The sequence below is a fragment of the Phalangium opilio genome, unplaced genomic scaffold (assembly GCF_054372755.1).
Source record: "Phalangium opilio isolate 3A_F unplaced genomic scaffold, DU_Popi_V2 ptg000095l_1, whole genome shotgun sequence".
NCBI lineage: Eukaryota > Metazoa > Arthropoda > Arachnida > Opiliones > Phalangiidae > Phalangium > Phalangium opilio.
This window is the reverse complement of record NW_028324200.1, coordinates 678711-750799: the sequence shown is the minus strand read 5'-3', so window position 1 is coordinate 750799 and position 72089 is coordinate 678711. Positions and strand designations below refer to the sequence as shown.

The window sequence follows — 72089 nt, the reverse complement described above, 5'->3', positions numbered from 1 at the left end:
CGCCAACGCCGTAAGGCGACGCTTTCAAAATCCTGCTAGCGTGGCAATTGCCGCGCCAACGGGTTTGGCAGCGTTGAATGTTAATGGCGTAACATTACACAGATTACTAATGTTGCCGGTAGATCATGGGCGTATTGCCGAATACCATTCCCTAAGTTCTGACAATATGAGCATTATGAAAGAAACTTTGGGTAATTTAAAACTGTTAATTATTGATGAAATTTCTATGGTCTCATCGGTTTTACTGACTCACGTTCACTTGAGACTGAACGAATTTTGGGAAATGAACCAACCATTTGGTGGAGTGGTCTCTATCCTTGTTTTGGGAGACTTTTTCCAATTGCCTCCGGTTCAAGGGAATCCCGCGTTTATCAAAATCACTTCCGAAGAAGCCAGACTTAGATTCAATTGCATCGGAGGAAGTGATCTTTGGAAGTTTTTTAAATACGATGAACTAACGCAAAATGTTAGACAAGCCAACGACCAAAGTTACGGCGACATTCTAAGCACAGTTAGAATTGGAAATATTTCCGAAGCTGATGTTGCAACCTTAGGAACTAGATTGGTTGAGGGAGGTCAAAACATCGAGGTGGCTATGGACCTTTTCATTAAGCTGTCCAATGAAGGGTTTCACCCAATTTGTTTGATGCCAAAATTAGCGATGTGCGAAAAATTCAACTGTGAAATGCTGCGAAAAAACGGCGAGAAAGTTGAAGTCATTCCTTGCCAGGATAGACTCGCTGACTACGGCAAAAAAATGAATAAAAACATTCTCAGGAGACTGCAAAGCCTACAAAACGAACCTTCCAAAACTGGCGGTTTGGAGAGCGAGTTAATTCTTTGCGTTGGCTGCCGTATAATGGTCAGAAGGAATATTAGTTTTGAAAAAGGCGTTATAAATGGTACGATGGGTTTCGTAACTGGATTCAAGAAGGACGAACAAGGAAACGTTGTTGGCATTTTTCTCAGAGTGGATCGCGAACCGAATAACGACGACGCTAACACTGACTTTTTAGTTGAGAAAATTTGCGTCAAATTTTTGCTCATGACAAACATTTACGTTAAGCGCTCGCAGTTTCCCGTCATCCTGGCGTACGCTATCACGATACACAAAAGCCAAGGAATGAGTTTAAAATGCGCCATTATGCATTTGGGTCCGAATTTATTTGGAACGGGCATGGCGTACGTCGCTTTATCGAGAGTGACGTCCTTAGCCGGACTTCATCTATTACAGTTCGATCCGACTAAAATTAAGGCGGATGGACGAGCCATAATGGAGTATAACAGGCTTCGCAAAAAATATAGGCCAGATCTGCCTGTTTTGAAAATAACAGAGTCGAAAGAAAGGCGAGGTGGGAAAAGAAGTGCACCTACTCTATCTAAAAGCCTTTTAGAAGGCGAGGAAGAGAGATGTGAAGAAACACCGAAGAAGAAAAGGAAAGCCCAACAGAGTTTGGATAGTTTTCCCTTGAAGGGTTTAGCCAACGATGATCAAGTAACGTGCTATTCTAATAGCGTTTTGCAACTGCTCTTATTAGTGCCGGAAGTAAGAGAATTGGTTAAGTCTTACAATGGATCGTTCGTTGAAAAACCAGTTTTACGTTGCCTTCATAACACGATAAACGACATCGAGAGTTCTCAAGGAAGTTTCAGTCGTAAAGGGTTGGAACTAAGAATGGCTGTTGGAAATCATTTTACGCAAAACGATCAACAAGACGCCAGTGAATTTTTGATGGTCCTCTTGACGACACTAAGCCAAGAAATGGAAGCCGATTACTCTAAGGTTCTAAAAGCACTTTTTTGGTCAAAGTCGCGAAACGTTACCAAATGCCCCAAATGTCAAGTTGAACAAAATTCGGAAAATATTGTTGAAAGCAACATTTTCAATCTTCCACTAGAAAACCGAGATAAAATTGATTGGAAATCTCTAGAAAAAAGGATGAGATTAACAGAGATGCGGTGCGTTTATTGTAATAATCCAACAATACAAGAGCGTGATGTATTGATATCCAGCGGAAAGTACGTTTTTCTGTGCCTTCTACGGGGCGATTACAGAGATGGTCGACCAATTAAGATTTCGACTAAAATATCAAATTTTGAAAATCAAAATGTCACTTTGAGCAAGATTCTCTTTAAAACTAAAGGGGTGATTATTCATAAAGGTCAATCGTTGGCCGAGGGACATTATGTGAACTTTGTGAGAAAAGACAACGGCTGGTACGAGGTCAGCGATGCAATGATCAGAAAAAAGGAGAGATTCGTCAGTAGCTTGACTGACGTCACTGTTTTGCACTTGGAAAGAGTCTAAACACTTTAAAGGGGAACTAACGTGCCTGAAGTCCATATTAAATTTACCCCGAGTAAAGCCTAAAATTTCAATAATCGTACCAGAGAGGAGCATCATATCTGTCGAAGATATACTAATAGTTTCATATTCCCTTTTAAGTAATTTATGCTTGGGTAAGATTGTTGGCCCTCGAGCATGTTTAAGGTTTACAATGGTTAGAGATTAATTTTGATGTTGCCCAGACTATAATAACCGTGAATGGGAGAGGAGGGAGGATTGTAGGGCCATGCTATTGTTATGAAAAAAGGCGATGATTCTTGCATTAATTTTTAAATTTTCTAGTGAAGGGTTTTTAATACTCTGTATTAGTTTTGCCCCAATGGTATTTTATGTAAAAACAAGTTAAAAACGTAGCCCCTGTTGGTAATGCTATGTGATTAAATATAATTCTTTAATAAGCTGGTGATACTATTGAGACAAACTCATATTATTAGTTAACATTGAACAGATTTTTAGAACTGAGATTTAGACACTCGTATCCAAATTTTAAATAAATACTGATTAAACTTAATATATTCGAAGAGTTTTCTAAATATCAGTTTCGCATCTTCCATTTTTTTTCTCTTTTAAGCGCGCTATATTTTTTTACATTAAGACGCCCATAAATTTTTTGCATTAACAATTTCAAACCGTTCAAAATAATCCACGAGATTTTATAAACTAAATTAATTTAATCTAATATTATACTGTTTTAATTTCAACCCCTGTAGCGAAGATTTTGTGTTTAAATATTATTTATTAATATAACCTTTTCTTTGTATAACTTATCAATAATGTGTACCCGACCCAATCTAATACCACTTACAAAAATCCATTTTTAAACTATTTAATGGCCATATGAACTAATTAATTTGTCCCACTAACTAATATCCTACTATTGTTGGAGAATTTGTTTTTATAAAGTTTGAGAATTATTTCCCCAATTGCGTTTACCAATATATATATATATATTACATTACCCTTGTAAATAAAATAACTAAACCATTTTTTTTTTACAATTAATATTCCAAGAAGTTTTGCATATTCTCTATGTGTTTCTCACCAGCTGGAGTAGTCTGAGTGACGGGTGCCATTGAGTAAAACCGACAGGGGTAGAATTTGCAAAACTTCTCGAATAGCTTTTTTTTCTTCAAAATTTAATAACCTTTTCATTGTCCCTTTGGTAACCCACGCGCAAAACAATAATTCTCATGTTCTAGCAGCACTGTTTCCAAACTTAAAGCTAAGAGTTGCCTAACAAAATTTTAAAAAATTGACCCTCAAAATCTATTTTTAAATGAACATATAATAGCCAGTAAATAGTAAAGTTTTCTTTCGCCTCCTCCCCCTCCGCCCCTTTACATAACTAATAACGAAGAACAAAATTATTTCGACAAAAATGCTACAAGCAGTGCATATTTTCAACTTTGAAACATGCAATTTAAAGACTATTTTCGTACAACTACGAGCGTATTGTATCAACACGTGCCAGCTGCTAAGCTTCAACAGAAAGATAATTCATCATAGCCTTTACCAGTAAATTAAAAGTTTAAAACTACACAGTTAAAAAATATGATCATCATCATTATAAAAAACAACACCACAAGACTTCGATAGACAGATCAAGAAAGATAAATATTCAACTTCTATGCCGAAACAACAGACACTTTAGACTGGCGTGTTCAAAGAATGAGAGCGACTTTGGATTAAAAAAACCAAAGATATCAAAGAAATAACCTTCGTATTGGTTGAGCGAGTGTCTATAGAACGTCAAGCTGTACCAAGGCCAAGCAATACATGTCAATTATTTGGTTTCCCTGCATAATTATATAACGGCTTGGCAAGCCTTGCCTTCAAGTTCATCAACACAATAGAAGTTCATAACAGATATGAATTCGCTAAAAAAAAACTTTTTTGAACAAAAGTTGCTTCAACGTTATTAAAATTTAGAACAGCAATGGTTTGTTACTAAAATTATGTACTTCACTATGTTGGGAGTTTGGACGCACTCTTGTAAGCCAAGCTTCTGGGCGACAAAGTTTTGAGGGAATAAGGGACTTGTCAGCATGCCTACCCTACAGGAACTGACTACCCCGTGTCCGCGGGTGGTGAAATACCCCAAATCCCCCCTCCTTCACCACCCGATTAAACCTCAAGTACTTCACTCGTAACTCTAAAAAACCCAACTGTGATTAACTTGGACTCCATCGAAACGCCTTATGAACGTTATTTTACGGACGTTTACCAAACAAAACAAGCTCGATGGAATTAGTAAAATAAAGCTGCCAATTAATGACGTCAAGCAGTAATGCTATCTGAGTTCAAAAGTAAAAAATATATAAAAAAAATAAAATGGACTGGAGATGTCGCTAACAAAACAAAATCACGCGCGATGGAGCTAGTAAAAAGCTACCGATTAATGACATTAACCACTAACGCCATCTTAGTTCAATAGTGAAGCACAAGGCTCCTCATTAACTGTGAATTAAACTGCAGACTCTACATCAATAAAACAAAACCAAGCACGATGGAAACAGCAAAAAAAGCTACCAATTTATGACATTAACCACTAACGCCATCTTAGTTCAATAGTATTAAATATTGAAAAAATAAAAATCAACTGGATTGAAGATGTCACTAACGAAATACAAGGCGCTTCATTAACTCTCTGAGCTAAACTGCAGATTCTACACCAACAAATCACTACCCTTTTTAAAAAGCATCTTTAAGTATATTAGCAGTATTTTAACAAACTCCCCCTTCCCTTTTTTATACCTAAAATAATTTAACATTAAAACCCATGCTTACTATTTTTCTGGCTATTATATATTCTCAATTTTACAGTCCTAGGATTAAATGTGTATAAATATTTTTTCATCATTGAATTATTCACTTGAGAGATTAATAAAATGATTATTGGTGCTCTAACGTTAATGTTGAACTTTTCACACTTTTTATGTCCAACCTTCACGTATGACTGTCTTTGAACATTTTTTTAATCCCTCTCATGTATTCATAGTGAAACTTACATTTTAGATTCAGTTAAAATTAATTATAGTTATTCATAGCTTTTCCCTGTTAAGGTCTATTTTTTGCCAGTTAGGACGCAATCACTAATTATTCTCAAAAGCCTTTCTGGTGTCCAAAATAATTTTCCTTATAAAGTTATGAATGAAACCCTTTAAAAAATACGCAACTATTAGCTTTGAACGTGAAAAACAAAATTTTTATTTACTGGAAAATAATTATAATGAATACCATAAATAAATAACAACCAGGGAAATTCAATTCCAAATTGCGTGCTATAAATAAACGTAGCAATTATCAATCCAAATGTGTTTTTAAAATAAATCTTTAGCACATTCCAATAAAATAATCATGCGTGTTTAAACTTTGAAAAAAAAGTTTAACCAAAATATTCTTAAAGCAATTTATTGTTTTAATGATTTGAAAGTAATTATTGAACATCCATAACCTTAAAAATTACACTTTATATTTTATAAAATAAATAATACTATTATTTGACATCAATAAACTACTGTAACTCTCATTTGACTTTATTTATCAAAGGTAAATAAATAGTTACCATAAGTTTCATAAATACTAGTAAATAATTTGTTGATCAATGATAAATCTAAGCACAGTTCCATTGCCAGACTCCCCTAGTATGCTGGCTAATCATTTATCATCTATCCCAATCCAATTAAGATTGTACTTAAGGACAGAGCTAAAAATAAAATATGCCAAACTACCACACAAGAGAAAATCTTTTTAAGACGCGCCAAAGGAGGGGCCCTTTGCATTAAAACTGAATGGCTAAATGTATTCCTGTTATTGTATATCCAATTATTATGAAATTGACATCTTTTCCAAAATACTACAAAATTGTATTTCTTTTCCCCCGAAATATTGCCAAATTATTGCTAGTTGTCTTATTTAATCATGTCATTTTTAACAAAAAAAATTACCATTTTAGTTTCTTAAATTAGGTTAAAGCAGACTTCTGGTTAAAGTTAGAGCACCACAAAAGATGGTATTCCATATGTTGAATCTTGTGTAAAGGTTAAGAGATATATCCGTTCTGTATAAGATGTTGTTGACACATTGACACTGGAAATGGGGTTCAAAATTAGCCTGAAAGCAACTGGTATATTCTGGTCTGGGTTCATCAGAAGTAGTCAAACTAAAATCTTTGTCATGACATCACACCCTAGTACAATATCTTATTTCATCAGCTCAAATTAAGACTAAAAATATTGATGTGACGTCCCCTTAGCTACTAAATCTCAGTCTGTTGAATGACATACTATTTCCTTTTCTGCAGCATGCGGGAATGAGCACTGAAATAAATTAATCACCACCGCATGTACGCAAAATTAATAAAAATTAAGACCGAAGTAACAGATATTAATCAAAACGCGTCTTGGATTTAACCAAGACCTAAAAAGTATCGATAAGAACAAGGTTAATCACTTGACTGAATGCACAGATATTGAAACTTTTTTTTAATTAAAACTTACATGCTTAAGAAAGTATGTTCCATCACCCTATTCCATTGAATAAACTTACTTTACTGGTAGTAAATTTTTTCCCTCTCAATAATTTGAAAAATTTACTTATCTCGGGTTTTCGAGCACAATTCCATTCCCCGAAAACATTTTATAACTACATTTATTATCACTTTTAAGAGTTTTCGTGTGGAAAAATACTAAGCATGGGCGAATACTCGAGTAACACGAATAACTCGATCGAATATCGAGACGAATAACCGTCTCGATATTCGATAAGCCCCATTTCGGGTATTCGAACGAATATCGAATAGTGAATTTTACTATTCGGGCCTACTACTCGTTAAATATTCGACTAACTATTCGTTAAATATTCGACTAACTATTCGTTAAATATTCGATTAACTATTCGTTAAATATTCGATTAACTATTCGAGAAAACAAAAATATTAACCCTAAAAATGTTTTAAAAAAGTAATGGCAGTTACACTTTTTAATGTATAAGTTTCTATGGGAAAATAGGCCTGAAGTGCTACTACTCTATAGCGCATGTAAATTCTAAATATAATTTAAATTGATTTTAATTAATCCTTCTATTTCTGACTATTCGATAACTATTCGATAAGGGCAATTTTAAGTTAAGCCTAATTATTCGATATTCGGTTCCCAAACAACTATTCGTCTCGGTATTCGATAAGAAAATTTTTCACTATTCGATATTCGTCTCGACAGTCAAAAACTGGTATTCGCCCATGCTTAAAAAATACCATATAACTAGTAACTACACGTAACGGTAACAATGACAAATTTGACAAAATGATTTAGGGTAGTCTGCTTAGCCTCTGCTGCGCCCGATACGAGCAAGGAGGATCTATAGTTGTATACCCCCTTGATAGAAGTACGCATTGTGCCATTCTCATGCCTTGTCTTTCGCTGACCTTGTCACCAAGGCAATAGCCCACTCAATTACGTGTTAAGCTGCTCGAGAATTCTGTGTGAATTACTTTTTAAGGTCAGCAAATAGTAATTGTTTTTGAGAGCATTCCTCGCCTTGAAATAGGACAACTACGAAATAATTCGACCAAATTGAAGTTTAAATATTCGAACAAATCTTATTTTATAAATATCTTCTACCATTTCAATTTCTATAAAACTGTTCTACCAAATGCATACAGAGGGTTACCAGAAGTCTCTGGGGCTACTAGAAATACTACATTTACTATAGTGTGTTACCACGAACTTTGTAGTGACGTCACATGCTCTTATCTCTTACCTTATTTTCAGGCGACCATATTGGAAGTCGCGAGACGTCGTCAGCTTGGGCAATACAAATTCGGGACCCAATATTGACGTCATAGTTTCCTCCCCCCAGCTTCGCGGTAGCACACTATAGGAAGATTCGCAGCGACAAGTTTAAAAATCCCATATTCCTTTAAAAACCGTTAATACATTATTCTTGTTCCTGAAGATATACAGACTAAGTACTAGTAGCAGAGTAGCCACAGCGTCGTAGATCGCGCGACTCGGTGAACGCAGGCTATTTTGCAAAATAACCAAGTCATAATTTTCAGGCTACGACCACGCTTAAGTTAACAATTACAACAAAGAAAATCAAAAAATTACGAATATCATGCACGCCCCTACTGCTTGCGAACCATAGAAACGCCATGGCAGAACCGTTTGACCATTGTCTGTCGTACCGCTGCTATAGACCCTTTCTACGTAAAAAAAAGAGATGTCAATCCTCAGTATCGGGACATACGGGGGGGGGGTTGACCCCTCACCGTCTCTGCTCTATTTATGATTTTTCCATCGACTCGAGCGAGATGGAAGGCAAAGTTTTACCCCCGTGTCTTTCCATGACAAAGTGGTCTATTACATAATTCAGTTTAACCAAGAGTAAAAATCATAACGTCCCTATTGAATGTGCTGCCATTGTTGAAATTTGCACTAAAATTAACAAAAGGTTTCATTATGGAGCGTACAGGGCATGAACGGGGGATATGTTAGGAACCTATTAACGACGCAATGTCATACACGTACTCTCTTAAAAGTGATAATAAATGTAGTTATAAAATGTTTTCGGGGAATGGAATTGTGTTCGAAAACCCGAGATAAGTAAATTTTTCAAATTATTGAGAGGGAAAAAATTTACTACCAGTAAAGTAAGTTTATTCAATGGAATAGGGTGATGGAACATACTTTCTTAAGCATGTAAGTTTTAATTAAAAAAGTTTCAATATCTGCGCATTCAGTCAAGTGATTAACCTTGTTCTTATCGATACTTTTTAGGTCTTGGTTAAATCCAAGACGCGTTTTGATTAATTTACATTGGCTTTTGAATTTAAAGATAGCTTTTGTCATAATAAAAGAATTTAAAAATTCCCAAAATTTGAAATTTTGTTTTTTGTTACCAGTTAAAGGGGAGACAAAAACACCAAACCAATCATAAAGGAGGTGAAAGATACGCCCTTGGGGTCTCGAAAAAAGCTAAAATATTTTTTTTTAAGTTGGGCCACTTGCCGTTACGCGTCACAGTGTTAGACCCCCAACTAATTATTAATTAATTTATAATAAAAGTTCTAAAAAAGATAGACATTTTTCAAGATAAGGGTCGGATTCCTCGCCTTTTATAGCATATGTGTGTTTAATTTCATAAACATGTCCAAAAAATCAAGTGAGTTATGGTTACTTTTGCCAGGGCCCAAAAATGTTTCGCGGACACTGCAGAAATCGCGGGGGTTTACTCAAAACCTTTCTAAAAATTCATTTATTTTTAGTTTCACCTGAAAATCTGGAAATCGTAGTTATTTAAGCATAGCTGCAAGTGTGCCAACTTTTATTAGGATCGGCCGACACATGGTGGCATGCCTAGGTGAAACCATATGGAATGACCCATTTGGCAAATATTTCAATTTAGACATGATAAGCCTTCTATTGGTATTATACAGTTCAACGGCATTCTTGTGTTCCAATAACATTTTTTAGTATTAATAAATATAATATAATGCCTTGCTTTTTTATATAGCATCATCATTAATAACAATTCAACCTTAAAGTTCCTTAAAATGTTTAACAAATACTCCATATCATTAAAAGTATTTTAAAATTTATTAAAACATTGTAATAAATTGTTCAAAAATTGTAAAAAATTATTCAAAAATTTCAAAAACTATTCATAACTTTTAAAAATTCAAAAGTATTATAAATTATTGAAACCTTTTATAAATTATTCAAAGATTTTAACAAATATTCAATGTTTTTAAAAACTAAATTTTTATTTCTAATTATTTCTATTAATATTTAATCATTTAAAATATGCAATAAAATTATTTCAAAACATAAAACTCGTTTTCAATGATTAATCGAGATGTTGACTGAAATAATTGTTATTATAATTCTATATTTAATGTCAGTAATTTGGAGCTCTTAAACCTAACCAGCGCAAGTTTTATTCCATTAAAAATTAAGTGTTAATCATCTAAATACCTGTTTCCATATTAGGGCCATTTTCAGAAAAACTTAGCAAAGTCAATTTTTAGCGATATACCATGTCTATTGTGTTTACATTTATTTGCTGATGATTCACTGACTTTTATAACCATTACTCTACATCACATCATATCTAAAGTAAAAACTATAACTTTTATTAAAGTTAAGAAGCCATTTTATTATCCCTTATACTTCAATGATGATCATCCTTCATAACTTTATAAGATATGTTACATAACATTTGTTTCAGCTGATACCATCTTATTAGGCCTTTCCGGTTTTATTAGACGCAACACTGGTCATACTGAGGCTTCTACAACTCTATTCCGAACCTTTTGTTTACCAATCTTGGAATATGCTTCCCCTGTCTGGAATCCCTTTCTAGCTAAGGATGTTTGGGCTTTAGAATCAGTACAGCGGGGGTTCACGCGTTTCTCTCTAATGTGCCCTAGGGCCAATAGAGCTGGCCATGTTCCCTATTCTGAGCGATTGAAAACGATTGGTCTTAGTCCCCTTGAGGTGCGTCGTGCAGTTTCCGATGTAGTTACTCTTTGGCGTCTCCGGGGTTTTCTGGATTTTAGACTTAAACCATTTGTCCGGATAAACCCTAGACATTCAACTCTAACTTATTGTTTACAATTTGCTAGGTGTTTATTGCTTCAAAATTCTGTTTTTTTCGTGTTGAGAGGACCTGGAATTCTCTTCCTGTCCCTGATGATCTTCGCCGGGAAGAGTCTTTCCAGGCCTTCAAAACTGGGGTTTCTAAATTTCTTTACACTAACTGGCTTAATTCTTTACTTTAATTTACTCAAAATTTTAGTCACTCATAGATTTATATTTATAATGTTTGTTTAATTTAAGTTAAGTTTTATTTGTTGTTTTTTGTGTATCTGTCCCGGTAACCACACTTTACAGGCCTAGGCCTTCTGTGGTTGCCTGTAACGTGTGTTACTAAATTAAGTATTATTATTTTTATTATCACTATATCTCCCCTAATTTCAGTAAATTAGATAGCGGCAGTATTCTGTATTGCTACAGCTTTAGTTACCTATCTTTAGGAAATAAACAAATAAGTTCATAAAATGTTAGCATAATACAAAGCAGACTACGAAGTTAGGAGAAAGAGAATTACGAACGAGAATAGGAAGGTATTGCCTAGCCTCCTGGTGTAAAAGTTATGAGCCCTCCATGTGTGTAAAAATTTGTCAGAAGCCGTACAAAGAGGGAGCAAGGAGGAACGAAGTCATAGCTATTAGCCAACTCGGTTTTGAAATTCTAGAAGCCTTGTTTTGACCAAGGTTTAGCGAAATTATTTAATTTAAAAAATACCTCTAAACGATGCATTTAAAATGTTCTATATTTATATATTATTGAAGCATAGCGCGGCTCAAGCGGATCCCCTACTCGGTCACTTTCCTTCTGAACTCCGGGTTTGGCTTGGCAGGATTTATAAATGCACGTATAAATCCCGCCTACAAATGCCTCAAGCATTGACAAGCCAAAACTTCATAGAGAGTTAACTTGTAGGGGATAAACTGGAGCTGCGCTATGCTTTATATTTTTGAAACGAAAAATTGTAAAATGAGACCTTATTACACACTAGACTTGTGCACAAACAGTTGTCAGAGAGTTGTGCACAAACAGATGTCAAAGGGTTGTGCACAAACAGATGTCAAAGGGTTGTGCACAAACAGATGTCAAATGGTTGTGCACAAACAGATGTCAAAGGGTTGTGCACAAACAGATGTCAAAGGGTTGTGCACAAACAGATGTCAGAGGGTTGTGCACAAATAGATGTCAGAGGGTTGTGCAAAAATTGATGTCAGAGGGTTGTGCAAAAATTGATGTCAGAGGGTTGTGCTCAAATAAATGTCAGAGGCTCGTGCACAAACAGATGTCAGAGGCTCGTGCACAAACAGATGTCAAAGGGTTGTGCACAAACAGATGTCAAAGGGTTGTGCACAAACAGATGTCAAAGGGTTGTGCACAAACAGATGTCAAAGGGTTGTGCACAAACAGATGTCAAAGGGTTGTGCACAAACAGATGTCAGAGGGTTGTGCACAAATAGATGTCAGAGGGCTGTGCACAAATAGATGTCAGAGGGTTGTGCACAAATAGATGTCAGAGGGTTGTGCACAAATAAATGTCAGAGGGTTGTGCAAAAATAGATGTCAGAGGCTCGTGCACAAATAGATGTCAGAGGCTTGTGCACAAGCATGTGTTAAAGACGTGTGCACAAACCCGAATTTATCGTTTTGCCCAGAGATATCACTTGAATTCAGGCTTATTTAACCTCCAATAGACCATTTCATCATTATTTAACCTTCATTAGACCATTTCATCATAGCTTATTTAACCTTCAATAGACCATTTCATCCACAAGGCTCCAAATAGAATCGCTCCAATAGGTATGCAAAAATAAACCACTAAAAAAGGCGAGTTTCCAATGTGTTGTCAATTTCAAATAAAACAGTGTATCATTGAAAAATCGCAAATCGAGGTATTTTTGAAAAATTAAAATTAAACATACTTAAACTTAATTTTTCGAAATAAAGAGTAAAAAAGGACCTAAAATAAAGATCATATGTTCATTTAAAACGGTTTTCAATCCTAAGAAATGTATAGTTTAGTTATATACGTTCCACAACTTGGCCTTATTTATAAAAATTCCCATGTTATTTCTATGGGAATTTTCCAGTTTTTTGCTACAAAGGCTGATTCATTTTATGTAAATGAAAACCACCCTTAGCAACTTTATTTTTTATAAAATAAACTATTAGATGAATCCCTTTGAAATTTTAACGAATTTACATACTAAGGACCCGGAATGTAGTTCTGTGGAATTTTTTCAGAACAGTTAACACAACACAAAAAAAAAAACTACATCCAAACAAAAAACCCTCCTTATACATTAAGAGCAGTATGAAGTCTTATCTAAGAGAGGAATATACTTCCATTAGATACATTTTTCCTTCTTCGTGGCATGTTTCCGACCAACAAAATACATGGCGGCTATCAAATCTATCTAGCGTATGCGTGCATTCTTGAAATGTATGATGTAGTCAGTGGGATAATTTCATTGGCTGGGACACCGGCGTAACGCCGAACACGACCGAAAAATAGAACACAACTTGCGCCCGGCCGAGCGGAACTTCCGTCGGGCTCGGCGTAAAGATTTTTCGGTCGAACCCCTTTCTGCCGGGTCTCCGTCGTGATTTCGGTCGAGTGCGAGTCTAGCTTAAATGTAGCAGGTGATATATTGTAAAACTAGCCCCACTGATGTCAAGTACATTAAACTTAACTTGTTTGAGCGAGTTGCCTTTGTTTCTATTGAGGCAATGTGGTGAAATATTTTTGACTGTGATAAATGAGATGAACTTACATTGGCATCATTTAATAATAGAGCTATTTTAAGGAAAGTTTTTGAGTCGGGGTTTCGTCAGTCCCCGCCTAGGTGCCTTTTTTGTGACCGAAATTTAGCATAGAGTTTTACAGTGGCCCGCACGAAGGGAGGGTGACTATGACGATGAAACCGTATATATTGATTATCAGACTGATTCGGATGATGAACCAAATGGTGTTTAAAATGTAACATTTTTGTATTTTTATTTGCATTAAATAATAATTTAACGTTACTAGGTTTCATTGAATGAGTGTGAAATAGAATGTGCCTGCATAGAGCTATATCAGTAGAAGGGGGAAACGTCACAGTTGGGCCTGCCAATAAACGGAGACGATTTTCACCCTCCCTCTGTTCGGGCCACTGTAGAGTGTAGAACTCTAATCTAAATTTCGCGCACAATAAGGCACCTGGGCGGGGATTGGCGAAACCCCGCCTCAGAAACTCTCCTTACCCCCGAATTGAAATAGCTCTATTATTAAATGATGCCGATTTAAGTTCATTTCATTTATCACAGTTAAAAATATTTCACCACATTACCTCGATAGAAACAGAGGCAACTCGCTCAAACAAGTTAAGTTTAATGTACTTGACATCAGTGGGGCTGGTTTTACAATATATCACCTACTACATTTAAGCTAGACTCGCACTCGACGGAAATCACGACGGAGACCCGGCAGAAAGGGGTTCGACCGAAAAATCTTTACGCCGAGCCCGACGGAATTTCCGCTCGGCCGGGCGCAAGTTGTGTTTTATTTTTCGGTCGTGTTCGGCGTTACGCCGGTGTCTCAACCAATGAAATTATCCCACTGACTACGTCATAAATTTCAAGAGTGCACTCATACGCTTGATAGATTGATAGCCGCCATGTTTTTTTGGTCGGAAACATGCCACGAAGAAAGAAAAGTGTATCTAATAGAAGTATATTGAGGTAAGATGTTAGTAAGGAAGTCTTTATTGAGGAAGTTAGAAAATATACTTTCTTGTACGATCTAAGCGCCAATGGGACAGAGATACCAATTCAGAGTGCAAAATAAATGTTATGGAAACCACTCTAATCTGTCACGTGACCCAAAAATATCCACCGCCAAACTCAAAATTCAGTCGTAGTGTGAACAGTCTACAGTCGGACGACGGCGTAAGGTAAAATTTCTACCGTATGCTGCGTGATTTGCGCCGGTTTTTTCGGTCGAGTGGGAATCTAGCTTTATGAGGCACGAAGTTGTCATAGTCTGACGCAAGAATTAGGCCGTCAGATTAAACCTAAGCCGCGTATTTTCCAGTCAGATTTTATATTCTGTTATTTAGCACGACCAGATCTATCAAACAACACCGGATTCATACATGTACCTCATGAGGTAAGAATTCATACCTCATTCGACCATTTTAACCCCCGTCTGATTTATTGATGGCCCCCTTTGATGACGTCAGATTTCGTATATTTGGAATCGCCATTTCCAGTTCTATCATTTGCCACCTTTTTTATTCATGTACCTCATGAGGTAAGAAATCATACCTCATTAGGGTCAAACATGACCCCGCCCCCCTCAAATGTCCCAGCTGTGACGCGTAAGACGGCCAAATCTATTAATGAGCATCAAAACTGAACTCATTCCAGTGGTCAGACCTTTTGTACTTTATGAGGTAAGATCCAGGTCACTGGCTCTTGGTCTAATAGAAATACAGAATATTGTTGTCTTTCTATAGCTTTCAGACTAAATTTATGGTTGAAAAGATTTAGTGCGAACATTTATTCTGAAAATAAAAATTAAATTCAAACTTGAGTGTTATATTACGTGGTGTGGATAGAATTGGTATAAATAGCGTTTCAGATTTACGGAAAGTATCATTCTAACTCGACCCGTCGGGAAGTATCATTATAAAGTAAATACGGAATTAAACCATGGAGTCTAGCAAGCCCACCATCTGTAGAATCATCTACACTGCAACATTGGGGTTAATAGCCCCCAATTTGTTAATAACCTTCAAAGTATTTGAAATTATAATAAAAAAATACCACTGATCCTGACATAACGGGGTTTTCCCTGACGAACCCTCCGGTCAGACCAGGGTGGATCTACCTTACTACGCCAATCTGGGCAACATTAGAAAAAATGGGCTAAAAAGAAGTCAACAGTACATCACGGTAAGACAATATTTTCAGAAATGTCTATAATTTAATCTTGTGTTAACTGGAATATCTTCATTTAGGTCCAAAAAATTCCCTTGCCAGTGGAGGGTGAAGCTGAGGTGGTCAATATTCTAGACTTCCTCGGTATTCAAGTTGCCGCCCCGATAACAGACGCATCGCCTAATCCATTGCCGGTCAATCTACCGTCATTCGTGTTAGCATCGACATCCCTTGAACCGACAATCGTACCTCACCTAACGGTGGAAGATCTAAATCCACCCATCTTATCAAGCACCACCACAACCTTCGAGTCACCCCCATCATCTTTTGATGTAAACCCCCGAAAAAGGACTAAGTTGACAGGGTTGGCTGAACCTAAAAAACGAAGAAAAAAACCCATCGTCGAGACACCTGAACTACAGCGGCAGATACTTCTAGATGAGATCTTCCAATCGATTATTGGTGCTCCCATCAATTGCTTTTTACAAATACATGTAAATTTAAAAACATTAAAGAAAAATCTTCAACTTCTATTTCAATTTGTACTTCTATTTTTAGGCCTACATTTTTAGCTAAGAGATTGGATTGTAGGAATTCAATCTGTACGTCAATTTCAATTACACTTCTATAAAAAAATTAACATTTCTACCCGCGGATTCGATTGTAGGAAATGTAGTGTTGTTTTGAAGGGGTGAATTCAAGTTTTAAGAAAAACATGGTGGGTATATAAACCTCGGAAGAACCATAATTATTTCATTCTGAGGTTCAATCTAGTAAGCTAAGTAATTGTTTTATTCTGTGCTTCAATCTAGTAAGACAAATAATAATTTAAAACTATGTTTTCGTGTGGCGTATGTGCTAAACAATTTAAAGGAAAATCTACGTTAACGAGACATACTCGCGAACAGCATGATGGGGTGAAATATACTTGTGATATGTGCGGGGTAAGTTTCGCGCGTGTAGGAAATCTGAGGCGTCATTCTCGTATACACTATGCAGAACTGAAGGAATCATCAGGTGAAACGCCTACCTCCGCCGAGGATGCTTTTTCCGACGGTGCCGAGGAGATGTTAGCCCTAGGTGATGCGGTTCTTAGTGCTCGATATACTCCTAAAGATTGTCAATCTGACTTCGAACTTTTTATCACGCCACTTATCCTTAGTTTGATTAAGTATTTGAGGGGACAGTTACTAAAAAGAAAAGGGATAAAGTGGAACATTTTAATTCGAGTTCGTTATGCTAAAGTTCTGAACAACGGTGATAAAGTTGAACACATTCCGTACATCCGAAGTAAAACGCAAACGGCTCTATTAGCAGACCAGTTTCAAAATCAGATGGACGAATGCGTACAACAAATTACGCATCAAATGCATGAATTCCAGGAATTAGGAAGTAATTGGGTTATCGACCGTATTTTGTATCTCCAAGTGAATGTTATAAAGTATTTACCCCTTGTCGGCGGATCCTATATAAGAACCCCCGATAGAATTCGTGATACAAATAGCGTGCTCAATAAAAAGTCTGACGATGGAATGTGTTTTAAGTGGGCATGCTTAGCCCACCTTCATCCGGTCGATCAAAACGCGAATCAAGTTTCAAAGTATAAACAGTACGTGAATGAACTAAACTGCTCGGACATTAGTTTTCCCTTTACACTCAACTCTCACAACTTAAAGAAATTTGAGGTAAAAAACAATCTCTCGATTAACTTGTATGCCTGGGAGAAGGAAGTTTTTCCTCTCTATATTAGCGATGAGAGCGTGATCGAAGAAAGGGAAATCGACCTTCTTCTTTTATCTGACGGTGAAAAAAAAATTTTTACCTCATCCGAAGTCTCAGTACACTTTTGTCCCATTTCACATCTCACAAAAGTCGCATTCACGTGTGTAGACGATGTCTTCACAGATTTTCGGGGTTGAACGCGAAACGAAATCACACCGAGCACGTTAAAATTGCTCAATCCATGATTCGCAAAGAATTAAAATGCCTCACAAAAACCCCGTCCTATCTTTTGACAAGTTCGAATGGATGCAAAAGGTATATATTTCTATTTTTAAAATATTTCCCTTATGTTAGTTGATATCATTTATAGTGTCCATTCATAATTTACGCTGATTTTGAGAGCATTTTAAATCGATATCAAACTTGTGCAAACAACGAGACTATCTCTTCTACCACGAAACTTACGGAACACATCGCCTGTGGATTCAGCTACGTTGTGATAGGCCCAAATGGTGTGTAACTAAATTCTCATCGTAAAAACCTATCTTTCTAACAATAATATTTAGGAGAGCCTAGTGCGCCCGTAACGTATCGAGGTTTAGACGCCGTCCAAATTTTTATCGAGAGTCTGATGATGGAGGTGGAAACCATAACCGAGGTCCTGGAACAGAATATTCCAATGAATCTAACCCCTAGCGAATTGGAAATTAGTAAGAGGGTAACCCACTGCTACATTTGCAGAAAAATTCTCCCTGTTGAGGACTACGTGTGAATGATCATTGTCATCTGACCGATAAGTTTTATTTATTACTTAATTTCTTTGTTCCGTATTTAATTTCCCCTGATTTTAAGCCGCTTCCGAGGTCGGGCGCACAATAGCTGCAACCTCAAAATGCAACTAGGTAAGAAAATCCCCGTGATTCTACACAACTTATCTCGGTAAGTTATTTCCTAATTCTTAACAGCGATCATTTTAACTGTTATTTCTCTTTAAAGGTATGATTCCCATCTTATCCTCCAAAAGATTGGTCTTTTCAAGGAGGAGAAAATAACGGTCATCCCTAACAATACCGAGACCTATATCAGTTTCGGGTTTGGGAGATTACAATTCCTAGATTCGATGCGATTTATGGGGGCTTCGCTGGACACCCTTGTTCAAAATTTAGCTACTGGTGGAATTGATAAATTCAAGATCCTTAGCGCGTCATATAACCCCGAGCAAGTAAATTTAGCTCTCAAGAAGTTGTCTTTTCCAAATGATTATATGGATTCTATGGAACGATTTGAGGAAACTGAACTACCGTCGAGGAAGGCTTTCTATAATACATTAACTGATGAGTCTATCTCTGAGGCAAGCTACCAGCATGCGTGTGAAGTCTAGGAGAAATTTGGAATTAAGACTTTAGGTAATTTTTATCTGTTAAGGGGGGGGATGATATTTTAATATTTATAATTTTCAGGTGATCTACATGACACATATGTCCAAATTGACACATTACAATTAGCATGTGTGTTCGAAGAATTCAGGACAATGTGTCTCGATTTCTATCGATTGGACCCCGCTCACTCGTATACCGGACCTGGCTTGGCTTGGCAGACTGCGCTGCTGATGACGGATGTAAAGTTGGATTTGCTCTTAGACCAGGATATGCATCTATTCATCGGTAATTTATTTGAATATGTTTTCATTTATGAAATTTACAAATTTCCACGTTAAGAAAGGGGTATACGTGGCGGTGTGAGTCTAATTTCCAACCGTTTTGCCGAGGCTAATAACAAGGATTTGCCGAACTACGATCCATCCAAGCCTAGTAACTACATCGTATATCTCGACCTAAATAATTTATACGGTAATTTATGGATTATTAATAAGCTAAAATGCTCTTATAATCTTATTTTCATTGTTTACAATAGGTACCGTTATGAAGGACTATTTACCCATGAATAACTTCAATTGGATTGATGAGGACAGCGATATTTTAGCTGATAGCAAGACGCCCTATCTTCTGTCTTATACCGAGAAGACCATTCTGAACACGCTAGACGATTCACCCCACGGATTCATTCTCGAGGTGGATTTGGAATACCCCAAGGAATTACACCGTTCCCATAATTGCTATCCGCTAGCACCAGAGACGAGGGAAATAACCACCGATGAGTTTTCCTCATACTATAAATCATTGATGGAAAAGAATGGTCTCCCCCTGAAAGACACTCTACCTAAACTCGTACCTAGTCTGGATAACAAATGCAACTACGTCATACACTATAGGAATCTAAAATATTACCTTTCGAAGGGTCTAAAATTAACCAGAGTACATAAAATATTATGGTTTAAGCAAGGCCCTTGGTTAAGCCCTTACATAGATTTCAATTCGGAGAAACGGAAAAACGCTACTAATTCATTCCAGCGCGACTATTTTAAACTGATGAACAATAGGTACCAAAAGGCTAATCAATATTCATTATCTTTGTTATTAATTGGACGTCTAACAGCGTTTTCGGTAAGACCACGGAAAATCTACGGAATCGAATAGATTTCCATCTCGTACAAACCGAGGAAAGAGCGGTTAAAAAGGCATCATCACCAGCCTTCCAAAAATTCATTACGTATCATAATGAATTGGTCGGAATCCAGATGGTTAAGAAAACTTTAACCCTAAATCGACCCATCTACACTGGCTTCTCAATATTAGATCTTTCCAAATTATTTCTATATCGATTTCACTACGATTTTATTAGAGAGAAATACGGAGATAAGGCCATTCTTCAATTTACTGATACTGGTTTGTTTATTTATCTTAAATCCCCCCTCCTTCCCCCACTAACTTTATCTTCAATTCATAGATAGCTTAATGTACGACATAAAGACCTTAGACGTATACGCTGACTTTAAGGAGCACGCAGATCGGTTTGATTTCTCCGGTTGTCCGAAATCGCACCCTCTTTTCAGCGATGTGAATAAGAAGGTCCTGGGTTAGATGAAAGATGAGATGGATGGAGTGATAATAAAGGGTAATATTTCCGAAAAAATTATTTTCTTAATCATGTTTACACCTCTACCTTTATTAGAATTTGTAGGGTTAAGACCTAAGATTTATTCTATTCTATCCGAAAACGGTGAAAAGAAAACCGCAAAGGGAATCCGTCGCCGCGTCGTCAAACGATCAATTCACCATGCTGATTATCGGAAATGTTTATTTGGCGAAGAAGAAACGACGTGCAGTATGAAAAGGATTGTGAGCACTAAACACAATCTGCGTACAGTTCACCAAACCAAAAAGGCGTTATCCGCTTGTGATAACAAAAAATATATCCTCCCAGGAGGAGTGCGCCCCCTGGCATATGGGCATTTCTTTATCGAAAAATTTAACCAAAAATGTAAAGAATTAAATATAAAACCGTGATAAACTTGAAATTATAATTTTATTGAAAATGTTTTATACATAAATTATTTTATCATATTATCGCTGGCGTTTTTATCCGTAGAAAACCTAGATATAGTGAATGTAATATAGGCGTGCTCTAGAGTCAGAAGATGACCACGAAATTTGAAAATAAACTTTATTTTGAAAAATTGCTTAAATATGTTACACTTTAGATATGATTCATACTCCTTTTCAGTCTTATTATATACACTTTAGATATGATTCATACTCCTTTTCAGTCTTATTATATACACTTTAGATATGATTCATACTCTTTTTCAGTCTTATTATATACACTTTAGATATGATTCATACTCCTTTTCAGTCTTATTATATGATTATTGAAGCGCTTCGCGATCTTCAGATCATTTTGTCGCTGCCTCCGGGAAAACCCATCCAAAAAGCTTTTCGTACTTTTCTTCGAACTTCTATGTATAATATTGTTACAGTGGTTTTTAGATCTCAATATGTAAATAGTATTTTTTAGACTAGAATGTTTTTTATGAAGTTCAATCGAACGCCCTCTGCCCCCAAGTCATGTGATACGAGAGATAAGGGGATGTTTACCTTTAACGAACGGGACAAGATTATCGGAGAGTTGAGTCGTGGCATTCACGGGAATTAAGTGTGTATTTTTAAAGAACTGACGATCAATAAATGTGATATTAATCTAAGTTAAAACTCGGAATTATTATTAAAGTCCGCGACTTGTACCCACAACATACTGCAACATTTTGGTGCCAGAAGTGGGATCCTTCACAGATGCTTTGTTACGTCTGTTAAAGAACACAAAGCACCGAGAAATATTCAGCGTGGACCGTACTTATCTACTACTTGGACATTTAAAAGAGCAATACGATAGAAATGGCATGTCAGTCGAACCCTAGTTTGCAGATTGGATATTTCTCAGGAAATTACGGTGAATCGGCCGAAGAATGGCTAATTCAGTTCGAGAGGATGGCAGTACAATTGAAATGGAGCGCCGCAATCAAATTAAGTGCCGCACCTGGCTACCTGTTTCCCAATAGCACCGCCTACAATTGGCATAGAGTAATCGGTGAGAGCGCGGCAGATTTTGACGAGTGGAAAAGGACTTTCCTGGCAGCATTTCCAGATCGTTTTTCGAAGGAAGAATGGAAACTTCAAATGAGAGCCCGTACTCAACAGCCGAATGAGAGCTACGAGTCATATTTTTTCAACAAACTCGATTTGTGCAAAAGAAGTGGTCTTTCCACAACAGACGCCGAAACGCGGACACATCTACTAACGGGCATGGCCAATAGAAATCACGCGGCCGTGATTAGCTCGATGACATTGGCAACTGCGGACGACATACTCACACAAGCGAAAGCCTTGCAAAAATCTGACCATTTTCATCAGGTCGGCTTTCTAGCTCCTCCAACCCCAATCGCGTCCGTGCCGGTTCAGTTCGCGTCGCTACCCGGTCAGGCGTCGATCGCGTATACGCCTCACGCTTCTACCGCATACGGGTTTCACGCAGTCCCGAGTCCGTATCCTGTTGCCCACACTCAGCAGTATCATACGGCGGCACCCATTGATTACTCCCAAGATTTGTCGACCACGAACCGTCAGAACAATACCAGTTCCCATCTCACAAAAGCTACCCAGGATGAAGACCCCAAGTATAGAGCGTTGTCGGAGAAGATATCCAAGCTAGAAACTGCACTTGAGAGGATGGAAGAACGACAAGAAAGACCTGAGTTTAGACATTCACGCGGCGGTTACCAATACTCCAGGAATTATCGGCAAAGTTCGTTTCCTCGAGGATCCGGATGCTACAGTTGTGGTAAATATGGTCATCTAGCACGCGACTGTACGGACCCTCGTAATGATAGCCGCGTCTCTAGAGTGCGCAACGACATTTCCGCTAACGGGTCGGGAAACGCGAGATCAGCTCAATAACGGGGGTGTCTGAGCTGTTAAATATTACTCCTGATCCCCCGCAAACTTTGAAACGTGCCGTAGTACCGGTTGTGAACGCGTTGGTCGGAAAAATCGGTGTAACTCGAGTCTTATTGGATACAGGAGCGCGAAAGTCCGTCATAGACGAATCATTAGTGGTCAGCAATAACTTGATAGGAGATATAAAGCCGTGGGAAGGACCCCCGGTTATCGGTTTCGATAAACGGATCGCAACTCCAAAAGGAGTTATAAACGTGGCGGTGACGGTTGACGGTTTTGACACAGTTCGGGTAGAATGTTTTGTAGTATCCAATTCCATCCTACCCTTGGTACTAGGGGTTGATTGGTTTACTGCCCTGGAAGCGGGGATCGTTTTTGACGAAGGGCGGTTCCATTTAGTGTCCATGGATCGCAACAAAAAGCTTCGATACCTCCATCCCGTTACTGCTACCATTGGCGTGTCTCAATCGTCGTCAGAGTAACCGAGAATTCAAGACAACGGACAGTCCAGTGAGTCTATCCTTCCGGAGGAAACTTGTATTACAATCGAGGTAAAAGAACAGAAATTTCATGTAATGGCCGTCGAGACAGTGACTATTCCCTCTCGGTCTGGTACTTTTGTTAACGCGTGCATTCAGTGTAACGACTCTAAGTTTTTATGTAGAGATATGTTAGTACATGTTCACAATAGTAGCAACCCGCGTAAAATTTTCAGTGTCCCCGCTAGTATTGTAAAGATGAAACAAGGAATGACCCAAATATTTATTCTAAACCCAAGTAATGAAATGATTTCCTTTAAGAAGGGAGAAAAAATTTGTAGCGCGAGTGAATTATCGAACACATCTCAGCAGGAGGACGAGCCTTTTCGTTGTTGTTCCGTCCAATTGGAAGGGGAAGAGATGGGAAATAGAGAACCAAATATGGTTAATAATGTAGAAATTTTGACAGAAATTAGGGACCTAGAGTTAGGCGCAAACTTAACTGAGGAACAGTCCGTCTCCTTTTGAGTGAATATAGGAAGTCATTTGCGTTTGACAGTAAAGAGTTAGGAAAAACTACTATGGCAGAACATACGATAGACACTGGGAACCATCGTCCCATCAAACAATACCCCCGTAGAGTTTCACCAGCAGAGAAACAAATTATCTCTGATCAAATTAAAGAAATGCTCGATACGGGAGTAATAAGAGAATCGTTTAGTCCATGGTCTAGCCCTGTCGTTTTAGTCAAAAAAAGAATAAGACTTGGCGTTTTTGTATAGATTATAGGCTTCTAAATAATGTAACAAAAAAAGACGTTTATCCGTTACCCCGTATTGATGATACTTTAGACCAATTGATTGGGAATAAGTACTTTAGTTCATTGGATTTACGTAGTGGCTATTGGGAGATGGGTGTGGCGAGGGAGGACATGGAAAAGACGGCCTTTGCTACCCATCAAGGCTTGTACGAATTCACAAGACTACCATTCGGCTTATGTAACGCACCAGCGAGTTTTCAGAGACTTATGGACCGGGTCCTCGGTCGGTTAAAGTGGACCATGGCTCTGGTATAATTAGATGACACAATCGTATTATCAAAAACATTTTCTGAGCACCTGGACCATCTACGGCAGGTTCTTAACGCTATTACTACTGCAGGGCTAACGCTTCAGCCGGCGAAATGCGTCTTCGCATCACAACAAATTAACTACCTAGGACACATCGTCAGCAAAGACGGAGTCAAGCCAAATGAGAACAATCTTAGAGCTGTCCGGGATTTCCCAACGACCCAGACTATACGCGAAGTTCGGGGATTTTTGGGGCTTACTTCGTACTACCGCAAGTTTATTCGGAACTACGGAGAACGTTCTCACGCGCTTACGAACTTGCTAAAGAAAGGTAGCATTTGGTGCTGGGGTGTTGCGCAACAATTAGCCTTTCAGGACCTAAAGGATGCCCTACAAAACGCGCCGATACTTGGTCATTTCGTCGAAAATGACAAGACTGCGTTACATACAGATGCGTCAGGACACGGGCTTGGAGCTGTTCTTGTCCAATATTGTCAGAAAGGACGCGAGCGTGTAATAGCCTATTATAGCAGGAGGTTGAGCGAAGCAGAAGAAAAACTACATTCGAGTGAATTGGAAGTGATGGCCGTTGTCTCTGCCGTAGATTATTTCCGGCCCTATCTCCACGATCGACCTTTCGATGTGGTGACTGACAACAGCGCTCTTCTCTGGTTACAAAAGAAAAATAATAACAGTTCCAAGTTCGCTCGCTGGGCTATCTGCTTAGAAGAGTACCTCTACACACCTATCCATAGAAGCGGAAAGAACCATCAAAACGCCGATGCTCTATCTAGGGCCCCAATTTGCCCATATGATCCCGGGAGTTTAGCTGACGAAATACCGACATGTGCCGTACATTTTGAACCTATCCCTCTTGAAGAGTTAGCACTGGCACAGCAGAGCCTCCCAAAATTGAAGGTCCGAATGGTCAAGTTGCAAGATTTGGAACGGACCACGATCGGAGAGGCACGAATAGCTGACTACACATTGAAAAATGGAGTTCTTTTTCGGGACAATCCGCATGGTAGCGGTAGAAAGAAGCTATTGGTTGTCCCACCATCATTGCGGCGGACAATTCTAGAATTAGCTCACAATTCCGAAACGGGTGGACACATGGGATTTGACAAAACATTAGCAAAAGTACAAGAAAGGTATTGGTGGCCTAAATTAAGGAAGATGGTACGTCGTTATGTAGAGTCATGCGCCCCTTGCCAGTTTCGGAAGATACCACCTGGCCATTCAGACGCTCTACTGCACCCGATCCCACCACCTTCTGAGCCTTTTGAGGTGGTCGGTATTGACCACTGTGGTCCGTTCTTGAAGTCATCTCAAGGAAATAAATATATTCTCATCGCTGTAGACTATCTGACCAAGTGGATAGAAGCCCGAGCAGTTCCAAGTACCGAATCTGCCCATGTTACCGACTTTATAAGGAACCAAATTGTAATGCGACACGGGAGCCCTCGGCTACTTATAAGCGACCGTGGGACCGCTTTTCTCTCTAGAGAGACTGAGCAAGAACTTACCAAATGGGGAATAAAGTCGGCCGCGAGTTCCAGTTATCGGCCTCAGACGAACGGGTTGGTAGAGCGGGCCAATCAGACCATGGCCAAAATCCTTTATAACTACGTAAATCCTGAACACACGGACTGGGACGAACACCTCCAATCATCCGTCTTCGCGAGTAATTCTTCGGCCCAAGCAGCCACGAAGCGTACACCATTCGAACTGCTTTATGGGAGGATCCCAGTACTCGCAGGCGAAGCAAACATTGTTCCCCCCGAAGTCACCCCTATAGATGAAGAAGTACGAATCCAACAGGTTCGGAGAGACAGAGAAGCGGCACATAAACGAATTCGGGAGAGTCAAATAAAACAAAAAACCAGATATGACAAAGGACGGCGAGGAGCACAATCACATGACATTGGAGATCTGGTGTTAGTACGAAATCTTGCACGGAAAAAGGGGAGAACCTCTAAGCTGCTTCCAAGATACCCGTACCAGGTAGCGAAAAGAACAGGTCCGGTCAGTTATAATGTAGAAGATCCACCGTATATGCGCACGAGTAAACGTCACCATATTCTTACCGTGCATGCCGACCACGTAAAACCGTTTCGAAATCACAATTACGAAGAGGATGAAGATTTAGAAAATGGTGAATGGACAGACGAGGACAGTGATAGCGCTAGTAGCTCGGACGATACTATCATTTACGATCCGAACGCCGTAGTAACGGGCCCTGAAAGCACAACCATCACTATACCGGACCAAGTACATTCCGTTAGCCGCCCTCGCCGCATTCCTAAGCCAATAGCACGATATGGTAATCTAGTGTGTTTTCCGTCTTACTAGCTAGGGGTATAGACTGTTTTCTGTTGTTCCTTCCGGTTAAAAAAAAATCTATGTTATAGTAACTTTAAGCCTTAAGTTTTTGGTAATTCAAGTACCAATTGAGTTGTTAATTTTAAGTCCAAATGAGGACATTCGAACTGGAAGGATGGCCGAGATTGTTACAGTGGTTTTTAGATCTCAATATGTAAATAGTATTTTTTAGACTAGAATGTTTTTTATGAAGTTCAATCGAACGCCCTCTGCCCCCAAGTCATGTGATACGAGAGATAAGGGGATGTTTACCTTTAACGAACGGGACAAGATTATCGGAGAGTTGAGTCGTGGCATTCACGGGAATTAAGTGTGTATTTTTAAAGAACTGACGATCAATAAATGTGATATTAATCTAAGTTAAAACTCGGAATTATTATTAAAGTCCGCGACTTATACCCACAACATACTGCAACAATATACAAGGCACTGTATTGACCGCAAACTTTACTATCTAGACTTTGTAGCTGTCTCCCCCATATGACCATTTCTTACAATGTTCCAATAAAAATGATCTTACACTAGGGATAAAATATGGTGGTAAGCCGTAGCTATCGAAATAATAACCGACACGTAGGGCGTCTATATAGATGGAAACCCAGTGCGACCCCCTTCTATTGTGCTGGTCAAAGTTTATGATGAGAGACATGGGATATTGGGAAACCTTATGAGGTAGCCTATCCGAAGCAAAAACGCCCAAAAAACTCGGTGTTTTTGATAGGGCGTAATTTAAATCTACTGTGTTTGTTGCTGACATAAATAATCGACAATCACGTTTCTATTTTTATCAACTTGAATTAAGCTTTGAAACTCGGCGTAAACGATGCAAACAACAGCTTCGGGTAAAAAGGTCGGAAACCAAGATCTAATCGTAATTGCCATTGTTTAACAATATTCCAGAAGTTGGAATCACTAGCCGAAATATCAGGGGTTAAATCGAAGGCATATAAGGTGTACCCGTTAGCGTACTCGAAAGGGGATATATCGTTACCGTCGTCCTTATAATGAATATTACACCCTGAAAACAAGGTGTGGTACTCTCTCATAAACAATTTTTTAGTAAAATTCGGTGTTAAGGCTTTAGAAGGTATCTGATCGTTATCCACATACAAAGCTAAATGATTCAAATTGTAATTTTTAAAGTTAAAGGGGTTATGGGTGTAGCTACCCTTGAACGCCTTGTTGGAAACTAGACCGATTATGACGCGAGTAGGGAGGGCACCTAGATATATATTTTCGAAACTCTGACTCTGCGTGTACGCTGACAAAGTTTTCGTTTTTATCTCGGTACGCGTAAAATTATACTGGGCAGCACCTCTAGCGAGAGCAGCTTCATGCGCCAATAATATTTTAGGTGCCAGTTTAACCTTGCGTACATTTATCCCATATTCTTTAAGCAATATTTTGCAACCCTTGAGGGTCGCGGTCTCTTTAAACATCAGCACAAATTCGTCTTTGTTTCTCGAGAAGCTCATTTTAACATCTACAGCATTCACCAGATATTCGGGTATATTAAACACATCGCTAAATACGGGACAGTAAAATTCGATATCCACAGATTTTTCGACGGCTTTCTTTCTGACAAGGAGACCGCTGCCGGTTAGATCATCCATCTTACCCGCCTCGTCTTTAGCCCAACCAGCGCAAGACAAATGCGTGTTTTTAGCGGCTAGTCCATAGTTTAGAAGGGATTCGATGTAAGCGCGAAATGAGTAGTTGTTTGCCGCCGGCGTTACGAGGGTGGAACCAAAATAGATTTCACAATTTCGCCATAAGGAGTGAGCCGCGTTATTTACGAGAGCCACCACAGCATCGTCCGGTAGAATCCCGCCGTTATCTTTGGTCACACTTAACCGGGTGTAATGCATTGTTTGGGCTAAATCCATGTAATAATCCCCGTTTCCGGGGATGTGGTATTCGACGGTAGAGCTGTCATTGAGCGCTGATAGAGGTCCGTGTTCTATACTTGTCTGGGTAGGTGTTGAAGCAAAAATATCGAGTTCACTCTTCAGGGCTTGAACGGAGAGCATTTTTATCGCGAGAAAATGTCGCGTGGTTTCTTCTTTGCTCCCTTGAGAGTAACTGAGAGTCTTTTCAGCTTGAGCCTCTTTATAACGCCCGACCCTTTCTGAGGGTTGATTTTATTGTCCATAGTCTCGTTAAATCAACGCTTGGCAGCCGATTTTATATTCTGTCCTTCGGCTACATCGCCTAATATTTTATACCCCGTCGTAGCGGCTTTAACGACTAGATATTTAGCGCTCTTAACTAATAAGGGTCTAGCCCATCTAAACAAGCCCTTGAGCAAGCCCCCTACCCCATGACCTTTTTGGTGTGGTCTACCAGAAAAACGCTTGAAACCCCTGAACCCACCTGGTCACGGTAATACGACCGGTACTCGCAACGATGACCTAAGACGTCTGGTTTGGGCACGGTCTAAAATGTAGTTTACAGGTTGTCTGTCCGAACTTGAATGCCGTCGGTTGACCTAAACTTGTTTTTATATCTATTTCTAACGTCTCGAAATAACGTTTAGCAACATTAAAATAGTGAGGTGAATCGAACGTTTTAGTGACTATAGAGCCATGGAGTTTATCTTCAACAACGACAATACGAAGTAATGGCGCTATCGTATCGCCTACCAGTTCATTGCTTACTATATCGGAATAGACAAATAGCTGATCCGCTATGAAATAATTTAATCTGGCGGGTACGTCGCTTCTTAAATTTATCTCGGATTGATCGGGATGGCAACTAAGGGGCAGAAAATCCTCGTCATAGCCGAGGAGTTTAGATAGGACCAGGGAAAAGGTTATCGACGCGTTTCGTCTTGCAAATACAACCACGTGATTGGTGAGGGGGTCGCTGATAAAAGAAAAACGAGATGCGTATTCCCACGACTCGAGGCTGCGGTACAGCTGTTTCAATAGCACGGGTAAACTGATATAATAACCGCTGGGTATGGTGAATATATCCCCTATGGGGGTGGGTTTTTCTACGGTATCAACATAATTTACTACACCACGATTCTTAAAAACAGCTCTGGAACTAGGATCGGTAGCTTGAGGATGAACCGTCGGTTCTTTAGGAGATATTTCAGTAACCGCTAACTCCATGTAACCTTCGCCTTCCTTAACATTATGAAAGGATACTGGATATATTATCTCAACTAGAGCAACCTCCCTATGTCCCCCTCCATTTGTATACATTTTGATAGTTTGGTAGAGTAGCAGGCTGTGGTATTTTCGTAAATTTGCATACTAGCGTTGCTAGGAAGCGTTAGGTAGAAGGGAGACTGCATCTTGAGCGTAAATCCAACTTGACATAGACTCAGGGTAGCCCAACCACTTTACAAAAATCACCTTTTGTTTGTTTCGAGTACGTCTACGAAAAACCTTCTCGATCCTGTACATTACGGCTTTATCTATCGACTGGAGCTCCCTAGCATAAAACACGCCTTTTATAAGATGTTCATCCAAATCTTCCAATCTGAATAGAGGAGGGAATCTATCTATCTTTTCCGTAATCTTAAAAACTTCCATGGTAAAGTTATGTTCATACCCTTTCTCGAAAACCATCTTGTTATGAGAAATTCTAACATAGTCCCCGACTTTCAAATCTATCGTATTATTACGTGCGACTATCTGTTTAAAGTATTTTCCGTAGATAGTGCCAAAAACTTGATGTGCTTTAGTTTCCGTAACCTCGGAGGGGGCAATTATTATGGCTGAGTGGAAGGAATTATTATATGCCTGAACCAAAAACGATAATACATCCAAATATCTCTTGGTATTATTATGGGTAAAGTACCTGTACATACGCCCCTTTAAAATTTGATTAAAGCGTTCTACTATACAAGCCTTTATATCGTCGTTCTCGGTAGTGAAAAATGCCACCCCTTTCTCCTTTAAATAGGCCTGAAAAAGCTTATTCTTAAACTCTGTCCCTTTATCCGTCTGTAACTTTGATGCTAGTGTATCCTTAAATATTGACTCGAATGCGGATACCATCTCTACCCCAGTTTTTGTTTTCATGGGTATTGCCCACGCCTTTCTACTGAAACAATCAATCACTGTTAAAATATAATTATAACCTTCGTTATATTTAGCTAAGGCTCGCATATCATTTAAATCCGACTGGTATTGTTCGTCTATATGGTGAACCATAACCTTGTTACATTTAAACTTTCTAAAAACCTTTTTGTGTAAAGTATAAGAATCCCTACCCTTTAACCAATCTAACACTTGTTGTCTGGAGACCCCCGAGGGTTTCGCTGCCAAGTATAACTTTTCCACCCCTCCATAACTAGCTTCGTGAGACGGATTAAAATAAATTCCTTCTAGGATTTCGAAGACATTTTGTAGGGGAACCATGGGACTCCTATCAGTCCAACCTTTTTAATCTTTTTCACCGTAGTCTATTTCTTAGTGGAGGATTTGGAGATAGCAGATAACGGGTTATTTGCAAGAGGTAGCCGAGTCTTTTTTACCGATGATGTTCGATTATGCGGTTGGAACCACTGTGGAGCATGTTGAGCTAGCTAGTTCGTTACGGCGTAAAATCCTCTCGGTTTGGTGTTTGAGCGCGATGTAGGTCTGACAAATTCTAAAACAATATCCCTAATATCCGATCCTGGCACTATAGAATTTTTAACAACTACTTCTCCGTTAGCTAACCACCTAAGCTGACCAGGGATATTTTCAATATGATCAACTAACTTCTTAAAACGGGCTATATATGCTTAAGAGGAATATCATCCATCCGCGCTACGTTTAAACTCGATCTAGGGTTGTTCTCTAACAATATCTGCTTCGGTTGCTTGGCTATAGTATGTAGATTAGTGTACCGTTGTAGAGTCTGCTCGTACAGACGCCATTTTGAACTATCATCCAAATCCTTTCGAACTAAAAAAGAATTCATATCACCGTCTAAAACCGTTACCACCTGCTTTTGAGGGTGGGGGAAGGGATCATCTTTGAGCGTCTCGCTAGGGACGAGTAACATTTTCTGGGCGTACTGCATAATTATGAATTATTTCCGGCTATCGCGCTGATAATCGTAGAAACGAGGGGGAAGATGAACGAGAAAACTCCACACCCGTCTTGAACTAGAATGGCGCGTTTACGTTTCCAGGATAGTTTTTTACTGGCAATCTTCCTTAGTTTCCCCGAATGTTTGGCTAACCGAGCTTTTTGAGACTCGTTTAATTTTACTTTTCCTTGTAATGTATTATGTATACACTCTGATATGGCGTCGATTAATGATTTCTTGGCACTTTTCGTAAAATTCGCCTCTGACCACGTTTCGATTTAGCTAAGACAGAGAGCAAATCCTTTTGCGAGTGAACAGCGTGTCATTCTTGTAGAATGCCGCATCGTTGGAGAGGCTTTCTAATTTATACCCTGGGGACGTAGGCGACACCCGACTCGTGAGGAGATACTCCGGTTCTAACACGGTGGTTCTCCGGACATCGCTGATTCATATCAAGTAGTAGATAACCGAAGGGGCTACTCGTTGCGTCTCGATAGGCGTCGACAACGAAACGCCAGTTTTCAGGGAACATCTGTCTGGCAATTGTACTCAATTGTTGTTTATCACGAGGCGACTTCATGAGTATGATATAGTGCGCATTCAAAGAAATATCTCGAGAGTCTTTAGATTGGTGAAATAAGTTTTGAGTGATGAAAATTACGCTCAGATTTCTATGATGACTACCTTTAGTAAATAGGGAACCGATTTGCCCTTTGTTTTCTGTCATTAGATCGTCGATTATCAGGAGACAGGGTTTACTATCGTTATATTCAGTTAAATTTGGTAATCCCTCCTTGAAAATAACTTTGTCTTTCAATTTATCAAAAAACGGCTGCCATTCTCCGTAATACCAATGAATCTCACTAAATTTAGGTGAGAACATTACATTCCGATACTCAATTAGTTTGAGAACCAGTTGTGTCTTACCGGATTGGGATGGACCAGCCAAGATGGCGTTAAATGTATGGTAGAATGGATACATGACCGAATCTCCCTACCGTCAGCGAATAAATGGCCGAAGTCAAACGGGTATTCGCTTATACAAACCCCTTCGGTACAGGAATTTCTAAACGTTCAATTTTATGACGGTTTAGGTTATTATAAACCATCGTTTTTAAGTAGAGAGTTTAATTTCATCTCCATAGAAACGTTCATCTAGTTTTGAAAAACTCTATCGAAATCGATCATTTGTGAAATGAATTTCCCATAGGATTAACCCTATTTTGCGAAGATGTTGTCACCTAAATTCTAACGTTTTGGTTTTGAAAACTTGAATATAAACGGTCGTTTAGAAAAACTTCTAATCGAACTGTTTCGTGATAGAAAAATTCGCCGCAAACGATCGGTTTTGAGGAAATATTTGCAAAACTTCATAAATAGTACAGTCAATCTGGGGTTTGACCCGGAACAAATTGCGATAGTTTTGAAATTGGGGACTTTTATAGAACTTGAAGCGCTCTTTCACATGGTGCAATCTCCCCCAATCAGCAACTTGAGGAAAATCCGCCATCTTGAAAAATGGCCGCCAAAATTACTAAAGTTCTACGTAACTTTGGCTGTAATTATCGGATTGAATCACAAAAAATCTTATAGTGTATCTTAAGACATTCCACACGATTTACCTTTATTAATTTTTAGCGTTAAACCAACCGGAAGCTGGCAAACATGCATTAAAACCGGCTAGATTGATAAATTTCGTGAAATGCAAAGTTTCTACCGAAAGAATTTAAAGATTTCTTTAAAATTTCGCTGTTCAAATAGTAGGACGCGCTCTTCTAAGACCTTTTGTCTATCCTACGATTAAAGAGGGCTAAAAGTGTCCGCCATCTTGAAAAATGGCCGCCCAATTACGCTAAAATGATCATAACTCGTGATCTAATCATCCAATTCACAATTATACTTTTTTTTAATTACTTGATAAGATTGATTTATTTTGTGAAGAAAACCAGTGGCGGCGCCAGGATATTCTTTGGTGTAAGTTAAAGGTTTTTCACAAATATGGGCCCCCTTAATTATTGTTAAGAAAATTTTAGAATTCATTGCTTAAATTGTTTGTGAGTATTTATTATCGTAACACAAAGCCGGTCTGTGCTTTTTTTGTAAGCTTCAAAACATTTTCCATAAAGATTAGTTAAAGGGGCACACTTTATAGGTTTCGACATTGATAGACAAATACCTTAGTCTAATCGATCATGATATTCAGATTTCAAAAATGTGCGAAAGAAACGAAACCATTTCAATCCGAAAGGGGATCCGACTCATCCTAGCTAATGCTAGTGGCGAATAAACAGTTGCATTAGAGAGTTTAAGCTGAAACTACGCGTACTCTATATTTAGCAGTCCTTAAGGCCCGTTTTCCATCTAGCTTTTCAAGAAGGTTTTGCTTCAAAAACTGAAGCATAACACTATAGCGAAATCAGAACCCGTTTTCAAACGCGCTTTTTTGGGCGCTTTTCAATCAGATTCGCGTGAAATAATCGAAAAGCTGATATCCTACATGGATAGATATTTGCTTTCCCTTTTATCCTATAAAGCGCTGACCAGGTAGTCAAGTGGTTACGTTATTTCTCTCGACCAATAGAGTAGTGGCACTCCATGTTAATTTCTCATAGAGTGTAACATAGCCAAGGCATGCAGATGCCATTACTCTATAGATCATCAATATTTTCGAGCTTCATATTTATTGCGATTTTTTTTCGACAGCCGCGGGTTTTAATAACAATAATAGTAATAATAACAATAGCTTTATTTCATGGATATTCCTATCAGTTTACAACTGGTTTACTTAGGAGTCCGGTTTAAGTTAAAAATGTTAATTAAAATTAAACAATGTCTTTGACATATTCCAGGATCTTTGTTTTAAAAACAGATATTGAATTAATTCTTTTTATGTCGTGTGGGATAGAGTTCCATAATTTTATTCCCCTGCTTTTTACGGAATAGAAGAATTTGGATTTTGAAACATAGTCTTTATGTACTCGGATACTTATTGTTAAAAACCTTTTGCATAAAAATAGCTAAATGCAATGTATGGAGTTGATTAAGTGTTAATCTCACTCGCATTTAATTACATTCAACTACACAACAGTCCTCCTGACTTCGTATCAAAATTAATGTTAAATCTGACACCACCCCCATTTGTCACGGACCGTCACAAATTTCGAAACCCCCTCCCCCAATAAGAATGTGACGTAGTTTATTTACGATGCCTTAGACATGTTTATTTTTACGTGAAATTTTTCACATCCTTTTTGTCAGTAGAAACAATGGGCTTTAATAATTTCCTTTCTCAACGAAAGTGGGGCCAAAATATACTACATTAAAATTCAGGGCGTCGCTGGGCCCCTAACGGCGTTTATGGGCCCCCAAATTGAAACGAAAAGTAGGCTGTAGCCTGTGTCGCCTACCCCTGGCGCCGCCACTGATTAAAGGATGATAACATTCGATTATGAGTGCAGGTGTACTCTGTACTGGGACGTCAATGGCTATTAGTTCCAGTTCCAGTTATAGTTAATGTTAGGAGGGAAAGATGGCGCTAAAGTGTAATTACCAATTTTAAAGCTCATGAATCAGAACTGAAAATTCATTTCAAAGTAAATTATTTATTTAAAACAATTTGTTATTATGAAAATTAGTTATATTATTTAAAATATCAATTAAAATTAAACAACGGTGCAAAAAATGACCAAAACTCTTAGAAGTTAAACTTTAGGAAATATTATAAGAAACAATTTGAGTTATGAAAGGTGTGACTTGGATGATTAGATCACGACTTATGATCATTTTAGCGTAATTGGGCGGCCATTTTTCAAGATGGCGGACACTTTTAGCCCTCTTTAATCGTAGGATAGACAAAAAGTCTTAGAAGAGCACTTCCTACTATTTGAACAGCGAAATTTAAAAGAAATCTTTAATTACTTTCGGTAGAAACTTTGCATTTCACGAAATTTATCAATTTAGCCGGTTTTAATGCATATTTGCCAGCTTCCGGTTGGTTTAACGCTAAAAATTAATATAAGGTAAATCGTGTGGAATGTCTTAAGCTACACTATAAGATTTTTTATGATTCATTCCGATAATTACAGCCAAAGTTACGTAGCACTTTAGTAATTTTGGCGGCCATTTTTCAAGATGGCGGATTTTCCTCAAGTTGCTGATTGGGGAGATTTCACCATGTGAAAGAGCGCTTCAAGTTCTATAAAAGTCCCCAATTTCAAAACTATCGCAATTTGTTCCGGGTAAGGCCCTTTTTTGAGCTAGATTGACTGTACTAAAACCTGTAGTACCCTTATTTTATAAAGTGTGACAATTATTTATTATCGTGTGATATCTTCTGATTTTTTTTAATAGTAATTTTTTCGATTTACAAGCAATATTACAAAGCATATATTCGCAGAATTGTTCATCCAGAAATGTATTCGCGGTAAAGTCTTTTGTAATCTCGGAATAACTCATTTTACTCATAGCTAATGTAAAATTCATTTCCACACGTGTATTCCAGTCACACATTATGCATTCGTGTTTTATTTGAGAGGGATTATCCCACTCACATCCATCACAAGTTTTAGAAATTGTTTCCCTTAACTGGTCTAGCACACGTTTCTGAATTTTCTCGTGAACCCGTTTAGCCTCACCTAGAAACGTTGTAACTTCGTCGTATTTATCGAATAATGATAGCCAGAGTGGTTTTGAAACGGTGAAACCGACTTTCGTAGGGAAGTATTTCCCGTAATTCACACCACTACCTAGACGCATTTCTCGAACACTAACGATCCTAATGCCTTGAAATATGGATAAGTCAACCCGTTTTGTTTAAGATCCCTCGAAAAACCAAGATGACGGGGCAACCGACTCGTTGTCCAAGAAGGACGTGATTTCTCTACGCTCTCGGTATAGCTCCTGGAATTCGTCCTCAGTCAAAGTAATTAGTGAACTCCCATCCAAAGAGCCTAGCTGAATTTCACAGTCCGGTGTTATACTGATTCCTTTGCCGATTGAAATAGGTAATACTTTGGCGGTGAACCTTAATATAAATATCATTAAAACATATCCCAATAACGCTAAATAGCTCGCCTACACTTACATCTTGAATCGTTCAATATCGTTGGTACAATGAATACGACTTGAAACTTAACCCCTTTTATACCAGCGTTTTTGTTCACTTAAGTAATTAAGAGTAAGCTTAATCTTTCGAGGGGATAATATACCCTGTTTTGTAACCCATGACGATGAAATCTTTACTTTCCAAAATGAAAATGAGGTATTAAAAATCTCGGAGAAACTATGCGATCGAGATGAACTGAATAACCGTATTCTCTCTCGTCAATAGCAATGAGAAAGCTGGGTATAAAGGAAAATAAGCCTGAACACCACATGTTAATGTATAGAATACCTCAAAATTGAATCGACCGTCGAGTGTAGCCGCGTTAAAGAGAAACACCTCCCGTCCTATTTCTTAAGCCTAATCATGGGGAAACTAAACGAGCCATCGACGGTACGGTCCATCTAATGAAAGCCTATACCTCGCACGTTAATCTATAGAACCTCAAAATTGAATCGTCCGTCGAGTGTAGCCGCGATAAAGTGAAACCTCTCCCGTCCTATCTTAAGCATAACCCCTTTGACGGGAAGAACTAAACGGCTTCTTCCGGCCAATGACGAACAATCAACGGCATAGTTTATCCGGTAAAAACCGTCGAGGTGAAAACCCCATAGGATTAACATGGGATTTTTTCACCCTGTTATGTAGAAGCCCCACTTTACCATTACTCATAGAGGATTTCCTTTTGATGGCGGCGGAACAAGATTTGAAAATATTCATTCCGAAATTACACTACTTAATTCACTATCCACGTCTAATACTAGAATTTGGTCCGCTGATTAAATATTAGTTTATGAGATATGAAGCAAAGCACAAGTGTTTTAAAGAAATAATCAAGCGGTGCTGAAACTTCATTAATGTTTCCAAGACGGCTGCAAAACGCCACTAGTATCTTCAATGTTATCAGCTAAGTGGTGCTAACGGTTTAATATCAGATAGCGTTGATGAAGGAAGATCAGTTTTAATTAAATGGTCATTGCTACCTATCAATTTAATAGAAAAAATAAAACTTTACATGCAAAATCAATATCCATCAAAAGTAGTTGATGAACGATACGAATCACCTATACTCAAGCTTCATGGAGTTAAGTACCAAAAAACACAGTTATCGTGATATACCACTATTTCTCAAAATTACTAATATCATACAATGCTGAAAAATGTGGCTACTTTGTGGTAGGGTTTTTGTGTCCAGCCGGTTTAATAGCCACTATACCACTATAACTCGTTTAATGTATACGACGCCATGGACTGGAAAATCTTAGAACCTGGGTCTGAAATAAATGGTTTCTACGCTCTTGAATTATATGAAAAAGATAAGAAACATTATATTCCATTACGACACAGTTTAAGCAAATGGTCTAAAGTTTAAAATAATTCCATTTTGGCTGTTTTTTTTCCTTCGAATATTTGGAACTCATTTCCCTTTAATATTAAGTGTACAGTTTTTATTTGAAGTGACAATTTCAATTAAAGATGCAGTTACCTGTAACCTAACCTACTAACTACCCCAAAATTTTAAATTAAATGAACCGTCTACTTAGAACTTGAATATTCGGGATGAGTGGAAGAAAATATTTCTTTTTATTCCCTTTGACGAACCTGACATACATAATTTGTTTTAACATAACTAGGCCTACTGTCATTATTCTAAAATTAGAAATGTCTGTTATAGACTGTGAATAAACATTATTATCACTTTCACCTATTCAAAATACTTCATTGTAAATAGTTTCTTTTATTAGGATACGGACTGTTCAAAAAATTAGTAAAAATAGATGAAAATGATAACTATTAAGAGTTTTTAATGAAAGTTTTGGACACATTCAAAATTGGTAACACGAGTGAAAGCTTAGTGTTACAAGTGTTTGAAACTAAATACAATGATTTTACTGGACATGGAAAATGAATTACCCGATGATGGGTCACGAACTAAAATCACTGTTATAGAATCTAAAGACATGTCAATGGTTAACACTAACACAGGTCAAAACGATATCCATGAAAGTGCAGTTGAGGAATCTCTTAATGAATTATTTGGGTGATTTAATTTTACGAAGTTCTTTCCCTAAGTTATGATAAATGTGTTTAGGCTGGAAGCAAATAATATTTTATTTTATTCAGTTCAAATTCCAGACCAGCTTTTCCTGTCATTTACACCGTACCAAGATTTTGTCACGAAATAGAAAATATGATTCTGAAAAAGGATTTATCCTGTTATGAAAAGTAAGTTTAATGCTTAATTAGTTAGCATTATTAAGTTAAGGTAAGTTATATGTAAGGTTGTTAAGTGTAGAAAAACTATTTTGGTTTACAACCAATTAACTCATTAATTATAGATACACCTCTCACGATCAATATGTTGAAACTGTGAAAAGGTTGATTCAAAAGCACAATTTCCTGAGTGATCGGGATGACCATGGAAATCAACTTCAACCACCAAAGCATATGCACGTGACCTACATTTAACTAACAACCACGAACTTTAAACAGACTACTTGGTGGCAAGCCCTGCGTAATAAATTCAAGCATATATATACAAAAATTAATAATAATAAAAAAAGAAAAGTTCAAAATCCAAAAATTGTCCACCGATCGTCGTTCCTTCACTAGAAAGCGTTCCTTATGACCGGATCAAACGTAAATTTGCCCAGGAATGTAGTATTTCTTTCGCGAGATGGATGGCTTCCCAGTTATTCAGTCGGTCCCCTACCGCTAACATCTCCCGTAAGCACAGCTCACGCGTCATTCCCAGCCAACGGTTTGGGCCCCTAATGTCCTCCAATATGGGACAGTCAAGGAGGACATGTTCGATGGTTTCCAGCTCATCATCTTCACATATGGGGCATTGTGGATTGTCCCCAAAAATCTGGAACATCCTCCAGGCCGTGGCCAAGGCCCCGGTTCTCGCCTGGAAGTAAAGCGAACTGGCTCTGTCGTTGTTATAAAATGTCTCGAGCGATGGGTATGGCTTTTCCTGGTATAGCTCCAGTGTTGGGTGTTTTGCAAGATCTTCCCTCCACAGTCTCTGCGATGCTTCCAGTACCGATTCGCCGATCACGTTCTGCCATGACCGCAGTGTGGTCACCCCTTGGCGCGATACATTTGAGCCAAATTTCCCGTCCAGATGTTCCGTACGGCGAACCCATTTTGTATTGAGACCCATGGCTCGAATGTACAGGTACACTTTTTTCGCTATTCGCTCGTCTTCCATGTACCGCAACCGACCCAGGTACCTCAGTTTACTCTTCGCTTCCCGTTCTAGAAATGTTGACCAGCCCATTTCCCCTTTAATCGCACTATACGCCCTAAGGAAGTTTCCTCCTACCGCCAGCTTTCCGACCGCATTCTGAGCCCGTTCGAGGGACTTTTGAGTCGTGTCCTTTACGCATAATACCTCGTTACCGTAAGTAAGGCTTGGTACTCCAACTGCCTTTCAGAGTGTGCGTGTGACTTTATATTTGTCGAAGGAGTGAGCTCCTATATGTTTGACAGCCCCTGCTAAACGTTTTGCCTTTGTACTTAACGCCACTTCATATAGCTCCAGATAATTGCAGTCAGTACACATTTTTACACCCAAATACTCGTATTCCATTGCACTTTGTAATTCCTGGCCTTGAATATTGCAGACAGGGTTGGGTAAATGGACTGGATTATTGAAGATAAGTATATTGCACTTCGCAACTCCAAAGGACAGGCCGTGGTTATCGGCAAACTCGCCACATACGTTCAACAGCCCCTGCAGCTCAATTGGATCCCCCGCCGAGATGAAAATGTCGTCTGCAAATAGTAAACCAGGGATTCGACTATTTATGTGCTCGTACGAAGGATGTTTAATTTCAAAGCCCAGTCCAGAACACTCCAGAAGTACCTCTAATGGTCGCAGGAACAATGCAAAGAGTAATGGTGATAGGGGGCATCCTTGTTTTAAGCCCACTCGGCTGATTAGTGGCTCCGTTTGTATCCCCCCGAACCTGTAGCAGTACGTCAGATTACTGTATAGTGCCTTCAGAAGGACAAGTGAAGCACCCAACATAGGCAGGCTTGGATTGACACAAAGCCCAGGGGTAAATGTTTCCGTACCAGGGCGAACAGCTTTATATTTTAGATTAGCCAAGGTTTAATTTCTCAAACCTTCTTGCACGTATTTATTTTTTGATAAGTCAGTTCCTTCGAAAATAGTTTTGAGAAATGATTCGTTGGGTTCTTTACGACGCTTGCTTATGGAGCCAAATTTCACTGCTCCAAAGTGAACAGTTGGATTGTTCACATGTGTCCACTTCAAGTTTAAAAGCGGTAGCTAGCGTAATTTCAAAGAATAAGGGGTTATAGTAAGGACCCGTGTGACTAGTGGAGCTAAACTAGCTTCTATATCAATCATTCCTACTGGTAAAGCAATACTGGCAGCTAAGACTCTTGGGAAATCAAATTTGGATCTTCGTCAATGTTAGTCATGGCAGAACAGTTTTCAGCGGGAAAAAATCGTTTTCGACTTGAATTTCACAAAGAAATGAGCGCCTATTTCGAAGTTTCAGTTTTTTAATATTCTGCGAGTCTTGATCAGTTCCAAAATTTTTTAAAGCTGAATAACTTCGTTGTTGCTCTTGCTTAAGTTGCAGTTTTTCACTCGACTTTCCCGGCATGTGATTGATAAAATCTAGCCCAGAAAACAGTGTTGTTGAAAGTTTCTTGCTGGTGTTTGGAAGACCCCAAGCTCTTGGTTTGGATGTACATGCTAGACCATCTGCTATGTAAGCTCTCCCATCTTTGAATTTAGCAAATACCATAACGATGCACCCACATGCTTACAAACGCCCCCTTCACCAGCTTTGCAGCTGCACCAAGAACACTCTACTCTACCCGTTTCTCCATTCAATTTTATAGCTACATCATATTGTAATTGTAGAGTGAAAGACTTTAGTCTTGATATATACATATCATGTTGATGAGGCAACATTTTCATTTACCGAAACAGTTTGTAAAGGTTCTTTGGAGGAACCAGCGCTTAGAAAAACCTCGGCCACTTTATTTGCTTTAAACATCCTATAACCCTGAGGAAGGTGTTTATTCGCTTTTAAATTTTTTTCTGTAGTTTAAGGATCGCACTTTCATCAACTCTACTTGGTAATACTTTAAGCAGTTTAGTCCAGTTACCTTTCGGTAGTATTACTTTTTTGTTAATTAATTTCCTTTTTCTTCGGTTTCCTTGCATTCGATCTAGTAATTAATATTATTAAAATATATGACGTCTTCATCTAATTAATCAATATTTAAAATAACTTACTCGTTCTCCTGTGTCCTTTAATTCCTAAGAGGTCAAATCACCGTCGAAGCGGTTAATGAAGAGGGCCTTTTTCGTAACCCGTTGCCTTCGCGGAAGAACCGGAGATAACTGTCTTACGCTCTGCCAATCGGCGTGGCTGTCGATCGGAAGCGGCAGTAGATCCATTCTGCTGTAGTTTCTTGGCAAAAGTATCAGGAGAGATGACCGGAACCGTCAGGTCTCGATTAACTAGTGGGGGAAAAGTGGGTGGAGCACGAAATCCCGCAAAGGTAGTGGGCGGATAAATCTCTGGCTGCCGTGTAGAAATTTGTAGTTTCAAGCTGGCATTTTCTCTCTCAAGGGAGTCAACACGTTTTTCCAACTTGTCAATGTTGGTTTGCAAATTAACGAGCAATGACTGAGTGTTGTCCAATTTATGTAATATAACACCCAGGATAGAGTCGGGCTCTCGGGTTAAACTGTCAGAACGCAGAAGATGGTTGAGATCGTCATGGACCTCGTTTATTGTTATGGCCTTTTCCCCAGTATTAGCCGGGTCAATGGAAACTTCCCCAGAGTCGATGTATTGGACGAACTACTCATACGGGCAGCTTTCTTAGACGCTTTACATTCCTTGCATGTAAAGAAAGTCGCGCAGCAAGTCGACGCAGAGCACTGCTAACGCAACTCCTTCGCAAAAAGAGCCTGGCCACAACAGACGCATGGATCCTTAGGCGGAGGCATTTAAAGACCTCAAAAAGAGGCACAAAAACTATACTATATCTATAATTACGTGTATTTATTTGAAAAATGATTCTTAATCGTTGCTTCTCTGAAAACACTTTTTCAGCTTTGGACCCGGTTGCTTTGCGTCATGGGAGTCTTAACGGTGATTGATATCATTCACAAGCGAGTGAAGAGAAATCCAGGATCAATGATGTCCTTCGCTTGTCAGAAACTCTTCCTTTATTTCAGAGCCATTTTGGGAAAAGGTAGAGTCCACTCACTTTGCGGAAACTAGAGTGGGCGTGAATTTTCTTTTCATATTGACGATAGAATAAGACGCTCGGTTTAATGTTTCTCAGAGAAGCAAAAGCACCGAACCCGAATTTCAAACGTGCTACATCATGGGCGCCCGATAGCCTTATTGCTATTTTAAACTCAGTTTATAATCCATTTTAAAGAAGAAACAAAATGTGCGCAGTTCTGGTCAAATCTACATGGGACTTAAAATTTCATGTTTGGACACCAAAATGTTAGCCCTCTGAGCCGAGTGGACTATCACTCTCGACTTAATATTTACCTGAATTCGCGACTGCTATTTATCGATAAGCAACTGCAGGCGTTATAATTAAAATGCTGAATTATTCAAGCGATATAATAAGTTTTATTCATTGCTCGCTTGCCGTGTAATTACTACTTTCTCAATATACCTCAGCAGTATTTTTAATTTTCAAACGTTTGCGCAAACCAATTTTCAAACGTTTGCGCATACCAATTTTCAAACGTTTGCGCATACCAAAGACACAAGTGGTTCGTATTACAGTTCGCTGGATTTCTGTGCATCAGCATGGAAGGGAAAACGGTATTGTAATGTTAGTAAAAGGATCAATCCCTAATATTTTTATCCAAACAGTTTATACCTCTCCGTGACGCCATCGTCACTCGGAGACTTACAGAACCGTCCTCATACATTAAAGCCATTATTAAACGCTGAATATCTCTCAGTGTAGTGAAAGCCATTTTTTGCAAATTTCCGTCAACTATGAATGCGGTCCAGAAATTTCAAACACGTTTGCTTCGATTTGCAAACTGCGAACGTGCTCCCCTTGGGTGTAACAATGCACACAGACACACCCACACGTCCAGTACAATTAATTGCTTTAGTAAAGGTAAATGAACAGTGCATTCAACCACTCAATTTTTCTATTGGTGTGGTTTCCTGCAGGCTTCGACATTCCTTCGTCACTGGCGATTCGCTTCAGCGTTGGAGTTTATCTCTTGATAATACTGGTTTTCTTCAATTTGTTCAACGGAGTCTTAAAAGCCAATTTCTTGTCTCAGAAGAAAGAGAACATTAACAGTACAAGGGATTTATTGACAGTACCCGACGTCAAAGTTTTCTTTCCTTCGACTATAAAATTCAGTGTTTAACAATCGGTGGGGATTTTAAAATGCTTTAATCTCATTTCCCAGGAGTCTATTAATAAAATTTCAATCCTAACAGACGATGAAATGAAAGCTCTCTGGAATCAGCGAGCAAAAAATACAAAGCATACAGCGAGAGACTTACTGTCAGGAAAGCAAATATGGTTTGGAGATTTAACTACTTTACAGTCGTGCATGCTACTATATTTGGATGAGCCAAAGCTGAAACTATTGCATTTTTATCTTGGTTTGGCCAAGTACTTGCAACAAGCGCTAGTGTTCCGAACCAATAATGAAACAATGAATCCGAAAGCTCTGAAGTACATCAACCAAAGGTTCGTTAACTTTTTTAATGCAAGAATAGTCTGCGTTTTCGCGTTTCTCATTTGCACATTGGCGGTGTTCTTTAACATCAAACGAAGCTACTACTTTAATATTGGTGTTACATGCATTGACTAATAACGCTGGACACTTGCTATCCTGATTATTTCCAGACACACATTTAGCGCGTTTGCATCTGCAAGATCACGCTACTGCCGATCCACAGTAGGTTTTAGCTACTTCGCGTCGTCATCTCGCAAAGATACTAATTTCTCACGACTAGGCCATGAACTTCGCGCCTTTCGCGAGAAAAGCACCAATCACTAATAGTAATTGAAAAATGTTGACGGAGAGTCGGAGAGTAAAATGTCAAATAATTTGGATAATGCTATTGTAAAGGGGACTGGTGAAAGTGTCAGCTTTGATAGTTCCAAAGTCGTGAAACGAGGAGAGTTTTGAAGGAAAGTATAATGGCGGGGTTCTAAAAGGAATTGTCTAACGTGTCTTATAAGGGTGAGGGTTTGTAGAAGTGGAGAACCATTTTTAACCTCGTCCTGAAAATGAAGAATTTCGCATTGTTTGCTAGTCCCGTAAGATTATGTATTGTCCCTGACTTCCACCGGCTTTACGATTTCAGAACTAATTTTTGTATACATATTGGTACATGTATAGACAAGACTTTAGCAACCACATTGTTCTATACAGCGTTGCAATTCTTTCACATATAACCGTGGCTAATCACATAGATGCTAATCAGCTTAAAGGGACAAATGCTGTAGAACTTATATATATATATATATATATATATAGATGTATTTATATATTTTTTTTTCGTTTTTACTATTTTCTACGTTTTAAGGAAAGAAAAGAAATGATTGCTTAACCTTATAGTGTTACTCGTGGTCTCTATATCCCGCGAGCATTGAATTGGGCGGGCATTTCTCAAGTTTATGTGGCATTCAAAACTTAAGAGCGTGTGCGAGGCCCTGTATAGCCTTAAATCATTGTACAACCTTAGCACATTGGAAACCACACGAAGTGTTGCAAAATGATTTGTGCTCTTGTTTAAGACTTTCAATTTCAACAAAAGAACTTTTAATGAAAAAATTGAAATGTTACGGGTTCATAATATGACGTTCTTTACAGGCTTACTGGCTGGAACTTTGTTTCGCAGGCGCAACCTTCAAGACATGAACTCAACGCTAACGCCTCTAAAACTTTCCCCTACTTGGTCAAGTTCAATATCGAATTGTGACTGTGCATTACAATAATCGTACAAAAAAGCCACTTTTTCAAATAGGCTTTAGACGAGCTCTCAGGAATTGAAATAATTAGTCCTCCCACCGACTCCACCGAGTGAATCAGCCTAATGAATAAATGTTCACATCACTAAAAATTTATTTTAAACTTCGACAACCTAGTAGTTTAGACTACAATTTTTGCACTTTAATCAAAAACAAAAGCAAAGTTCTTACAAACAAGAAAAATAAAAAATATATTAATTGAAATGAGGAAATATTCAAAAAAATACACAAACAACAAAAAAACGTTTCTTGGGTTCAAAGCTAAAAAACACTCTGTAGTTAATAACAAATATATTACGTCCCAAAAATATAATTAGAAATACATCTGACTATCACAGACGCGAAGATCAGTTAAAAAAACATTTGGTTGAAAGCATAAAAACATCTTATATTATTAATTTACTAATTTTAATCGCAACAATATAATTACAAAATTTAAGGTCAATGAGAAAACAAAACATTCTTTAGTTTAAAGATTAAAAAAAAACAACTTTCTGTTAGGCGCTCACTGTGATCTGCCCTAGCCTATATTCCCTGTGAATCATCAGCTGTTCGATATGTTCCAAGGACAGGTTAGGCCTTCTAGCCCTCTGGTAATTACAAGCCCTTGAAAACATTCTCTCTGTGTCAGCTGATGCCACAGGGATAGGCAAATACTTTTAAGCCATCTCTGCCAGCGTTGGATATTTTTTGAGGTTCACCTTCCAAAACTCCAAAATTTCACCTCTTTCTGGAATTCCAGGACCATCAGAGCTTGGAAGCCTTAACAATATTTCATCGAAATAGCTTTCCAATTCTTGTTGGGGCACCTGCTCCATTACATCCTGCATGTTATTGAGAAACCTTAGAGGTCCTGATTGTTTGCGCAGAGATTTTGGTTTTTCAATAGGATTGGTCGCCTTGGCTGACAAATTAAAAGCGTCCTTCAAAACATCTTTTGCCTCTTCTTTTGAAGGTGTTTTGAAGCGAGAATACAAGTTAGGCCAAGCAGGGGCGCTGTTGTATTCTGAAAAAAATATTTTAATCAATAATTTTATTTAAGTATGCTTGATTGAATATGGATTATGCTGTTGTATTCTGAAAAAAATATTTTAATCAATAATTTTATTTAAGTATGCTTGATTGAATATGGATTATATTTAAAGTTTATGAAATTCTGACATCATGTGTGTACTGTTTTTGTGGCAGACTGCACACCCCTTACACCCCTTCATTTAATATATACTTGTAAGGTGTAAGTCACTGTTTAAAGGGGGGATAAAAGGATACAAGTGATTTTTTATCTATTCTTCTACTGATTATAAGACCAATCTGTAAAGGGAAACATCCAGGAAAAAATCCCTCCAAATGATTAAAATTCAAATTAGTTTCAGATTTCACGGATATTTTGAAAATAGCACCTTCGACAAATCGCATAACGTCATGCCTTCTTTTTAACAAAATTTGAGTGGTACGTTCTTTTACTCCCACCATGATTCTCACATGGCGAGCAATTTTAATCAAATATCGCGCTAAATTTCATTACACATGGAGCTTGCGCCAGAATTTTGTTAAAAAGAATGGAGGGAGTTGTGCGATTGGTCGAAAGTGGTAATTAATCCATGAAACCTCAAACTAATTTGAATTTCAAAATCATTCCGAGGTATTTCCTGGATGGTTCACTATGTTAATAGTAGAAGAATGGATAAAAATCACTTTATTTTACTTTTCACTCTACATTTAATATAATATATTTACATCCAAAAATTGATGCCTTTTGCCTTGGATCAAGTATTGTGGCAATGATGAAGTCTTGGTCGTGTAAAGTTCCTGAAAACCTATCATGCTTTTGTGTAAGCAATTCGGCTTTCATGATTCCAAAATGTTCCAATTAGTTCTCCAATGATTTCGGACGCAAGTATTCCATCGGCTTGTAGTCGGTCTGTCGCTTCTTTTAGCGGTTGCAGAATACTCAGTATCTCCTTCGCCTCTTCTACCACGCTGTGATCCAGATTTGGGAAACTTTCGCCCAAAACCTTTTCTTTTTTCGCTTTTCGAAGTGTATTGTTAATTGCGTCGATCATTTCAGGCTAAGAAATAACAATCAATTGCGTTATGACCTATGTAACCAGCGACCGGTTTTAAAAACGTTTCATGGCTGCCAGGGGTAATTAAAATTTGGGTCTTTACACTCATTATATGCACGAGTTTCTGTTCGTCATTGTACTATGTTATGCATTGATGGATGTCAGGTTATTGCGTCCAGACACGTATTAAAACTCTCAATTTACACTACAGAAACATACTACTAGCCGAAGCTCGTGTTTAAGGTATTGAAGACAATTGTCGCCCTGCTAACGTAAATAATGATATTACTTAAAAAAAAGTAACCTCACAAACGCGCTCAGTTGCAAAAAAATGCGTTCCAACGAACACCACCAATAGGAATAATATCTTTCCCTTTGGAATTAATTTTCAATTCCATTGTCCACGTGGAAGATTTAGGGAAAAAAACTAATATTTCGTTAAGTTTTTCTGAAAAGGCTAGTGCGGCTTTGTCAGTTTTTAACCCGGCATTTACGACAAGTTGCAGGGTATGGCTTACACAGCCTTTTTCTTCCAACTTGGATCCAGTGGAATTTCTTTAGTAGGCGTGGAAAGGCACAAATTATCCTCTATCTCAGAGCTACATGATGCTGCCTGATTAACGGTTCTTGACGATTCGCTATGGTCATGGTTTTGCTCGGTCTCTCCATCAAGGTCCTCGCCAAATATTGTGGTTAAGCCGCTCCAATCTGTGAAAATAGTTAAATTTTTATAAATAGAAAAGATCAATATATTCTGTTTCCATAATACGCACTTCTGTTAAGGTGGTCCGAATTGGAGTCCGTCGAACATCATCCTCGTCGACTTGACCCTCCAAAGCGTATATTGGTCCTGTCTGAATTTGGAAAACCCATTCATCCTCAAACAGGTCCATCATATTGAATGCTTTTATCATGTTAGATGCATTGTCAGCACATACAGTCATAATCTACAAAGGGATAGGAAAAGCTTATTTAAATAGAATATTTCATAAATTGCTATAGTTCAATCATGGATAAAGAATGCGTGTTAGGAAATTTGTTTTCACGCTATAGGATATGCAACTCGCTTTCTCGAAGGACTGCTTATTCTGTATATATTCTGTTACAGCATCGGTTGTCAGTGATAGATTTTCATAGCCTTATACCTAACTTATATTAAAGAGATAATCCATAAGGAAGAGAGAGACCAAATAAAATAACGAACTGTTTATTAAACAAGTGAGAGATTTAAATGATAACATAACATTGCTATTTATAGCAGTTACTAAAAAACAGTATTAAGATATTATTAACCGGTTAAAAAACTAACATCGCATTTCTTAAGTTACAGAGTTAATATAATCCGAGTAGATAAGAGTCGATTTCTCCAACACCCCTTCTCGACGATTATCGGATAATCCGGCTTTGGACATCAAGTACTTTAGTTTTTCTTTTGTTAAAGGCTTGGTTAACATGTCGGCGGTCATTTCCTCGGTTGGACAATAGTTGATATCGATGATGTTGTTTTCTCTCATATCCTTGAGGAAGTGGTATCGGACGTCAATGTGTTTCGTCCTAGCGCTGATCCGTTCGGAAAGACTCATCTTGATGCATCCTTGATTGTCCTCAAATAAGCAGGTTGGCGTGGTAGCCGGGAATCCAACATCTTCAAGAAGCTGTCGTAGCCAAATGACTTCTTGGGCGGAATGAGCTGCTGCGACGTATTCGGCTTCTGTCGATGAGAGTGCAACAGTTGATTGTTTCCGACTTGACCATGCGATCGTTCCCTGTCCGAATTGGAATAGGTATCCGCTCGTTGATTTCCGGTCTTGATGATCACCGGCCCAATCTGCATCAACGTAGCCGACAAGTTCTGGTGTTTCCTTCAAAGCTGGGAAATGAAGTCGGACATCTTTTGTTCCCTTGAGATAACGCATTACTCGTCTGACGGCCATCCAATCTCTTTCTCTCGGCTTTGAGACTCTTTGGCATAGGTAGCTGATGCTAACTGCAATGTCTGGTCGTGAAACGGTGGCGATGTGTAGAAGTATTCCAATTGCTTCTCGATACCGGTTGTTGTTAGGTAGGATATATTCGTCTCCAGACAATTTTGGATAAGAGGGATCCATAGGTGTTTTGGATATCTTCGCATCTTGCATGCCGAAGTCTTCGAGCATGAACGCTATTTTGGTTACTTGATGGATTGTAAAACTTCCGTCAATTCCTCGCTCAATCTGGATACCGAGGTAATACGAGGCGTTTCCTAGGTCCTTTAGCTCGAAGTGCTTATTTAGTTTCTCGTACAGATTGTTAATGGTGGCTTCATTCTCGTTCAACACCAACAGATCATCTACGTATAATAGGATATACGTCCAGATACCGTCTTGTTCCAATTTCGGTAAAGTCCTGGATCGGCTTTGCTACGATTGAATCCTTCATCAAGTAGAATTTGATTGGCTTTGGCGTTCCAGGCCCTTGCAGATTGCTTCAACCCGTATAAGCTGCGCTTGAGTCTGCAGACCTTCTCTTCATTTCCAGGTTGGATGAAACCCGGAGGCTGTTCCATATACAGGTCCTGGACTATGTCTCCATGCAGGAATGCGGTTTTGACGTCATAGTGTTTGACCGGTAAGTTCTTGGCTGCGGCGATACTGAGCAGAAGTCGTACGGTCTCGTACTTCACGACAGGTGCAAACGTCTCGTCAAAATCTTCGCCAAACTTCTGAGAATAGCCTTTGGCGACTAATCGAGCTTTATATTTGCTGAGTGTTCCATTTTGATCATGTTTGGCTTTGAACACCCAACGGCAACCAATGACCTTCCGATTTGGTGGTAGGTCTGTTAACTCCCAGGTTCCTCTTTCATGTAAAGATGATATTTCTTCTTTAGCAGCATCTGTCCAGTTCTTCCTTTCTCTTGGACTTAAGTCGGCGAGTTCTTCCCATGAGCTTGGTTCGCGAGGATATTGAACCGTTGCCTTGTACGTCAATCTCTTTGGTGGAATGCCTTTATTATCCCTTTCCGATCGTCTTGGAAGAATAGGAACTGGTGGTATTTCTTCAGATTCTTGTTCTCCATCAGATGATGATTCTGATTGTTCCTTTTTCGGATGTGACGTGATCAAGGTGTCAGCTGAATTAGTCTCTTTTACCCCTTCTGGCTCTGATATGATGCTTTCTTCAAAGGTGTTGTCTCCTGTTCCTTCGTCGAAAGTGACAGAACGGCTGAAGTGAACTTTGGCAGTCTCAGGATTGAGAATACGATAGCCTTTCGTTGCTAAGCCATATCCGACCAGGACTCCTTTAAAAGCTTTGTCTCCGAATTTTACTCGTTTCTTCCTGGGAATGTACGAATAGGCTTTACTTCCGAATACACGGATGTGTCCAATACGTGGCTTTGATCCACTCCAAAGCTCATAAGGTGTTACGTCAATGGCTCTTGTTGGCAGACGATTTTGAAGATAGGCGGCGGTCGTGACAGCTTCACCCCAGTAACGGTTCTCGAGTTGTGCGTCTAACAGCATGCAATTGGCCATTTCCGTCAAAGATTGATTCTTGCGTTCCGCAACTCCGTTCTGTTGTGGATTATACGGTACGGTCAACTGGTGTTCGATGCCAAGATCCTTGAGATAATCTTCAATTTCATGGCTGATATATTCTCCACCATTGTCTGATCGAAGAGCTTTCGAGTATCTTCCGAATTTCGTCCTTACGGATGCAATGAAATCCTTGAATGCAGTTAGAACGGAGTTCTTGGTCTTCATCAGATAGAGCTGTGTAAATCTTGAGTAGTCATCGATGATTGTTTGTATGTATCGATTACCGCCAGGTGTCACTGTCGGCATTGGCCCGCATACGTCCGTATGGATTAGTTCTATTGGCTCCTTGGTCTTCGATGTAGATGTTGGGAATGGTTTAGCTGTCATCTTTCCCTTTAGACAACATTCGCAAATAAGCTTCCGCTGACATTCGGATATCTTGATACCATCGGCAAGATTCTTCGATGAAAGAGACTTCACGGTATCTATGTCCCGATGCCCTAGCCGTCTATGCCAGAGGTGAATGCAATCGGCTGTATGCGAGTTGCTGGCAACTTTTGCTATTTGCTTGGTTTGAAGTCGATAAAGGAATCCATCCATCTTGGCGAAAGCTGCAACGTTTTGACCTTAGATGATTCTGCATTCGTCGCCTTCAAAGATAACAGTGTGTCCTGTCTGCGTCAAACGGTGTACAGAAATTAAGCTGCCTCCTAGTTTTGGAACATAAAGGATGTTCTTCACAGCTATGCCATGTACTTCTCCGTTTGGAGCGAGGCAGTCAATCATGCCATCGCCAATCCCTTCCGCCATTATGATTGAGTCGTCGGCGAGATGAATCTTCTCTGATTTCGGCGTTATGAATTTGAAATTCTTAAGATCGCTGGACATGTGACTGGTGGCCCCTGAATCCACATACCATGAGTTCGCTTGTGAGCCATTCGAAGCCTTGAAGGCTGTATACTCCCCGCTCGTTCTCTTTTCTACCGCTGCTTTACTTCGCTCACTTCGGGATGCAGCATGTTCTCGATCCAGCTTATCTTTGTAGCTTCGGCAGTCCTTCATATAGTGCCCTGGCTTGTTACAATGATAACAGACTCCTCTGCTTGGACGACGCCGTTGATTATTGAATCTTCGACCTTTGCTTTGACTTGAAGTCTGCAACGCTGTGTCATTCCTAGAGGAAGCTGCTCTAGTCTCTTGACGTCGATTGAATTCGTCCAGTAATTTCGCTTTCACTAAGTCTAGTGTCAGATCTGCTTCCGTTCTCACTTCGAGGGCTATGACCAAGACATTGTAAGATTCCGGTAGACTGCAGAGTAGCATGGCAGCGACGTGTGTATCAGGCAACTTTTCTCCGATTCCTCGTAATTTTTCGACGATCTCCAACATGGACACTATGTGGTCTTGCATACTTTGGTCATCGTCCTTGAAGCGCATTTGATGCATCTTCCGTAGCAGGAATAATTTGCTTGTGATGTTCGCTTGCTCATCTAGCTTCTGGAGTGTCTCCCACATGGAATGGGCAGTCTTCTCGTGAACGATATGAATTAATTGATCGTCTTCCACAGACAGTGCTATAGCAGCTTGGGCTTGCTTGTCTCTCTTATCCCAGTCAGCAGGAGGTTACGACGTAGGTTTCGCTTTCTCCACGACTTCCCATAGATTGTCTCTGGTCAGTACCATCTTCTTTTTGAATTTCCATAGCTGATAGTTAGTATTGTTCAACTTCGTGACGAGAGATTTCAAGTCGCTTGAAGCCATCTTGTATACGTGTTGACCGAAGACTGAGTCTTATACTATAATACTAACTGGTACCCGACTTTCCTTAACACAAGTATTTACACGTGGCTGAGCCCATAACCTGATAGATTTTCATAGCCTTATACCTAACTTATATTAAAGAGATAATCCATAAGGAAGAGAGAGACCAAATAAAAAAACGAACTGTTTATTAAACAAGTGAAAGAGTGAGAGTGAGAGATTTAAATGATAACATAACATTGCTATTTATAGCAGTTACTAAAAAACAGTATTAAGATACTATTAACCGGTTAAAAAAACTAACATCGCATTTCTTAAGTTACAGAGTTAATATAATCCGAGTAGATAAGAGTTGATTTCTCCAACAGTCAGCACGCGCAAAGCTAGGTCTCTATGTAATTTAGCTCTGTGCATCTGATAAGAGACGAAAAACTTCAGAATTTCAGGATTTAAGCTATCCGCGAGTTTTTATAGCTCGAGTGCACGGACCTCTAGGCTTTAGTTTCATATACGTGTAGTGGGCTGTAGGCAATTTCACAAGTATTTGAAACTTAGGCCTAGAGGTCGGTGCACTCGAGCTAAAAAATTCGCGGATATTTTAAATCCTGAAATTCTGAAGTTTTTCGTCTCTTGTCAAGACGCACAAAGCTAGGTTACATAGAGACCTAGCTTTGCGCGTGCTGACAACCGATCTTATAACAGAGTATATACAGAATAAGCACTAGCTCGAGATAGGGAGTTGCCTATCCTTTAGAGTGAAAACAAATTTCCTTACGCGCATTCTTATTCCATGGTTCAATTTTCTTTTTTCTCACTTGTCCAATTTGAAGGTCAGTTTCTCTTATACTTTCTTCAAGCCAGTTAAGATATTGGCACCCGTGTGCTTCCCCTCAAACCTCTTAAAACCAAGAGTTATATATCTATAATTCCATTTTTCGTCGATAAACTGCACACGGATTCCTAAAACGGCTTCCCTTTTCCTGCTGATCCACATGTCTGTTGTGTGGTGCGCGTTTTTTGCTGGCAAAGATTGAAGCACCACTTTGATCTTCTGCTTTAATTTTTCGACTTACGCTTCAAAGTCTCTTGTCACTGTTCTTCTTGATTGGATTGTTATTTGAGTGCGTAATACGCCATCATTCTTCTGAAAGCCCAACCTTCAGATACAGCAAGAGGAAGACCGTCAACGGTGATAAGGTCAACCATAAAACTTTTAAAAATTGCTTGGTCGTTGGACCTTAGCCCAACTTTAGGTTTTCTCTTCTTCGACACATCTGTGGGTGGATCAAGGATTTGCGCTTCAAGTCTTTTGGATGCACGTTTTCGCAGACTATTTTCTGGATGTCTTCTCTGAGAAAAAATTTATACATTGTGAAAAACAGTGATTAGAAATTATGCGCTAGTTATTACTTAATAAAAAAAATTGCTTACTCTAATATGGCGATCGAAATCAGTTATGTTGTCGCCATGAAATGTGTTTTTACAATGCACGCATTCTAAAACGACCTTTCTTGACGCTTCATTGGTTTCCGTTGGAAAGCTGCCTTTGTATATGTAGTGGTCCTTCCATGTGTGCGACCCACATTTGTCTGCTTAAAATTTCTCATAAAACCTTTGATGGAAGATCAGATCACGAAACTCATCCCTTTTTTCAATTATTTCATCAATATCTTCACTTGATGAAATATTACTAGATGCGGAAGTCAGTGACGCTGTCGGCGAACATGACGCATCTGTTGCAGTTGATGATTTTCCGTTGTTTATGGAATTTCGGCTCGTAGGAATCGCAATTTTTTGTCCAGTTCGAGACACAGTCGCATTTTTTTCCGGACCATCCATACTGTGGAGAGGGTGTGACTAATGTTAATGGTCGCTATAAATCTCAAAACAAGGCCTAACCTGATTTCACAACATTAACCCACACTGAAATGGAGAATCAAGTGATTTTTATCTATTTTTCTCCAAATTATAAGACCAATCTGCAAAGTGAAACATCCAAGAAAAAATTTGATTTTAAAATTACAATTAGTTTGTAATTTCAGGGATAATTTTAAAAAAGTACCTCCGACCAAGTACCTCGCGTAACGCCCAGTCTTTTACAAACAAAATTATCGTGGCACGCTTGAAATGAATGTGACAATTGTGGCGCGAGACATGGAGCGTGCCACGAGAAATGTGTTAACAAAAAGGCAGGGAGTTACGCGATTGGTCTGAGGTACTTTTTTTAAAATTATCCATGAAATCTCAAAATAAATTGAATTTTAAAATCATTCTCAGGTATTACCTGTATGTTTGCCAATGCAGATTATTGGTCTTATAATTAGTTGAAAAATACTAGATTAAAAATCACTTGACTTTCCTTCTCAGTGCACCCTCCCTTCAAAGCCTCACGCGCTCACATTTATCAACTTAACATACACTATCATAAGTTAATAATGCCTCTGAGTACACAAATACGGGTTAAAACTGGGCATCTTCTGCAGGCTTCTGTGACGTCAGAACTCGTATAGCGCTAAGATCCGAAGAGAGAAATTTTTGAAATTTCTGTCGCGGTGCAGCCACCAAGCGAAAAAAAAAATCATCCAGTGGAATAAAGGAGATTTTTACGTTTCGTATAGGCAGGCACTGGGGGGGGGGACGAATTTTACTTGAGCAACCCCAAATCCCTCTCTCTCTCGTGAGATAGAGGCGGTTTCAGTCCTGAAACATTCTAAAAGGGATAAAAGAAATGCTAGGCTAGGCGGTACAATTTTGTATTGAAGTTGAGGTGATAAATGATACGGAGAGAGTATAGGGTTTCATTAAAGGGAGCCAGACAAACACTATTGCCATAGAAGTGGAAGCGATTTGTGTACTTAGAGGCATAATTAACTTATGACACTATCGATACCATTTAAACAAGATGCCTCCGATCCCATACTAAATAAAGAATTAAAATTTGATTGGTTGTATCGCTGTAATCTCAGGAACTACAGAACCGATTCGAAATCGTTTTTAATTCTTAATCTCGATATTCGTAAATCAAGTCGGAAGAACAAGCGCTGATTGGGTGTCTGGCTGCTTTATCAGGGTGCGCTCAACAAATGGTTAGATATACGTGAAAATAACGTACAAATATATAAGTCATCAGTAGATCTAATATAATATATCCTATGCTATACATTCTTCTATAGCATAGCTGTGCTAATCAATTAGTTAGCTAATTAACATTCTAATTAATAGCATCTTATACTAGTTTAAAATGGTAATTGAATTTTAATTACCTTACTGCTAATTGGGAAGTAATTCTAATTGATTAGAAATAGTTAGAAATTAGTAATTCTGATTAATTAGTTTGATAAATAAATGCCTAATATCTAATTGAATTTAATTAGTTTCTGTTTAATTGATAATTGGCTAAATAATTAGTTCAAATATTTATCTAATTGCTAATTATAAATCAATTAGTTGCCTGCTAATTAGAACAGATCTGTTATATATATAGGATGTTCTGAAAAGTCTGTCGGGAGTGTGCTTGGACAGTTTCAAGACGAAATATTTGCAGTTAGGGCCACTGTGGATGGCCCTTAAATGAAAATAGTTTTATAATTTTAATTTAACGGGCCATCCGTAAAATAATCCAATCTTAACTTGAATACGGTGGCCCGGACGGCAAAATGGAGATAGAACATTTTAGGCTAAATATCGCCCACAGATCATCTTTTAATTTGTGATGGTTTTTGCCAAAAAAACCACAGTATACCAGAAATGCTTAAATACTACATATTCTCTAAATCCGACGAATATCTAACTTAGAGTGCTTTTATGCAGTGCATAGTATTATCCAACCATTCCAACTAAGATTTAGTGAAATACCATTTCATTGTTCATAAAGGAGACGATGTTAGTTTGACAATTTAGCCCAAGGGAGTGATATATTTATACACAATCCTTGGTGAAACAAGGGCACTTTATAACTTTACATGCCAAATTTATTCCAAAGGCACTAAAGGGCCCAAGATTTGGAGAAAGACAGTATGTAAATGATAGGAGAGAGAGAGAGAGAGAGAGAGAGAGAGAGAGAGAGAGAGAGAGAGAGAGAGAGAGAGAGAGAGAGAGAGAGAGAGAGAGAGAGAGAGAGAGAGAGAGAGAGAGAGAGAGAGAGAGAGACTGAGAGGGGGAGATTGATTAACTACTTTTATTTTTGAAGTAAACTGCCAATATTTACAATTACATGGGTTGCTTTCGCACAGTTTACCGATCAGTTAATTGATAACAATTGTTGTCATTATATTTTTAAAATGGTTAAGCTATAATTTAAAGTGCGTGTAGAATTTAGAAATTTAAAATAGATAGTTTTCACACATGGAGGATTCATACCATTTACACCAAGAGGCCGGGCTAACTGGCGGACAAAAACTCGTCTGCTTTTGTCCTCCAGATAGCCCGGCTTCCTGGTGAAAATGGTATGAATCCTCCATGTGTGAAAACTATCTATAGTTGTATAATGTATATAAATATAAAACAGTGACTTAATTAGTATTCGAAGCGAATAGGTGAAAGTTCAGTATGTATGAGAGACTGAGAGGGGGAGATAGAGAGAAAGAGGTAAGGAAAGTATAATTTAAATTTCGATGGCTTTTTGATGGAAGAATAAAACAACATAAAAATTGTTGTACGATGTTTCTAACTATACACCCTTTTGACGAGTCTAAGAAGGAAAGGCGCGGGGTGAAACTCTGCCTTCCATCTCGCTTTTTAGAGCCTGCGCTGTAGGCGTTTTGGATCTGAGAGTGTGCAAACACGGCACTGGAGCAACCCCCTTGAATCTCCCGATATTAAGGGTTGCCTACCCCCGTTTCCCGTCGAAAGGGTGTATACCTAAGGGAGGTGAACTATATAAGGATTCACGTTGTGTAAAACTAGTATTAAGGGCCAGCCCTTGGATCATCTTGTTCAAATAGAAATTAATATAGGTATTGCAATTTGAAATTTCACAACTAAAACCGATATAAAAAAATAAAGAGAGCTCAGATTTTCATGTATGAAATCGTATAGAATCTGTTCTCGTAAAACTTTATAACAAATATATATATTCATTTCTGACCCTTTGTGGGTTTGAAAAAGTGTAGTTTTTTTCGCCATGGATTTTGTATAAATGCGGTTTTTTAAGGACTGCTAAGCAAAACTCGTTTTTGTACGATATATTATATAAATACTAAAATACCATATATTATATGAATGCTAAAATACCATATATTATATGAATACCAAAGTACCATATATTATATGAATACTAAAATGCCAAATATTATATTAAATAAATACTAAAATACCATATATTACATAAATTATTACTAAAATACGATATGCTATAGTACTATAAATATGTATACTAGAATTACTATAGAACGATATTAGAAATACAGTTATCTCCCCCTTCATATTTGAAGCACGCAAGCTAAAGAAAAGGGTTCCAGATATTTAGACTAAATAATCTCTCCCGCTCGATCACTGCTTAACTTCTTTGATACGATATTAGCTCAACCTCTCTAATATGATATTTGGTCAACCTCTCTATTAGCCAAAGGAGTCCCTTAATTTTTGACAGACCCTTCAGATATTAATTAAAGATGTTTCATTATTTAGCTTAGCACAGCCGGGCAAAGAGTTTAAAAGACAGGTTTTTAGATGGGATTCTATCACGTCAGTAATGATGTAGGGAAAAATAAATTATTGAAATTCACTTACTTTAATTCTGGTATTATGATTTCCAGCAAATGAACGAAGTGGAACTTGAAGAAACCAGTGACGCTTAAGTTTTCAAACAGCCGAACGAACCACGCAAAACTTCCACGATCACTACTATATTGTCTAACGCTCTTAGCTATTAACGCGAAGTCCCGAGTTCCAAACCGAGAAAACGGAAAATAATTCTGTGGCCGAAAACTAAGGTTTATGTTTAAAGTAGTTTACAATTACTTTTACAAGTAACCTGAATCCGAAATTCCGAACCACGAAGTACGAAACCAGTAACTAATTTTGTACCCGAACACTAAGGTTTATATTTTGAGTAGTTTACAATTGCGTTTACAAGTAATCTGAAAACTGAGAAGTGAATATAAAGGAGAGTAGTTTCCTATTTATATGTTTTCAACGACTTGAAAACGGTTTTTTAGGGCCAATGAGATGGCTGGAAAGTGTAAGAGATGATGGAGACTGGACCAATGACGGTGTGGTTTTTTGGGGTTTTTGGTATTTTCCACTTCACACGCTTCTCCGTGACCATTGCGATTTATTTTACGATAACATCGAAAAACAGGTCGAGAGAAGCTTTGTGGTAATTTTTCTTACCCTAGGCTTCCCTTTAAGAAAGGTTAAAGTTATTTACGCTTAACAAATTTGTTTTTAAAGGGTTGGTAGAAAAAAATCGACACGGTTACATTTTATCCTATTTGTTGAAATTCTAAAGGGTTTTAGTGACATTTTCTATTTAAATATATTTTATTTTATTGCGCATTTCAGTGACATTTATAACATATTTTTAATTTTCACGACGTGTATAATTAAGGGTTGCCATTTTAGCGGTATTGAATATAGCGCGTCGAGGGGAGATTCGCTCCAATTTTCCAAACGTTTATTATTGTATGCAACAATTTTATTTCAATATAAAATTAGTAGCTTCATTAATTTTTTATTTCTTTTTTTCAATGTAGAAGTGCCTTCTGCAGTTTTAGCACATTTTAAGCTCGAATATTTAAACTACTACCCAAACACGAAAATCAATAAAAAACAGTGAAATCCATTTAAAAATCCAAAATTGATTTAAAATCTTGAAAATCACTCTACGAACACCAAATTACTTCGAAACCAAGAAATCAATCGCGAAATTCACTTTATAATTTTCAAAATAACCTTCGATTGTTCAATCATTCCCGAAATCAGTTCTTGGAATTCCAAATCAGAGCAAGATTCTGAAATCCCGTAAAAACATTTGTATGCGTACGACACCTCGGAATAACCACTCTCTTTCAACAATCACTGACAAGCGATTATATGAATTATTCCTCTGCCTGTATATGAGAGGCTGGCTACTGGCTAGTTAAAGATTTTCAAACATTCTTGGTTACTTTCTGTCAGTTTTAATATAAAAATGCAATTCGTACATGAATGAATAATGTATTCATGAAATTACATCTGTTATTCGCTACATTAGAAGAAAGTCATAGCATAAAGCGTTCTTATTATGTTATGTGTCTTTGTGTTTTGTGTATATATTAACTAGGTAGCGTAAGAAAGTATTCTACCTCAATCGTTGGGCCATATAGAGTTAGAAACCATGAGTACATACTTAGTTATAATGCACTCCCACCCCCAACCACACCTAGCTAATACGAAAATCGTAACTTGCGTGACTTGTTTAGCATCTAGGGAGCGTTTCCCGCGTTTTTACCTCGACCAAACTCGTTGGCTTTACAAAATTGGAGGGGTAACCAAAGCTTCCCTTTACGAAAGGTAAAAGTGCCAGTGACGGTGTGGTTTTTTGGGGTGTTTTGCTATTGTCCTCTAGAAGCCTTCTCTTTCACCTTCACAGGCTTCTCTTTCACCTTCACAGGCTTCTCCGTGACCATTGCGATTTATTTAAAGATATCATCGAAAAACAGGTCGAGGGAAGCTTTGTGGTTATTTTTCTTACCCTAGGCTTCCATTTACGAAAGGTTAAAGTTCTTTGCGCTTTACAAATTTGTTTTTAAAGGGTTGGTAGAAAAAAAATCGACACGGTTACATTTAATCGTATTAGTTGAAATTCTAAAGGATTTTAGTGACATGGGTTTTAAAACTTTAAACTGGCGTACTCCTGGTCATATCATTTCTCGACGTTCTCCTTTCAATTCCTTAATATTTATCCGCGTCCTTTGGTCATATCATTTCTCGACGTTCTCCTTTAAGTACTGGATCACTAGGGCTCTCAGACTCCGCGTTACTTAGTTATCAATTACAATTACCCAAGCGTTTTTAATACGAAAATAATTTCGGATTAAGATGAATGATTCGTAAGTTTTTTTTTCTTTTCATTATAAATAAGTTGTATAACAATTAACAAAATCGAAATTTTGCTTTGTAACCTAAGCTTAAGCGATTGTTCATCTCCAATTGAAAAGGCACGGTCTACCACCACCACCCCTAGTTCTATTGATGCTAGCCAATGCTTCGACTCGTCAGCGGACATAGAGGAGGGTGACGGAAGCAACCCCAATAATTTAATTTATAATGGGGAATTTTTGGAGAAATTCCAATAAGGGAATTTTGGCAAGAAAAACATACAAGAACATTTTAACTACGTTGGGAGTTTCGAAAAATCCGTTGGAGTAGCTACAAAGAAATTTACTTTGAAATGCAAGTACTGCGTTGGACATCTTGGGCCAAGAGGTTTACTTTCGGCGGAGTGCGCAAATAACTTCGAGCGCCATTTGAAGGTATGTTAATTTAATAGTTTCAGAATACAAACTTTCGCCGTTTCTGTAATAAGCGCGGCTCCGTAGGTGCCCCTTAAAGGGAGGATGAAGTGGAAAATGAAGTGATTTTTTTAACGATTCTTCCACTAATTTTAAGACCAGTCTCCATAGTTAAACATTCAAAGCAGTGAATCAGAAACAGATTCTGATATCAAACTCGACGAACGTAAACAAAAACTGGCATTTTTATTCAATTTGTTTATATGCAACCTAAAGGGGAGCCGCCGAGACTTGCGGTATTCTCTTTGTTTGATGCTAGCTCCGCGGCGGGCCGGTGAATATTTTTACCCAGCAAGTCTTTTGTGGCGCCCTTTAATCATAATAATTTTGCACCGCTAATAGATATTTCACGTTGTGCACATTTTATTTTTATCCCAGCCTGGAATCTGTTGGCGACAATTTTCGGCGCGGAAGATTCGGATTCTGAAGAGGAAGAGGAAGACCAAACGCTAAAGGCAACCTTAGATGACGAAGGTTGGGAGAGAAAACGTTGCGTTGTTGTTAACAACGTTAGTTGTAAATGATGCCATTAAGGCCAATGACAGATCGAAACAGTTACTCGAAAATGTCCAAAACTGGATAAACCTTTTTCGAAAATCGCCTAAATGGACGGAAGAATTAAAATCAAGAAGTGGCGACGTTGATTTGAAAATGATAGGGGGTGTTTGCTGGGGCGCTGTTTTTCTTGGATTGGAACGATTTACGAAGGTCAGTTTATTTTAAGAGTCCATCTTTTCTAGAAAGAACCTCTGAATGTTTTTTGTCTAACTTCAATTTGAAAAGTTAGACAGGCAAGTTCTAGAAGAGAATACTTTCTACAATAAACAAATATATTCCACGATAATATGTTTAAAGCAATGGCTTATGCTTTGAATAAAGCTAAAAAAGACGCCAAATGTCCATGAAAAATAGACTTTCCGTTACCAACGGAAGAAGACGTCGAGGACGCGAAAGAATTCCTCGATATTCTGAGACCTTTAATGGTCTCAACAGACTTCTTTCAGAAGAGTGGTCCACTCTCCTCAAGCGTTATAGGGGTTCTTTTGACCGTTTTCCAAGACGTTTTCGGGGTGAAAACAAAAAATTCAAGCCTCCAGAAACGGTTTTCATCAATGGTGAAGGACCCATATTACATAATGGCCTCTCTCCTCGATCCAACCCAAATAAAAACATACTTTTTGAGAGTAAGTATCATTATCTATGAACACTTTTATTATGAATATCGAACATCATTAGGCAGAGATCAGTTCTTATTATGGCACAACTTCGATTTGTTGCTTTTCTAACTTTGAAGAATTAAATTTTGCTATAAATAATATTCAATTTGATTCACTTTGATTATAGATACATCAATAATACAATTCCAAGTTCATAATTAACATTAATGAAATAAATTAACGACATGGATATAAGTCATGTTTATACTAATATTTAAAATCTTAAGGTTCTAATACACAACCAGTGTGGATAAATTTGTATCCAAACTTCAAGTGCGTGACAAAGACAAGCTAACGTACACGTTTTCATTAGAGTGTGTTACTCGAAGCTGCGCAGGATCCCCCCTAAGGTTTGACACAGAACCAAAGCTATACTCGCCGTTTTATAGGTTGGACCTTTAAGCCACCGTACCATGTAATGAACGCAGCCCTATGAGAGAATTGGAAAAATACCTTTTACAACCGAGATGTCTACAGGCTGACATTGCCTTAGATTATAAGCGAGGTCACGAGGAGGGCGGTCCAGAAGAAGCTGCCTTTCGATAAAACACGTAGTAGACATTTTAATGTTCCGGGAATACAACAGAAAATAAAAATTTTGCAATTGTTTGAAAATATTTTGATTTCGTTTTGTACGTTTTTCTTTTGGATAATACCATAAGTAATCCATTACCCTTTAGCTAATTAATTTTGCAACAATTCACGGCTTAATTATTATCAATACGCGTCAATGTGAAACTCGGAGAGGTAAGGACCGGTGTGGGGGTATGAACGGATAATCGGTTGCACACTTTACACAATCTCATTCTCCATGACGCCTCAGTTAAGCAATTGACCAGTACCGTTAGAAAGAGGGTGTAGACGGTGTATCTCTCCCTCTAGGCGCTCTCTTGTAAGAGGGGATACTGTACACGCCCAGTAGGGGGATTACTCTGAGCTATGACGTCTCCATACTGACACTACTCTATAAACGGCAGTGTGGAAAATCAGGAAAATATCAGACTAGGGAAATTTGTTAAACATATCGCCATACTACAGATGGAACAAATAATAATTTTTAATTTTTGAAATTTTTTTATCGCTTACGATGTGTCTATTTTCTTACGACCTCCTTTGTTATTATGAAATCATTAAACATGAGAAGAAAGAAATTTTTTAATAAGATTACTAGTAGTAGTTATAAAGGCTAGTAATAAGTCTAAAAGAAAGTAAAAGTACCGAGTTCCTTATTTTTATTTGGTGGCAGTTACGACCTACGAGTTGAGGTAATTTTAGTTTAAGCAGAAGCAAATAAATTAAAGTTAGAAATTGTCATAATAATGAAAGAGCTTTTATGAACTCTAATGGTAGTAAAGAATCAATGGTACGTACCGAGAGAGGGGCTTAGTTACGGGGACTAGACGTCTAGATTCTGGAATCTAAATTGTGTGGCGGTTGTGGCCTGATTTGACGACATCCAATAGAGTGGTTTTTTCCCATATATGACAACGTCATAACCATGGATAAAGAATGCGCGTGAAGAAATTGTTTTCACTCTAAAGGATAGGCAACTCCCTATCTCGGACGACAGTTTATTCTGTATATACTCTGTTACAACATCGGTTGTCAGCACGAGCAAAGCTAGGTCTCTATGTAACGTAGCTTTGTACGTGCTTTCAAGAGACCAAAAACTTCAGGGTTTAAAATATCCGCACGTTTTTTAGCTCGAGTGCACGGACCTCTAGACCTTGGTTTCAAATACGTGTAGTAGGCAGTACGCAATTTCACAAGTATTTGAAAATTAGGCATAGAGGTCCGTGCACTCGAACTAAAAAACTCGCGTAAATTTTAAATCCTGAAGATCCTGAATTTAAATAATTTAAAAGTATACCAATAGACCCAACCAATAAATAAATAAGTTGGGTTGGTCTTTTTCCATTTAAGGGATTGGATCAAGTGACTAACAAATTTGACTTTAGTACCATCTGTCGATGAGCGACGAAAATAAATCTCTTATTTTCTAATTGGATTAGAGTACGACACTTGGGATAAAACGGGTTGTGCGCATGGCAAAATCAAACCAATCAGGTTATCCCTTTCTCACCTCATTTAATTGAAAATCCAATTGCCTAATTAGCCAAAACTAAAATAATTAATTTTTAATTAGATTATCACCTTTCCGATGCACACTAGTTAATTATAATTACTTCCCAATTAGCAGTAAAGTAATTAAAATTCAATTACCATTTTCAATTAGTAAAAAATGCCAATTAGAATTTTAATTAGCAAACTAATTAATTAGAACAGCTCTGTGGAGAATATACTTGAATGCAACTAAATATTTTAAAGCACAGTGCTACGATTAGTCTTAGAACTTGAACCTCAACTTACAGCCTCTGAACTGTATGGTTAACACCTCAACGTAAATATTCGATGTGTCTACCATTGTGATGGAGCCACTCTTCCAGACGAGTGTCCTTGTCTTGCAATATATATGCAAGCAGTAAACTCATGGCGCATGGTAGACTAATGGTATTGTCGTCTTAAATAATCCTCGTCCGTTAACGCTAGATGAAGGGTGATATGAAAATGCCAGTAGTGATGGCCTTGTAAACTGGCACGAACAATAGAATGGCTTAGTGCAACTTCTTGATCCACAGCTCTACTACTAGGAAGAGATTGGCTCTACGTTCATGATCTTGCACTAGCGAAATCGCGAAGGTGCTTGCGAATGTCGGAAAGGGTGCTTTGCACCGAATGTCATCGGAGTGGAAACCGTTCGGCATAAAGCATTGGCTTCAGCTTAGTGCGACCTTCACCCAAAATAAACGTACTGTCCAATTTGTCCTGGTTATAATCATAAGAAAATAATATATAGCTCCCTATAAGTATGAAACTCTCCATTTAAGCCATGTAAACAGCATTTTCTTCCATTGAAGTTTATAAAAAGTTTCTAATGCCACCTATTAAGAGTTTTTGGCGTTAAAAAGTTCAAAAATTTGTTAAGAAAATTTTCAAATTTTACATTGTAGTTAAATAGTTAAAGTTCTAGACCTTATTATTTTGATAATTATAACTGATCAAGTACATGTCAAAATTATCATAACAAATTAATAGATGGCGCAAGATTTTGACGAACGAGGCTAGCGCCTACACGAGGTAAGGAGTATCTTGTGTCTCTACGGGCGAGCGGCGATATATTCCCGGCCCATCATGCCTTTCGCGGACACCTTAGGTGGCGGCGGCGGTTTCGCCCCCCTTTTACTCGTAGTACCAAAACTTCTCCCATGGGGCGTAAAAGCGTAAGCGCGCCAAATTTGGAAGCAAATGTACTACGTTTAATAATAATAATAATAATAAAGGCATTTTTATTGACGATATTCTTTTTAGCAAGGCTAATTTACAAAAGTGTCGTCCTAATTAACTTAACTGCCATTGGCTAATCTCATTTGTTTTTCATCCATACTGAGTCAATTTCCAATTTAAAAAAATAAAAAATCCCCATGAAATTTCAATAATATTAAATTAAATATCGTTAACATATCTGTTTTTTAAAATACGAGTCAAGTTTCAATTTAAAAGTTCCATAAGTTTGTAAATCCTTTAGTTCGGAAGGAAGGCTATTCCACAGCACTGCACCCCGAAACGATAGTCGCTGTTTAGATACGTTAGACGACTGTGAACAGATATAAAGGTTACTTGCCGCTGATCTTGTTTTGTGTTCATGAACATGCGACAGATCTGTGAAGACTTCGCTGATATATCTGGGAACATGGCCCTTTTGGGCTTTAAACACTAAGCACGCTAGATGAGCTTTCCGGCGGGTCTCAAGCATTAGCCATGATAGGCTAGTATGGACATATTTGGTACATGTCCGTCTTTTAACTCCCAAGATAATTTTTCCCGCTGTATTTTGTAAAATTTGTAGTTTTTGTAATGAGCCAGCTTTTCCTGTCATGTATAAAAATCACCATAATCGATAACTGGTAATATAGCAGTTTTGTACCACATGCTATAGGGAGCTATATATTATTTTCTTATGTTATAATAGGTTGGCATTTTGCTAGGAAACGAGACTAACTACTTTAATTCCACTACTTAGCTAATACACTGAAGACCCTGTATATATAAAGGTACCGGAAGTACCTCAAAGTTGAGTTTTCAAAGATTTCCAGCTTGAGCAGGTCATGGTGTGTATAGTGGTGAAGGTCGCTTTAACGTTCAACACGCTACACCTCGGTATGTTAGGTTCAAACAATTACCATCCTCGGCTACGTTCAGTAACTGGAAATCGGAAAAAGCCGTTACCGCTACCGATGTGTATTTTTCCGAACGCTACGTTAGAGTGACGTCAGACGTCACTGAACGATTTTTTTCTCTCTGTTGCGTTTGATGATGGTTTCCATGATGGCGTCTGCTAGAAATCTTGGATTGAATCGAAAACTGTTATTTTTGTTATTAAATGAAGTATCTATGATGATGAATCGGAATTAACCTTAATTTCAGTTGAATCGAAAAGATCTAAAAATGAAAAATGTGTTATTGTTTCGCTAGTGGCTTTGAACTGGACTGCTCGCCATGTTAAACTTCAATTAATGACGTCATAAATCCGATTCGCATCGAAAAAACCTGCTCTTCCAGCCGCTGCGATCGGTGTCCCATCGATGTGTAGCGTGACGTAGAAACCGGAAGTGCGAAAAACCGTACAGTAAAAAAATCGGTCTGCGATGCGCGCAGCGCTGCGTACGCTAGAAGTTACTGAACGTAGCCCTCGTTTTTCGGCTCAACGTTGCGGTATTGCTGGTCACATTAGAAATAATAGGTCTGTAGTGTACAACAATACCCCTGTTAAAAAGGCACAAATACAGTAAAAAACCATAGCAATAATTGTTGGCCAATATTAAAACACGCCAACCTTAAACTTTGGACTAATTAAGGAAAAGGTTTCTTTGGGAATAACTTGGAAGCAGAAGGTCCGAGTTCACTGTGGCACTGAGAAAACGAATGTAGTAGCTAGAATCGAATACCAGCAATGTCCAACCAGGACAAATTGAGCATGATGTTTACGAGGATTATCCAAGACAGCAAGACCTTTACCTGAGCTTGATCTAATCTTTTGAAGAACTATTCCAATTCTGAGCGACAGTCCGTTCCTAGGCTTCATAATGTTATTTTTACATAATCTGTAGCTCTGTACTCGCTTTAAACAGTGACATATACTTCCAATAGGGTCGTCGGTGATGTTTAGACTTTAGAATTATTTCTCGTCCGTACATATTAAATTGGTCATAAAGTTACTCACTTTGTTCCAAGATATCGCAAGATGGGAGGTCATCAATAGGTGAAAAAGGTAGTCCCCTCCTTCCCATTGGTTGTAGATTTCCTCGTCGAAAAGAGTCTCAGCCTCTTCGGAGTCTTGCTCACTTGGTTGGAAATCTACGAAGTTTAGCGACAAAGAGTCATCACACGTTTTTTAACGTTCCTGATCTAATTACGCAGCCATCTCTATATCATATTGGGTATTATTGAAATCATCTATGAGAGCTTCTTCTTCCTTAAGAATATTACGATGTATTTCTGGTCTCCGTCTTTCTATGCGATCCATATACGAAATACTTAAAGGATGAGGAATTAAGTTCCTTAGGTGGTCCAGTTCGTCGATTGTAAGGCAGTCTTCCGGTGTTCTAGGGACGGTTTTCATGTACTCAATAACATCCAGAAAAGCTTGAATGACGTTTAACCCGCCATTCTTAATAAAAATGGGTAAGATCGATGGTACATTAACAGGGTCGATGTGTAAATAGGAGCATAAGAAAAAATAAAAAAATTATATTAGAGCTAGGGGCCAAGGCCTAAAGATCGTCCAAATTCCAACGAAAAGGTTCTGGGTCCATCTCGAGGCTTTGAAGTCTAAAGTTCCAATGTGGTATTGGGTTATTTCCGCGAGTTAATTTATACTAAATTTCTATAGGCTTCTTAGTAGTGAAAGGGGGTGGAGGGTTAAAAAAGGTCAATGGTTGAGTATCGAGATTTCGGACAGGTAGTAACACGTTTAATACAACATTAATAGGATTAACAGATGCGTCATTGATTTTAAGAGGTGTCGAATGGTAACATGAAGGATGAGTGATCAAGAGTCATCAATAGATTTGATAGTAAAACAAAAGATTTATTTATAACAAAAGAGTTAAAAAAATGTTTTTCTTTGAATTGATCAATGAAATAGTGAAAGGTTTGCTTAAAAAAAGTGTTGTTGACTGGATGACGTGTTCAGGGTTTTCCGCACATTCACAATGGTATATTCTCGCCATCCCAATTTCTTTCTTTCTTTGTAAGTTTTAATGACCCTTTGCACTTTCGGCTGTGCTCTTCAACTTTTTGAAATCCACGTAAATAGGATATTTCGTCACAAACCAATAAATCAGGTGCAGTTTCCATGAAAATCTCTTGAATTTTAAAAATAGCTTCATCAAATGATCTAGTACTGTTTTGGCTGGTTTGAGTTTCAATATTTCTGGGAGTCGGACTTCCAAGAGAGTCTGCAGCTTGACTTCCAATAGAGTTGGCAGCTTGATGTTCATACATTTCTTCTAGGGTATCAAAATTAGTTTCAGAGGCTATAGACGCTTCAGCAATGACACCAATTATTTTGTCTTCCGTCTGGTTGTTCAGAATGATCAAGCCCCTCATTAGTAAATGGGGTAAAAGACATCTTTTATGTTTCTTCTTTGGTAAATCTGTCTTTTCGGTTACAGACGCAAATATCAGATTTAAATGTCTTTTGGGCTTCATTTTCTTGGAGTAAACATATTCTTTTAGATGGCCGTCTGAAAGTCGCTTTTCAGAACGATTTGTAATATTTTCAAGAGTTGAAATAACGTTTTCGTCGTGCTCAAGTGAACCATCATCTGATACCAAGGGCTCATTTAGTGCTTGGAAAACCGTCACGATGTCAAAAGCAATTTTCTGCCGTTAATGTGTGATATTTACGCTTGACCATCTCCAACGCGTTATCGAACTGACCTCTTTCGTTTTCGGGATTGAATGACAACGCTAAAGTTTTACGACGTGGTGATATATCCTCGTATGAATAAAATTTAACACTTCCATCTGATAAAGTTTTTCTTTGCTTTACGAACTTTTCCGATTTTTCCGCAGTTTCAAAAGCCAAGGTATATCCATTATTACTTAAAAATGAACGCTTCATATTCGGTTTTCACTGGGCGTTTTTCGCAAATGTTAAGTTTACCATTTTTTTTGCGAAATACGCGTTTTGCCGTCGAAGGCTCTATTTCTATTTTTCGTTTTTTCTTTCTATGCGTTTTTTTTCTTACGTACTAACCGACCAATCATATGATTTCTTGGTTTGACGTCATTGATTCCATCTTAGATTTATTTTAAAAGAACGTCGCCATTTTATGTTCGACACAACACTCGAAGCCTTGGTTAGTACTTGATAGTTTTTGTTCTAGTCTGAATCTCTGAGTGAAAGAGCCAATTTGTGATAGTCTGATATAGCCAATTGTGATACTTAAATGTCGAAATTGAATATGGATTGAATATGGAACTGTTAGTCGAAGAAATTGTGAAGTTTCCATATCTTTACGACAAACGACACGTTAGCATCAAAGACGCGATTATGAAAGACAACAGGATGACTTCCATCGCCGCAATGTTCAGATTAACAAGTAAGTTATTATTTAATGTACTTTTTTTATCAATATAACTAAGAAATACACATTTCTTAAAATATGAGGTTATTAATAAATGGAAAGGTTTAAGAGACCGGTACCTGACGTTGAAAAAGGAATACGTTGGAAAAAGGTCCAGAGGAGCAGGATCTGATGAAGTATCAATTCCTAAATGGAAACTGTATACTGTATGGGTTTTTCAGCTCTACTGTAGAGCCTAGAAGGTAATATAGGCTACTGCTACATTTACTTTAAATTTAAAAACATATTTTTATTGTGTTAGACTATTTCGTAGAACATTTTACAACATAACCAACATTCATAATATTAGCCAGAGTAATGAAGAAGCTTCTATAATTTTAAACGCCATGGCCAATGGTGGACGTTCCTGTAAAGAAATCTATGATATCTGTTAACTTTATCAACACCCTGTTTCAACTGTCATTAATTTTTAAAATTTAAAAGCAACCTGCAGGATTTGTATAAAGAGTCAGACGAAGACGCTGAGCGCATAATTTGTCAAAATACACTTTCACCAGGAAGTAACTCTATCAACATCTCCTTCAAATCAAGTCAAACGAACATCTTACTGGAAACAACTGGAGAAGCTCACTCATCAAAGACAGAAACTGTAGTTCCTAAAAACTGTGATTCAACGAAACTCCCCAATGTCAAATAAAGAAAGTGCTGTGACGTAGATTATAGAATGATCTCGTTTTTAGACGCTGCTACTAAAAATTTGGAGCAGAAGGAGAGCAAAATTATGAACAATAATGGAAATGCTTTGTACTTTAAAAGCCTACTAGTTAGTTATGAGAGCCTCAGTAAAAAAGAACAGGTTAGTTGCGGTTTGGAATTGTAAACTTGTTTTACGAAGCTGAACTATCAAATTAAATATTTAGTGTCCATATTAAAGATCTCAATAAAAAAACAACAGTTAATTTCACTTTCATATTGTGAATTATTTTCAAGCTAGTTCACATATTTATCTACAATTATTATAGTTTCCTTACTACGTCTCAATTTATTATAACTGATGGCATTTTGATATAAAAAGTATAATAATAGCTATTGTTTATTTTATAAGACATACAGATGTATAGACTAACCCATCAATACTGTCTGGGGTCCCATATATTGTTCGTAAGAAAATAGGCCATTTTACCGCCATTATACCGAATGTGTTTTCAATGACTATTCTGGCACCTCTTAGACGAAGGTTAAAAATTCTCCTCACTAAATCACATTAGCCAGGATAAGGCCTCCTAATATCACGTGACAGCGGGAATGCTTCATCTCCTACGATGAAAAAGGGAAAGTTTGTGTTTGAGCCT

The 72089-nt window shown here is 38.2% G+C and overlaps 1 protein-coding gene across 1 annotated transcript; it reads left to right on the top strand.

Annotated features, from left to right (window-relative positions):
* Positions 1 to 17841: 17841 nt before the first annotated feature.
* LOC149635041 (uncharacterized) lies at positions 17842 to 21633 on the top strand. Its single transcript, XM_089850913.1, has 12 exons — positions 17842 to 17895; positions 17951 to 18092; positions 18147 to 18348; positions 18433 to 18519; positions 18577 to 18950; positions 19041 to 19244; positions 19299 to 19430; positions 19495 to 20084; positions 20219 to 20366; positions 20428 to 20556; positions 20653 to 20819; positions 21517 to 21633. Exons 1-12 carry the CDS (start codon positions 17842 to 17844, stop codon positions 21631 to 21633), a joined length of 2346 nt encoding a protein of 781 aa, XP_089707039.1.
* The last annotated feature ends 50456 nt before the right edge of the window (positions 21634 to 72089 follow it).

Coding starts and splice junctions, on each gene's coding strand:
- LOC149635041 (XM_089850913.1), top strand. CDS start 17,842: ATGCCTCACAAAAACCCCGTCCTATCTTTTGACAAGTTCGAATGGATG. Junction 18,951..19,040: donor GGCAAGCTACCAGCATGCGT/GTGAAGTCTAGG, acceptor TATAATTTTCAG/GTGATCTACATGACACATAT. Junction 20,557..20,652: donor TGTGAATAAGAAGGTCCTGG/GTTAGATGAAAG, acceptor TACCTTTATTAG/AATTTGTAGGGTTAAGACCT.